Raw genomic sequence first — 72,089 nt, 5'->3', positions numbered from 1 at the left:
CAGGACAGGTGTAGGAAAGGACCATAGCTCTACATTTCTTCTACAGCAACAGCTTTGAATAATATGTAGAATTTGGAATTTACAGCCTCACACCCCATGGGGAGGGGTGTTGGTGACAGACATTTGTAGAATAATGTTTGGGTAGATTGATTAATTTTACTGTACATGGTGTGAAATGTAGAGCTATGTATGGGGTAATGACTTTTTTGCGGAACAGATGCCGTTTTCTTTTAAGGTGAGAGTGGGATGGTGTGGAAGGGCTATAGGTATGTTTGGGGAGGTAGGCTGGGTATGATAGGTTGCATTTGCAGACAGACAAGACACACAAGACAGCAGACAGGTATGGTATATGACACATGAGGGAGTAAACATGTTGGACGGGGACCGTGGTTGGGAATCAGAGGCCCATGAGCCCCCAAATGGATATAGTGGAACTGAGGTCCCCACCTATGGGCAGTCACCACTGCACCTTCATGGCCCCAAAGGTGGCTGTGCTGGGAGCTGGACAGGAGGGGCAGCCTTCCCCTTGAGGTGTGCCAGGCGGCCTTCCATCTGGTGCAGCTATCCATCCAACTCGGAGCGGATGATGCTGTGCATCATACCCTGGAACCTGTGGTGAGTGATAGTCTCTTTTCCATGCCCACACCCGGGGGGGATGGGCCCGATCATCTGAGGCAGTTCCACCAAAAGGTAGTGCAGGACCAACAGAGGAAGATATCCCAGGTTGTGTCCCAGACATGCTGGGGCCCAGTGCCATGGCCAGATGGGATGGGACAGGCGGATCCATGGATCTGCCTTCCCAAACATGCTATGGTGTTGAGGCTATCCAAGATATATTGCTTAGTCATGAACAACGCATTTCAAAATTAGTTATAACAGTATGCATGGGTGTTCCAATTAACCGAAACAAACAGATTTGAAACAGTTGCATAGCAAACAGAACACATGCATAAATGGAACAACAGTAAGCATTTTAACAGCATGCAAGTTACATTGATGGCAAAAGGCCATCAAAAATAGTATTGAATGAAGGCATATTAATATGCAACCAAGTAAATATATGAACAATAGCAGAACACATGTCCCAATAACAGGTTTTGAGAACAACATACCCGTACTATATGAATAATAATTATTGATGCAAATAAGGGGTGGGTGGAGAGAAAAAAGTCCATTAACAACTGTATAGGTTTCCATTTTTCACAACAGTACTACTCAATACTCTACAGGTCTGCCTTCAATTTACATCGACCTATGGCCCATGGCTTCTGTAGCATATACATACCCATTAGACTGTCAACCTGTAATGGTGTAGGGAAGACTGGGAGGACAATGGTTACATTACTGGATGGGGCTTGTACATGTCAGGGGTACATAGTTGACAGAGAAGTGGTACGCTGCACTGATGTGTGAGTCTGCTACTGGCATACTTCCCTGGATTCCTATCTGTGTCCAAGGTTATTGGCGGCAGTGACCACTAGCCATGACATTGTGACACTTGAGGGACATGTATTGGGGAAAATGCATGGTGTATGTACCTATCCTGCTGTCATTTGCAGGAATATGGGTTTGGACAGTGGAACAGTTGTACACAGGGTATTAGTATATCATTCAAATAGGTACTACACACATTTCTTTACCTGTAAGACCTGTGGAGAAAATATCTGTTAACACTTTCTGACTGTTTCTACAAATATTCAGGATTACTTTAGTGTATATATGCACACATCTCAGTACCACTCCCTGGATTCTCTTGGTTAGACAGTCTGACCTTGTAATCCTAAGATTCATGCATAACAGATAGTGCACTGTATAGTAATCCTTTGAAATTATACGATCTGGAAAGCAAAGGTTAACACAAAGCACTGCAGCAGGGGACACAGTATAACACATTTGACATTAGACAGACTAGTGAAGTGAAAAAAAACAGATAAAAAAACAGGTACAGGGAAACCAAAGGAAAGCGCACGTCTACAAGATCCACAAATTGTAAAATGTTGTCTGAACGCAACTTTAATGAAAACAGAAACGTTTTCGCTACCACCAGCGTAGTAGCTTCCTCAGAGACAATGCATGAAAAATGCAGAGTTCTAACTTAAATCTAAAAAATTGGCGCCAACTAACATTATACAAAAACAGTTAATTGAACAATTCAAACGTCATTTCCTAGTAGTTAAAAATATCGGTGCCAAATATTATTAGCTGAACAATTCAAACGTCATTTCCTAGTAGTTAAAAATATCGGTGCCAAATATTATTAGCTGACTAAGAAAACAAACAACTTGTAAATAATTAAATCATAAAAAAACACTGAATAGTCAACTACTGTAATAAAAGTACTAGCGTCACTCTAAAATCTTCGATTTGGTCCTGTGTTAAAGTAACAGGCACATTGTCCTTGTTTAAAATTATAGTACATTATTTAAAGGTAAATAAGCTCTGAGTGTTGTACTGGTGGCAAATAACTTAGATTTTGCCAGTACATAAAAATGCCAAACTGAAGAGTAATAATTGTAATGCAAATACTAAATGTTCATAGATGTAAACCTAGTGTTAGCAAACACTATAAGTAACAATAGTGTAAATAGAAAGGAACAACCAAGTGTGTTTCAGGAGAAGTAAATGGACGTAAGTATGTCCAAAAACTTATTATCTTAAATAACTTTTAAGTTTAAGCAGGCAAGAAATATTACAGTTTTCATTCAAACCTGGTGGATGAAATGCATTAAGTTTAATCTGCCATTGTAATTCTTTAGTTTCCAAAAGTATGGATGCAGGACCACCCCTGATGTTGTGAGGGACATGATCAATGGCAGTGAATAGAAAACTGTGGCCTATATTCTTAATTATGTGTTTTGAAAGTGCATTCTCCTCCTTGCCTTTCTTAATAGCATACATATGCTGGTAAATTCTTTCTTTGAATTTACGCTCAGTTTTACCGACATAGTATGCAGAGCAGCAGACGCAAGTAGCCAAGTAAACTATGAACTTAGTGTCACAGTTCACTTTATGGTGGATACTGAGTTTTATTCCATTCAATTGTATGGAATTGCCAGTTTTAAGGCACCTACACCAGTTGCAGTGTCCACAAGTGTATGTTCCTTTCTGATGTATGAAAGTGTCAAAGTGTTTGTTTCCCTCTAATAAAGTTTTTAAATTCTTACCTCTTCTGTGGACAATTAAAGGTTTGTCTCCCAATTTTTCTAATAAAAAACTATTACTCGTGATAAAGTGCCAGTTTTTAAAAATTATAGCACTAATATGTTTAGAATCCATGCTGAACGTTGTTATAAAACTAGACAAGTACTCAATTTTCATTTTTTGTACTTGTTGTGGGGAATTAGGCAAGTCAGATGGAGACGGTGATTCAACTACTAAATGTTCTATTGTACATTTTGTGTTAATGTTATCGAGGAGGGGTTTGTAAAAACCTCCTAGTCTTTTATTCCTTACTTCTGATATTAACTCATGGATTAAAGGCACTGGGTAATCACGACTGCTAAACATGTCAAAAGGAAAATGACATTCACTGTTAAAGCAGTCATCAGTGCTACACATTCTCGCTGCTCTAATGAGCTGACCCTTGACTATCGATCTTTTTTGTTTAAATGGATGTTGGCTCGAAAAATGTAAAAAAGAGTTACAATAAGTTGGTTTTCTATGAATAGTAGAAGAAAGAGAACCAACCATTGTGTTTTTTTCGAGTCTAACATCTAAATAGTCAATTGAATTTGTTGAAAAATGATGTGTGAATTTGAAGAAAGATGTAGTATTATTCATATATTCAATAAGTGAAGCAGCGTCTTGTTCAGAACCCTTAAATAGGATAAAAATATCATCCAGGTATCTAGTATAGTATGTTAGTTGTTGTGCTATATTGGGATCCTGAAGAATGAATTTATGTTCCCAATAAGCAACAACCATATTAGCCACCGTGGTGCCGCAAGGTGAACCCATTGCTATACCTTGTGTTTGAAGAAAGTATTGTTTTTCAAATATAAAAAAGTTAGATGTTAAAATAATCTCTAACAGTTCTGTCACTGTGTCAATATCAGTTTTGGGTGCACCTAAGTTAGATAGCATGATATTTATCCATTCTATAGCCTCCAGATGTGGAATTGAGGTATATAGGTACACTACATCTATAGTGAGGAAATTGAAATCAGAATCCAAATTCAACTTATTAAGGTCAGAAAGAAAAGACCATGAGTCCTTGCAGATACCAGGAATCAATTTGAGATATTTTGCCAAAATACTGTCCACCAGTCGAGCAGAGGGGTGCGTCATAGAGGACCTCCCATCTATAAGTGCTCTTATTGGTGGATCATGTAAATCCTTATGTATTTTTGGGATTCCGAAAATAATGAGCATTTTAGGTGTAATGATGTCGATAAAATGATAGACATCGTTGTTTATATTACCTGAAAGAAAAAGGTCCCTAAAATACCCTCTATTTCTCGAATAAGAAGTGTTCATCTCATTAAGAGAGGAGGGTCTATATGCTGGACTATCAAGAATACGTTCCATTCTTGCAGAGTAATCTATGTTATCAAAGATAACTAGTCCCCCTCCTTTATCTGGCTTAAGGACTCTCACTGGCATGTTACAAAGTTCTCTCAGTAAAGATTGTTGCCCCTTAGTGATGTTAAGCTTCTGATGCTTAACTAAGGTCTTATAATGTGCTTCAAGATATCTTAAGTCAAATTCACAGGCTCTTTCAAAAAGAGCCAAGTCCGGGTGAAGTGGAGGGTTGTATACACTTAATAATTTAAGATTGTGTAGCTCATGTTGCATAGGAGCAGAGAAAAGTAAACCTAAATGAAGTTTACGCGTGTAGTATTTTAAGTCAATGATAGTGTCAGTCAAGTTGAAATGACAATTGGGTACAAAAGTGTTGCCCAGAGCTAATAAGTCAATAAGTTCTTGCTCAATCGTAAAGCTGGAAAAGTTGTAAATGTAAAAGTCATCTTTTGTGTTGACCAAGATAGAAGGTGAATCAGTGGGAGCAGGTGAAGGAACCTTATCCATCATTGTATTCACCTGTTGTTCCAACGTACATTCCTCTGACCTTGTTGGCATTTGTTCTGACGTTGGCCTAAAAAAACGGTGTTGTTATTGTTTTGACTCTGGTTGTATTGGCCAGGGCCTTGTTGTTGTGCTGCATTATTAAAGTTCTGATTGTAGTTGCTCCTGTTAGCTCGAATTCTATTACTACGCCGCGGTCCCACCTCAGGTTCTGGTACATCTTGTTCTAAGTCCATTTGTTGGTTCTGGTCTTGGGCAAAGTCAGACCTTCTATCTTGAGAAGACTGATGATCACCATTGGGTTCTAAGTTAGAAAAAGGAATGACCAGTTTATCATAAGCCTTGTTGTGTTGATAGGCTAATCTGTCCCTATTAAGTTTTTTTGTTTTGTTTCCTTTTAGTTTTATTAAGAGTGCATCAATGCTGTTATAGATGCGAGCATAGTCATATTTATATCTTGTAAAGTCTAAATCTATTTTAATCAACTTGTCCAGCTCGTTAATTTCAGAAGTAAGCCTGCAAATGTATATTGAATAATGTTTTATCATTAGTTCAAGCAATTGAAAGCCTTGTTGGTCGAAAAGGCTTTTTAAATCAGACAAGAAAGTAACATCAGTAATTAGACCTGTAGGAGTGAAAGTGCTCCTTAGGCCCTTAGGAACAATTTTGTCATGTAAACACTGTTTGAAATAGCAGACTTCTAACTGCAGTTTACGGAGTTTTAGAAGTTTGCTATCAAATAATTTAAGTTTGCTCACCAATGAATCCGTAACAGTAGTAGAATCAGAGTTTAATTGTGCCGGTAATTCCTGTAAACCTTGTTGTACAAATGAAAAATAATCGAGGTCTGCAATCCAGTCTCGAAGTGAAGGAACGCCAATAAGCACCATGTTCGAATCACTATTATTTAAATTGTTGTTAATACCAGTGTCCATCCTGGGTGAATTGTGTGAAGTGTGCGATGAAATTGAAGGGTTCTCTTCAGTAACGGGCAAGTTAGAACGCTGAGCCGCTGTAATGAGCGTGGAGCCCGTAGATAAAGCCATATTGCTCTGCATTGTTACTGCCTCCGTTATCGTTCGTAAATCTTGTATCAAGATGGTCTAAACGAGCATTTAGTCTATCCAACCGTTGCGTGATGGCTGTCAAAATTGAAGACATATCGCTTTTAGTCCCAGTTGTGTCACTAGTAAGCCCAAAAATATTTGGGCTTATTGGGCTTTCCGGAGACCCTGTAGCCATAAGACAACCACAAAAAACAGACTAGTGAAGTGAAAAAAAACAGATAAAAAAACAGGTACAGGGAAACCAAGGGAAAGCGCACGTCAACAAGATCCACAAATTGTAAAATGTTGTCTGAACGCAACTTTAATGAAAACAGAAACGTTTTCGCTACCACCAGCGTAGTAGCTTCCTCAGAGACAATGCATGAAAAATGCAGAGTTCTAACTTAAATCTAAAAAATTGGCGCCAACTAACATTATACAAAAACAGTTAATTGAACAATTCAAACGTCATTTCCTAATAGTTAAAAATATCGGTGCCAAATATTATTAGCTGACTAAGAAAACAAACAACTTGTAAATAATTAAATCATAAAAAAACACTGAATAGTCAACTACTGTAATAAAAGTACTAGCGTCACTCTAAAATCTTCGATTTGGTCCTGTGTTAAAGTAACAGGCACATTGTCCTTGTTTAAAATTATAGTACATTATTTAAAGGTAAATAAGCTCTGAGTGTTGTACTGGTGGCAAATAACTTAGATTTTGCCAGTACATAAAAATGCCAAACTGAAGAGTAATAATTGTAATGCAAATACTAAATGTTCATAGATGTAAACCTAGTGTTAGCAAACACTATAAGTAACAATAGTGTAAATAGAAAGGAACAACCAAGTGTGTTTCAGGAGAAGTAAATGGACGTAAGTATGTCCAAAAACTTATGCAAATAAGGGGTGGGTGGAGAGAAAAAAGTCCATTAACAACTGTATAGGTTTCCATTTTTCACAACAGTACTACTCAATACTCTACAGGTCTGCCTTCAATTTACATCGACCTATGGCCCATGGCTTCTGTAGCATATACATACCCATTAGACTGTCAACCTGTAATGGTGTAGGGAAGACTGGGAGGACAATGGTTACATTACTGGATGGGGCTTGTACATGTCAGGGGTACATAGTTGACAGAGAAGGGGTACGCTGCACTGATGTGTGAGTCTGCTACTGGCATACTTCCCTGGATTCCTATCTGTGTCCAAGGTTATTGGCGGCAGTGACCACTAGCCATGACATTGTGACACTTGAGGGACATGTATTGGGGAAAATGCATGGTGTATGTACCTATCCTGCTGTCATTTGCAGGAATATGGGTTTGGACAGTGGAACAGTTGTACACAGGGTATTAGTATATCATTCAAATAGGTACTACACACATTTCTTTACCTGTAAGACCTGTGGAGAAAATATCTGTTAACACTTTCTGACTGTTTCTACAAATATTCAGGATTACTTTAGTGTATATATGCACACATCTCAGTACCACTCCCTGGATTCTCTTGGTTAGACAGTCTGACCTTGTAATCCTAAGATTCATGCATAACAGATAGTGCACTGTATAGTAATCCATTGAAATTATACGATCTGGAAAGCAAAGGTTAACACAAGGCACTGCAGCAGGGGACACAGTATAATACATTTGACATTAGTATTCAGGGTTTGGATCTTAGTGCATAACATATGTCATAGTTCATATATATATCTTGAGTTACAGCTCCACAATCTACTGTTTTGCATACTAGCTGGTTATCAGAACACCCTCTGTTAATTCATGCTGTCAATGCCATATTTCCTGTGCAGAAACATGTACACATTATATTTCTACAACAACATACCAGAATAAACACAACAGCTGGTGGTTTAGGATTTTATTGTATTTATATGACACAGTGCTCTACTACTGCATATGCTGTAGGTGACTATTAGTCTGGCAAACCTTTCTTTAATCATTAGATACAGAACACAGGAAACAATTTACTCCTTATTTATTTCATTATATACTGCAAGGTAGATCTGTACTCACCAGCCTGTCGATGCAGCCTTGTCAGTCTGTCTGCATGGGTATCAGCATTGCTAGCCCTCTCCACTGCAGCTGTAGAGGGAGAAAACAAACATTATGCATCCCTGTCTATCACATACTTAGGATAGAATTTGGTACAGCTATATCTTGGATCCTTACACATTGCTGGAGCATAGTTGTCCTAAGTGTCTTGGATCCATTGGGTCAAGAGTGCCCCCTTTCTCTGCTTTAGGTCAGCATAGTGATGCTGTACCTGCTCTCCAGTTTGGGGGATGCCAGTGGCACTGGTGAGATCGCATGCCAGACAGTCCCAGGCCTCCACTTTATACTGTGAGCCCTGGTACCAGCCCTGCAGCAGTTTGTCATCATGGTTTGCTACAAGGAGCCCAGCCATGACTCTGGACTCCAAAATGCCTGAGCGCTGCACCCAAAAGCGCAAGACCTCACCAACGCCTGACATAGTTCCTACTCAGAGCAAGCTACAACAGATTCTGGCTGTATTCCCATCTGCGCCCTAGCATTTACATCTAAGCATAGCTGAGCAATGCTAACCATTGCTCACTTTTCAGTTTTACAAACTATCACAATAATTACTTAATTAATCATTACTGACATATTAGTAAGTGTGTATGATTTACTTTACATGACGTCCCTCTATGTGTTTTCATTACATTACCATGGGGTGTGACTATACTGTATGGGACACTTGTGTACACATGGGTGATTTCACATGTTATATGCACTCACAGTTCCATTTTAGACCACCTACACTAGTCTGGTTGACAAATATCAATTACTACATAATTTAAAATAAAAATAATAATTTTAACACTGCTTGTCATGTAAAATAAAGTGCCTGTCTTTGTACTCAAACCATTTTTCATATAAGGGGTGGCGTAAGCCACAATAATTTGGGCTAGGCTTATAAATGCCTTAGGGCAGATAGCCTAGTATAAACCTATGAACCTATGAACCTATGAATGCCTGCGTGTAAAGCCAGCAGGGGCGGCTCGTGCCATCGGACTGCAGGACTGCAGCCCTCCCAGCAAAAAGATGGACATTTTGCATTACATTATAAAAAGTAAAATAATGTATTTAAATATATTTTATTAGAAAACTTAGAAATCATGTTGTGTTGCTAAGCGAGTCCGCAAAGTCCCGGAATTTGAACTGCTCATGCTCGTCGAGGTCCGGGTTTTTTTTTTTTTTTTTTTCAGCGAATGTCTGGAAATTTAGACTGCTGTAAAAGCAGTCTAGATTAAAGAAAAGGCATCGGTTTGACACCCAGAAGTCTATGCAGTTTAACCGCAGAGTAAATTAGAAGGGGGTTCGGACTGCCACGTCATCAGGCACGTACATGACATGGACAGCTGGAGTGCTACTGATTGGTTCTCGCTCTCTTCTCAAAAAAGAGAGCGAGAAACAATCAGTAGCACTAAGCATACTACTGTGTGTTACGGAATATGGAGGATACCTTAGGACTTTAAATTAAATGCAACCTGTTCCTGGAAGTAAGTACTATGAGAAACTATGCTGTTCTTGGTGGAATAAACAACAGGGAGTGTTATGTTTTCTTTTTTTTTCAAGCAAAGTGGGTGGATTGTTATTTTGATTTTCGAGCGTGATTTTGTGAAAGTAAACCTGTGTTTTTTATGGAAGTCCTGCCTCTCAGTGTCTTTTTGGATTTTGAGAAAGAAGACATTCAAAGTGCAGAATGTGTGACATCAGCAAGCAAACTATTACAAGCATGGCCAAATAAATGAATGCATAACCTAACAGAAACAGGAAGCCATTTAGCTCATGGAATGGAAGTGCAATGATGTTCAATGAGGTTAGTGAGGGTGACAAATCTTAAAAATTTTGTTTTCTGTTGTTTGTGAGACTGCAGTATTCTTGTCAGATAAGGGGCAATAATGAGTGAGTGGTACTCAGTTTTTCAGATTAATATGTGAATAGTTATGTCTTTCCTAGCACCTGGGTTAATACGTTATGAAAGACCATAGGCGATTTTTCTTACAGTAGTACTTTGATAGCAGTAAGCTCACTATAATTACAGAATGATAGTGTGACAGCTAATATTCTCCCAAAATATTGTCATCATTTATTAAAAGGGAGCATACAACCTAGTGGGTCAGCAATCTTGGGTACAAAAATATTAGCATATATTTGAGATGGTAAAAAATAGCCATAAGAGTAGTGCATTTTGGTTGAAAACCCTGCTATCTGCCTAATAGGAAACGGTCTATGCCCATTGTTAAAAATGATTTTTTGGGGGGATAACAGCTGCTTTCATTCATTCATTCATTCATTCATTCATTCATTCATGTATGAGTGCATGTGTCAGAGTTTGTTTGGATGCCTGAGAGGTAGCAGCAAGTGATACCAGTTGCATGTAGTTCGCTTTTCTTGAGAAATGAATGCAGTGTAGTATTTGTATCCCTGGATAGTATTAAATTAATCCATATCTTTCTAAGGGGTGAGATGATTACTTTTATTTAGGCAGCACAGAGATTAAGTAGAAAAAAATAATCCTTGTTCCGAGGATAATGACTGCAGACCACTTTCTATCAGTGCCTGCAGGCTTAGTGCCTCACCTTTCAGCAACCATTAAAGTCATCTCACTAAAAATGTAGAATAGATATAGATGAAACCCCTTGGGGCAAAAATGGATAAATAAAGTATACCTCAGATAAGTGATACTGAAGCAGGTTTGCAAGATGTGTCTTCTACGTTTTCCAGTAAAATTAAGCTTGTAGCAGGTGTTGCTGAAAATAAATCCTGGGTATATTTCCAAATGTAAAACAGAAAGTGTGCATGACTGAAGTAGCAACAAAAGAAAAAAGTTGCTCTTAATACCACTACAATGGTATTTGTAGTACTGTATCCTCACTCTACAGACCTGTGTCTCACTAGTCATTAGGAAATTGCTGGCCTGTGTCATTTCTAAACATACCCTCAGTTGTATTTGCATACAGCATTGGGTGCTGTCATTTGACTTATTAAATGCCCTTCGATTAGTGCAACTTGGCTAAATAGTTAGCTGCTTATACTGTCTTATTCTTGTTGTTCATCTGTTCTAAGCCTCTGTCGTAATACCGTTATATAGCTTTTTTGTACTATATGGCACTATCTTTTAAAGGAATGAAATAAATCATGTCCTAATGGAATTGATAACTTTGTCGCACTCTGTTGACTCACTAGTCTCTCATAATTTGTATTTGAAAATAATAAGGCAGTACTGCTTTGTTTGCTCACCTTGAAAAAAGTTGTTGCATTTTGGCTGAATAATATATACCTGTTTTAGTTCATCTCTTAACCCTGAAACTATGTGTCAGGGGCTTAACTCATTTACCAAAGGCAGGTAGAACCCATAGAGCGCATGTGTGTGAGAGTCGGGTATACCTGATGCAGCCGTTGATAATGTGCCCACTGTTGTATCAAACAGTAGTAGCTATTAAAGTGGGGTTTGTAGAACAGACTATAACAAAGACTTGAAGCATCAACAGTCAGAGTATGGCTCACAGAAGGCCTGCAGATCATTGTGCTATACAATGTGAATATCATTATGTCAGATAATCCAGTTGTATTTTCCATTGTATTTTGGGATATATATTAATTAGAAGGACGATACCTCTCTTAACATAGCACTCTGTTGTTAAAAACACTGCCATAAAAAATGTTTGTGATAACTCTCAATTATTCCTACATCTGTCTATATATGTTAAAACAATGTAGTGTGTAACAGACAATACAGTACAGTAGTCTGTTACATTTATCAAGAAGAAAGTCAAATTAATGGTATTTTTAGCAAATGTTATAACGGCAGGTTCAACAGCTTTAGTAATGTCAATTTAAATTTTGTCAAAGATTCACCTGTCAGATTTTTTTTCACCTAGGTATGCCACACCATAGTTTTTGTGTTTTAGTAATAATGCAAACTGCTTTTGTGAGGTAAATGCTCTGAACGTAAATGTTTTCTTACTGGAATGTTAGTAACAGTAATAATTTGTCACATAGCAGAATGTATAGAGATGTTTAAATGTTACAGTGCGCCTTCATTTCAAAATGTTTAATTTTTACTACTTAGCAAATTTATAAAAATATTTAGTTGCTACAGTGAGTATGTAGTCTAATATTTTTCATTTGATTGAGTTTACATTTAAGCAGTGTGTCACAAATGCATGATAGGGTATAAGCAGGTAACCAGAGTGAATATTTACACTGTGTATAATTTGTATTCAGGTGATTCTTATAGGTTATAAGATGGTATATTACTAACATATTAGCACTTTCAGGTTATATGCACTGTAACATGACTGTATAGTTAAGATGTATGTTATACCGTGTTATGCGTATGAAGCTTGATTGACCAAACATAGTGCAAGTATAACACAGAATGACTACCACTCTAGCAATGTATTAAGGCTTTCATATAGGTGTTAAGGCGCATTTGTATTTCAGCACTTTTTGTGTAAATGCCATCTTTTTTGTTCAATTTTGTTAGTATAAATGTGTATTCTACATATTTCTATGAAAGAAAGGAAAACAGAAACCACCTTCAGGTCTGGTGGCAGATGTGGGTCTACATTTTAACAGGCTGAGAGGTACGTGCACATTGCTTTATAGAATTAGGCATATCCAAACCTCTCAACTGTCCTTGATTTTGGCTCAAAATGTTGCTCTTCCCCTAATAATCCCTCCGCAAAATGGCAATTTTGGAAGAAAACGTGGAGGGTTTACAATTAATAAATAACTGTAATAATCAGAGTTATAGATTACTTTTATTTCAGAAATGCATCTAGATTCTTTTATTTTGTCAGCTAGCAGTACTAATATTAAAAAGTGTCCCTTCTTTGACAGATTCCCAGCTGTATTGTGTGGCTATTTTATATTTTTGCATCACATTGTTGATCCGTTTTTCATAAAATTGTGTTTTTTTGGCAAATTAGTGGCAAATCATTTAAGAGTGAAGTTAGAAAATAATGACAGACATTTGAGTTTCAGATTTCATACCCTTCCGAAAATTCATACTAATGCAATATCTACTATTCTATTATCTTTCTAAGTTTATAAGAGCAATATTTAAAAATTGTCCTTATTCTTGGGCCTTTGTCCCACTTCTATGTATGGCTTTGTCCAGATTTCTTGCTCTGAGGTTGAGAGGTATGACAAATGTGTTAGGGCCATCACAGTCAGCCAGAGACATTTCAAATTGTGACATACTTGTTGCACCCCACTCTCCCATCTAGTGACTCTGGATGTGTCCAAGCAAGGCAAGGAGCAGTTATGCAGTGCAAATGTGCAGAGTATCCCCCCATCCAAGGTAGACACAAGTACTACAGTGGCTTTTCATTTGTCCTTGATTTTGCAGAATGTTCTAGTTTCTGTCATAATTTTATACTGTTGATTTAGGCTTATTATTATTATTCAGAAAGTGCCTGTTGCTCTGTGTTTAAGTAGCAATGCTTTAATGACCATCAGGCAAGCTTGTCTGAGATTATAAGATGCAAGTAAGCTTTAATAAGCATACTGTTAAATAACTGCCAACACTGAAAGCCTTTGGTATTGAAATGCATATGGCAGTATTTGTAATAAAGGACAGGATTACATTATTTTAAGAAGCTTATTACATTTGTTGGAGACTTGCAGTCATATTTGCAGGCTTTACCTGTAAACTAAACAGAATGCCAATCTATTGTGTGTGGGCCATAACCTGTGCAATAATCCTTTAAGCAATCTATCTTGAGCTTGTTTCTTGTTTGCTTTTCATTTTTTACTTTGATCATGTTTTCCCCATGAAACAAGTAGATAGTTGTCAGGCAGCAGGTCTTTTTTGGATAAGAAACATTTTTACAAGTGGGGGTATCACAGAGATTGCTACTTTCAGCATGTTACTTGGTACTTTAATAAAGCTGAATATAAATTATAATTAGAACTGCAGTGCAAGGAGAAGTGGTTTGAATTGAGTGCTGCTTGTTTTTCTTATACTTGAGTTTGACTAGCATTCCAGTAATATATTTAAAAAGTAATTTATTTTTTCATGCCTTACAATCTTTTTGTTTCCATCTAGATATTAAGTAAGCTGTCATGCAGCCAATGCATTGAAATATTTTTTTTCTTCTACACTTCATTTTGTCTTGATTGGACTCGCATAATGACGGTTTGGCACCCAGGGCAGCGTATTTAATTAAAGTTACAGTTTTTGTGGTTTTGAGCATAGCTCCTCCTGTCTCTAGCTGGCCACACCCCTTCCCATTGACCCCACCCATTCACCTGTCTCCTGCAGCCCCCCCTTTGATTTGAAGTCACCAGCCACCACTGAAAGCCAGGACTCTAACCACTATGCTATCTCAGCATTAGGATTTTAGTTGTCTATTTTTATTTATCTCCTATGTGATGTCTAAAAAATGCTGAGCAGAGGGCCATAACGTACATGCCATCTCAGTTATGCTTAAACATACCTTAGAATGGAAAAAAATAAGTAAATTAATAAACCCACTTTATTTACACGTATCTGTACTCCTTGTCAGTCACAGTATGGGAAGTTATAGGGGGACACATAGGGACAGATATTAAATATTGCTATTACAAACTTAGAAAGTGTGACTGTGTTTTTTTAGCAAATCATTGGCAAATCACTCAGGGTTTAAGTCAGAACATAATGATAGACATTTGGTTTTCAGACTTTATTCCTTTCATGAAATCACTGCTAATGCAACACCTGTTATTCTATCAACTTTCCAAGTTTGTAAGAGCAATATTTAAAATGTGTCCCTATTTTTGGGCCTTTGTTCCCCCCATTATTTATGGCTTTGTACAGATTTCTTGCTCTAGGAGGTTGAGAGGTATGTGACGTAGGCATCTTGGCATTCTGTGGAAACCTGTACAGTTGAGGAGTATGGCCATATGGCTATTTTGCAATGCAGGGGGTGTGTGACAGTACCTGTCACACACTCCCCTACATTGCTTCATTGCTTCCCATTAGAATATCTGCTTTCAGTGTCTGCGGACACTGAAAGCACTTGCAAAGTGTTGTACGACACTTTGACAATGCAGGGGATATGTGAGAGAACCTGTCACAACCACCCTGCATTACTTTCTTGATCCCTATCTATTTCAGTGTCTGCAGACACTGTTTTACTATTTTATTTGATTTCAGTGTTTGCGGACACTGAAATGCTTTTAAAAAGTGACGTACAGCACTTTCTGAGTGCAGGAGGCATGTTAGATGTGCGTGCACTACTTAAACATGCCCCCTGCACTCATTAGTGTTCATGTCCATTTAGCCTTATCAGTAGCATGCCTTCATGAATATGCAAGGTGCTCTGCTGTTAAAGCTAAGGGTAAAAAGACATAGTTCACTCCATGCAGGAATAGCACTATTCCTGCATGAAGTTTATTGAATCCTGGGGTTAGTCAATGCAAAATAGTAGCACATATCAAAAAACATAATCATTTACTAGAAAAATGCAGCTGCTTTGCTTTTTCATGCTCACTTTGTCCTTTTATTGTACTCGTTATGCTCATTTGACTTTTATCATGCTCATTATACTTTTCTTGTGCCCGTTTTACTTTTAACATGCTCGTTATGCAAATCAGAAGCAGTTCTGAACATACTGATAAATATTTCGAATAACTTTATCAAATACCGTGGTTTCAAATATTTCACTTAATTAATAATACGTTTTGTGCTTTGCTTTTGATTGATGTTATGCCTTGTGCTTTATATTTGATTAATAATGTGTTTTGTGCTTTGCGAATGCTTTGTATAATTTTCTTTGTGAAATAAATCATTTATGCAAATTTTTCATTACCTGAAAATAATTTCTGGCCTTTCTTGATCTTTTGAGCACTGTATCACTCAACCCGCTCAATATACTGCGACCGTTAACTCTGCACCTCGTGGCTTGAAGAAGTTTCACTCTTGATCCCATTCTAGCACCATGTCACTTGTTTGGTCAGGATAAAACAGATGAACAGTTATGCGTTCAGTTCAAGCAGTTTTCTTATATACAAACACATCAGGATTGAGGCTTAGTAGCTTAAATTTAAAATTATAAACAGATAGACTACTGCACTCATACATGTTAACAATCTGGCTGTTCTCTCAAAATGACACTGCTGCCTGCATCTGATCTCCATTTATATGCGCATGCCCACACCTTGAAATGCTTCTTAAAGACACAGCACATGCAATGTTCTACAATATCTTCCTTAGAAAATTACACAACACCTCATATTCATAAATTTACTATAATGTTCACAAGGACCTCTCTAAATTATTAATCTACAGGACATCAGCCATCTTTCTGTTGACTTTACTTTTTATTTGTGTTTCTTAATGTTAGGAGTGATTCCCTCCTTGTTTCCTTCTGATCCATTTTTATTGTCTAGGTGTCTAATGGTCCCCTCACAAAACAGTATTTCCCAAGGTTTAAACATAGGTGCCAGTACCATACGGTGAGGGGGAGGGAGCGCCCCCCACTTTTACAGCTGCAAGACCTGTAACAACATGGAGTTGTTCTTTAAAAAGGAAGGACCATGGAGGACTAATGCGTGCACTGCACGCTAACATAATTTAAATACAAATGTGCGCAGAAAAACTGTTTACACCACTGTCAGAGTCAACACCCACAGTACGCTGGTTTTATTCATTAAGTGGTGAAGCTGTATTTTGCTTTTAAGTGGTGGTGAAGCTCCGTTTTGCTTTTAAGTGGAAGGTGGAAGCTCCGTTTTGTTTTTAAGTTGTGTGTGCGTGTGTGTGTGTGTGTGTGTGTGTGTGTGTGTGTGTGTGTGTGTGTGTGTGTGTGTGAGATCTGTCTCCAGAAAAACAAACGTTACTTGTTACATGTTTTGGCTTTCAACTAGAATAGTATACTGAGTCCTTGAGCTAGTACAAGCATACCTTCATGAGATGACATCCCAAGCCAAGTTTTGACAGCACATTTGATGTATTATTATTATTATTATTATTATTATTATTATTATTATTATTATTTGAAAGAAGAATGCTGCATCTGCAGAAGAATGGAAAAACTGTGAAATGCAATCTTTTGTATAACAGAAAAATACAAATTACCTTGCAATTTTTTTTCAGAAAAAATATTTGGAAGCTTATTTATACCATGTATTTATATTGTATGGAGTTTGGATAGTAATACCAAGAAGAAAACATTTATGAAATGCTCATTTATGTTTCAAAGGCAGCACAACAACCATTGAGAGAAGTACAAGTCAGTAAATCTAATACCAGTGATCACTAAAGTGATGGATGTAGTACTGAGAGATCAAGGGTCACAAGGTTTCTGAAACAGAATGAGCAACTTTATGATTTCCAAATGGGTTAATAACAAGTGCATCCTGTCAGAATCACTTGACCCCATTCTGTAACTAGGGTACTACTCAGCTGGGTAGACACAGCCCTCTAAACATAATGTATCTGGTATTCGGTAATGCCTTGGACTCTGTCATTTACTTAATGCTTCTAGTGAGTGTGAAGCGGTAGAACGGATAGAAAACTTTGTACACTGGTGATTGCAGGGCAGAAAGAGAGAGACAATGATAGAAAAATGGTCAGAAGGGAAAGTGATAAGACATGGTATCTCAAGGGGATCATTTATAAGTCTAACACTATTTATTTGCTTCTCTGTCCTTCAAAAAAGTGCTGGAAATTGCATCATTCTCTATGCAAATGTTGAAATGTCATCAAAGCAAAAACTGTAGCTTCTGAGAAAAGTACAACCCTTCCAAGTGATCTGAAAAGGCTGGAGACTTTGTTCAAGAAGTGGCTTCTTCACTTCAGCACTGCAAAGTGGGAAAGGCTAACCATAGCCAGCCTTAGGCATAGGCCAACTAGGCAGCTGCCTAGGGTGCTGCTCTAGCAGGGGCACTTTTCTAGTAAACTGGATGGTGTAAATAGACCAGGATGGGGGCACCAGGTGGTGTGTGGGGGGGGGGCGCTGTGGAGCCCTTTTGCCTAGGGCACCACTTGACCTAAGGCTTAACAATAGTCTGTGGTATGTACCTGGCAACATTAACAATAAAAACAACTCCCTATCACCAGTATAAGACCTGATACTGTTGAGTCCCATCACTTCAAAATTAAACTCTGATTTTAGTAAATAACAGTGAATTACTCCTTTAAAGCATTAGCTCAAATACCCCCCTCAACATGTGGAGATGTGCCCTCTATATTCCTGCTAATATTATATATGAATTCCAAGATTGCTGTATGTCAGAGTAAGGGAATATTTGAAAATATACAATATCAGTTATGGTTCTCAGAATTTCAAAGGGCAACCACTAAAATTATGGCAGTAGACAGATTTAAATTACCTGTATGAAGATTGAGAATCAGCAACCTCAGTGCAAGAGGGTGGATGCAAGGCATGTCCGTTAACTGTCCCTGATTTTGTGGAAAGAACTGATAATGCCTTATAGTTTTATCCTGGCCTTCATAACATCTTTTGATTTTCTGGTAAACCACTGAATATTGCACTTATCTGTAATACCAGAGATTAGAGTTTCACGTTAGTTAAAAAATGCATGTTGATGTAAAACCTGTTGTACTTTTAACTTTTTGAATGAATTAAAGTAATACTTAAAATGTATCTTTCATTTGGGGCCTTAGCCTCCCCCCCCAGTTATTTTTAGCTTGGTCCCTAAGTCGTGTGAGAAGAATTTAAGAGCTATGCTGCAGAGGCAAGCCAAATATTAAGGCATACATGCTGTGAGTAATATCTAAGATAAGAACATGAAGATGCCCTTTTGTTATTCCACAGTAAGAATGTTATAGGCAGTTCTGATGACTTACTGGAGGTGTTAGAGAGACAGGCAATCAGGATGGTGAGGGGAATGGAGAAAATCTTGCATTCTATTAAGATAAGAAACATCTGGAATACCTTATAGATGGATGTGCATAGTCTTAAGGGGATGTGCAATGGGATTAGGCTGCACAGAAAGTACAGGCTGGATAGGAGGGCATGATTACCAGATTAACCAAATCCAATTCAGCTGTCCATTAGGAAGTTCTTCCCCACTAAAAGACTGATGGAAATGTGAAAAGCGTTAAAGAGCTGACAGAATACGGAGTAAAAGTATGGCATAAGTGAAGCATAACAGAAGGAACACCTGTTTCAGATTTACTGCAGGGTTTAAGCAAAACAGATAAAAGATAGACTCTGTTTCAGTTGACATTTAATACTACAATATAATATGATACTAACAAAATATCTCACTTGTGTATTGTTCTTTGCTCATTTCACACCTGAGAAAAGTGCAACCCTTTTGAGTGATCTGAAAAGGCCAGACACTTTGCTCAGGAGATAGTTTCTCCAAATACATTCTGAGAATGGCTAGTAATAGTCTACGGTATGCATCTGACAGTCCATTAAGGATCTCTTCTGTGACCCCTAAGTCCATGCCTGGTTCCCTAACAGGTATCAGGAGCTAAAACACACTAATTATGTACCCTTCCATTATTTTTGAGAATTCTGCTTATGCATTTCACACAGTCCTTAAGTACTCCTGAATATTTTTTTAAATACTCATACAGAAAAAAGTGACTGCAGTTTAAAGGCTGCTTAATATGCTTGAACAGTTTCTGTCACTGTTTATGCTAGATGTCAATTATTGTATTAGTAAACATTCATACAAGTTCACCACAACAGTCCACCATTTATTTGCCTGTTATACTTATTTCTCAACCAAAAAATATGCAGTTATGAAAAACTGTTTTTATTGCTGCTGTTATTGTTATTGTTGTTGTTGTTGCTGTTGTTGTTGTTGTGGTTGTGGTTGTTGCTGTTGCTGTTATTTGGGACAACAGTACTTTTTAGAACTGCAGACATGTGCCTTGTGCCATCAAACGTAATCCTAATGGATGGATCACTGATACTGTACTGCATTGTAATTTAAAGAGAATAGATGCTGCAGTCCTGTGAATGTTCTCCTTTGGAGGAGTTACCCAGTAACTATGAACCTGTTATCAGTTTGCCATCCATTTCCTATTGCAATATTACTAGCTTATCATTTTTTAATGTAACATAGGCAATTTATTCTTCAAGGGCAGCAGCCACTTTATTTGTAGATGAAACAATGAAATATGAAGTTCTTTCCCCAACAGCAACCTCTTCATTAGTTAGAGATCCCTTAAATGTGGAATTATTTACATGACTGACTTCTGCAGAGATTTTGCATATTTACTGATATCGGTGGATTTTAATGACAAAGTTTGAGTGACCTTTTATGGTTGAAATTTTCTGAAATGGGTAGTTTTGTCATTATTGGTTCATACATATTGTTTTATTGCTTACTAGAAGACTGTTCAAAACTACAAATTAAAACACATTCTAACTGGTGCTGTATTATACAAGGAATATAATTTAATACAATCAGGAAGGTGAATCAAAGAATGCATACATGTATGCATGGCCCTAAAAATGAGTTTGAAAACAGCCCATAGGAAAGTGTGAAAAGCTCAAAATCATGGGCAAATTTTAAGCTTTATTCTTGTTACCAAAGCAATGGATAAAGGTAAAACAGTTCACACCACATTACCTTGACCTGGCCAAGCCTTTTGAAACAATCCCCTACTGAGGTGGAGTATAAAAGATGAATAATGTAGGAGCAAACACTTCCATCACTAGCTGGATTGCCAGTTTGCTCACAGGATGCAGGAGATCAAAATAGGGAAAGAGACCATTCACCAATGGAGTCCCCCAGGGTTTGGTGCTGAGACTTTTTCTGTTTGGCATATACATCTGAAAAGTAAAAGGAGATACCAAAGGGCTTTGCTGACTAAGTTTGAGATGACTGCAAGCTAGGAGCAGTTACTGAATCCCCAAATGACTTAACCATCATGTAGGAAGGTTTGTCCCAAATAATAACTGGTGTCAAAATCATGACAATGCCCTCTGAGAACTGGCCCAGTTGTTTGGCATTTGGGAACTTGTGTGTACAGTGACCTAACTTTTGACCAACATGTGGCCAGCTTTATAAGAAAGTATTTCTATATTGCACATCTTATAAACAAATTGATTGTGACTAGATCTAGAAATTATGTTGTCACCCTTTACAAAACTTTCATTAGGTCAATCATTTTGCATAATGCCCACTTTGGCATGTATCTGTCCAGCCCCATGCAACAATTGGAATACCTTCAGAGATACCTTACTAAAAGTATACGAGTCCAAAAACAATAGGTCTTGCATGGACCACCTCAAAGATTTATTACTATACTCAGTATCCTACAGAGTGCATAGAGGTGACATGTCTGGCATACAAGACATTCTCTGACGTAATACAGATGGACCTACTGAACATCAGCAAGTCAAATGGCATCAGAAATACTCAGTCCAGGTATCTAAATGGAATGCTGTGAAGAGATGGGTATATATCACTGAGACTGCCACTGCTCCAGAACAGACTATCCATAAAAACAAAACAAAGCTCATCTGTCCATATTCAAATGCAACTTGGATCTAAAGATATGTAATAGAAAATGTACTCCAGGATTGCCCCTCATGACAGTAATGGAGAGAGGCAGTTCCTAAGTGTTGCATCCCTTACATGGGTCCCCTCAAATTATCTATGATATGATCACAGTTATTGTCACTAGGGTTAATATACAATTATCAGCCATGGGATAGGTAAGACGAATAAGAAAATGTTAATTCAAGCACCAAAAGGGAATTGGCTAAGCTTAAAATGTCCTCCAAGTGAAACTATGTTGTGGTAGTAAATAGTTATAATAGATCGCTAAGTGCCCCTTTCACCCTCCACCCCCCCCCCCCCAGTCTTCAACAGCTTCCGGTGCCTATGGGTTTAAATCTTTGCATATCCTGTAGCAGCATTAAGACCTCTGAACTGTGCTTTGCATTTCAGTAAATGTATGAATCCTTGAGTTCAGTGTCTTTCATTGTGCTCTCAGTACATAGACTCTTTTGTGAAGAAGCTTTTTTTATTGACATGGCAGTACATTGCATGATGTCGGCATTTGCTTTGTATGGTCACAGACAGCGGGGAGTGGCGTTTTGCTCTTTCCCTACTGTTTTGTGATCTTGCTGTTGGCATTTGTAATTAAAAAGGGATGTGTGGAGGGGGAGTCTCCCACAAAGCAGAGGAATGCATGGGACAAGCCCCCCTCCCTAAAATGTTTTTTGATTTATTGAATATAGACCATTTGTGATCAGTGCAGTGTATGCCAGTGTAGTGGGTTGAAGATTTAGTGAAAAATAATTTAATCTTTGTGCTTTTTAAACACTTGACAAAAGCATCAATATTAGACTACGAGTGTCAAGACTTTTAAGGAAGCCTACACTGTTGTAGCTAGTCATTTGATTTGCTTCTAATACCTTTTCTCTTTGGCGTAACTACAATGTAGGCCTGCCACTCTAATAGCAGAAGAAAGGTAGCCTGGTGTTTCTGAGTTGGAAAACACACAAGAGGGCATAAAGTGACAATTACTTGAATTACTTGCTGTAGTTAATTAGCACCTTTTCACTTTTGGCTAACCAAAATATTTTTTTTTACATTAATAACTTGGGGGCTGCTATTCTTGTGGCGGTAGTGAGGTACCCTGGTATGTCCAAGTTGGGAAACACACAGGGAGGCTTAAAGTGAGATTGTTTTATTTGCCATTAACTTCACATCAAGATCACCAAAGAGCCCTGGATGTATCAGCAGTTCAGGGTAAGAATCAGTCAGTATCAGTTCAGAAGCCTGCCTTTCGGTCTCACTACAGCTCCCAGGGTGTTCATCAAATGCATGGCAGTAGTAGCGGTCTCTGTGTAAAAGACCATGCTATAAGATAAAACAAAACAAATTGCTTTATTAGACTTTAATTTGTTAGTGCTTTCGTCTCTACACTGAGATTTTATCAGACAAAGTAAACATATAAAACAAACTGGTTTACATAACAGAATCCTTCAGTCAAGTGATGTAATCAGTGCTTCAGATGACACCATTTAAGGAAGTGGAAGACCTTAAAATTTTCTTTATCATTCAAACCTGGAAAGGGTGCCTTCTGTGGAAGGTTGGGTGCTGGGCTGGCAACTCGACACTGTAAAACTCCACTGCCAATCATAAGCAGATAGATGATCAGCTGTGGCGACCCCTAACCGGGAAAAGCCGAAAGAAGAAGAAGAAGAAGTTGTTTGGCATTAATCTGTACTTAAGAGCTACTTTTGCTGTGCTTTTACAGTATGAAGATCCAGGATCATCCATCTTGCTGAAGAAGTTGTTCACCTTGTCTCTCTAAGTTGGGAAGCACTCCTGGAAGCTCAAATTGTAGCCATTTATTTGCCAGAGGGCAGGGGAGTTAGATTTCAACTTTTTTCTGCCTAATATAGATTAGGCGCATTTGCACACAGCTATTCACCATGCAGTGGTGATTAGCAGTACCCTGTATAGTAGCAAACCTATAAAGCTAGTACTTATGAATTTAACCTGCAACACATAAAGAATTTGCATGGATCTAAGCTTAGGACAGCTACTTAATGTATCAAACAGCAATAATAATAAAGCACAGCACTGTCTAACATGTAGTCTTAACTCTATTACCTCTGTAAAACAAGGTCCCTAAACCACAGCAGCTCAACCTTAATACAGGCAATGACAACATGGATTTTCAATTTCCTAACATCTCTGTGTTCAGCTTGGTAAATATGGGCATCCTGAGACAATGTAGCTAATGTCTCATGTACTCCGACAACCTTTTTAATCCCGAAAGAAACTAACATAATATGCAAAAGATGTGCATACATAGTTTCCTTGGAGGAAAAAATCTCATTTACAATCAAGGCTGTCAAAAACACACACTCTACATCCTTCACACATACTGCTCAGCACACACATAGACCTACTTATGCTGAGGCACTTAAATGAAACCTTTCCAAACCTCAAAGACATCCTACACTGCCAAATGGCAACACCTGTCCCTAGCAATCACTAAAGCACACACCAAAAGCAACACCTAACACCTCACATAAGCCTACACCCAATGATCCCCCAAGAACAAAGTCCATAAGGCAAGAAAACACTTTACCGAGGACTCTTGTCATAGGGGATTCTATTGTACAACACACAAATGCCCCTCTAACCAAGCTAGACAAGGAGAAAATAATAGTCAGTTGCCTGTCTGGAGCTAGGATCTGAAATATCACACATGCAATCAAGTTACTGGGGTCTATATTAGAAGACCGAAGATCCGTTTGAGCAAATCTGAAAAGAGCGACACATATTGTGTGAACGATGGAAATGGCGATGTCCAAAACTGCAAAAGTTGAAATGTCGATTTTTTATGGTTGGCCCATCTGTGGTATAGCTCCGTAAGGTAAGTGTGCGATAGTTACGGACCTTAGGGTTAGGGTGCAGGTTAAGGTAAGTGCATAGATAGGTAATGTATGTAAGGTTTAGTGTAGGGTTAGAAGTAGAGTTTTGTTAAGTGTATGTGTGTGGATTATTTGTTTTGTTTGGGTATATCGCAGTAGGGTAAGTGTTCGATAGTTACGGACCTTAGGGTTAGGGTGGGGTTAAGGTAAATGCATAGATAGTAATATATGTAAGGTGTAGTGTAGGGTTAGAAGTAGGGTTTGGTTAGTGTATGTATGTATGTGGTTTATTTATTATGTTTGGGAACGTAGTATGTAGCGCGCGGTGGAGTTGACCAACTATGATGATTCAAGATTTTAAATTTTGTGGTTTAGGGGTTTTGGAGTATTTGCGGTTCGGGCTATATGTGTCGCTGTTGTAGTATTCGCTCAAAAGGGTTTTTGTGTTTATAATATAGACTCAGTTACTGCACCATGGATACCAACATGATTCTATCACAGTCCATGTCAATGTAAATTACCTGAGAAGTACCTAACTGGACTATATGAAAAGAGACATTGTGGATCTCTCTGAATATGTGTCACAGACTGGTATGCATTTTGTATTGTGCGGCATTTTGCCTTCACCTAGGATTATACCATATTATGAACAGAAAATTACTAATTTTAATAAACTGGCTTACTTTCTGGTATCACTCTGGGGGAATCCAATATCTATCAGCATGGGGGCCATGGTTAACAGACCATGCTGCTTTTTCAAGGATGGTCTACCCCTGTCCCTCAGGGCTTTTGGATATTGACTAAAACTTTATCCACCCCTACAGCCTTTCTTAGGCAATGCCAAAATGACAAAATTACCAGCATAGCAAACAATAACCTAACAGCAACCTTAAGGTGTTACTGCTCAATGCTAGAAGTCTAAATAAGTAACTCTACACCCAACAAGTTCTTCTCACTTTGGAAAATGTAGACATCTGTGTTGTTACCGAGACTTGGTTTAAAGCTGCAGAAAGTACAATGGCAGTGCAAGCCTATAGTGCCTTACACACATTTAGGCCAACAGCAACACAGATAGGTGCTAAAGGTGATGGTGTCTTTAACTATGATAGCAACAAATACAACTCCAGGCTAGTTAAACAGGGTGATGCCCTGCAGTTCATCCATGTCAAAGGTTCCACAGACAAGGTTCCTTACCATGTCCTGATCAGCTACAGGTCACCCTCTATGACCCAGTAGCTCACAATTCTTACCTAAATCTACACCATCCAACCAAATACCCTATTCATTGGTGACTTTAACTACCTCTCATTAGACTAAGAAATGTATACTGCCTCTAACTCACAAGCACAATATTACCTGGACTTTATCAACACAAATATCCTGGACCAGATAGTGTGCATTCCAACCAAATTATCAAATATATTGGACCTAGTACTCACTAATATGGGAGAGCATTCCACCCTGCTGCATCATGTCATCATTGGTGAGGTCAGACCACAAAGCTGTCTTTCAAATTAAAAATCAACCAGGAACATCCAACTAAACTTGTAACAGTTAAGAACTATTCTGAAACAATCTACATCCTATTAATCAACAGTTTGTCAAAATGTATGGTTCCCCCAAACCTTGAGAACGCAGCTACCTATGCAGAATTATTTACAGAAACCATGTACAAATGTATAAATGGATGTATGTACCAGACGTAAGCCCAGATCTAACACCAAAAACAAGCCCACTAGTAGAATCCTTATCTTAACAGGATATATAACAAATAAAAAAAGTCATAGCCAAAATCAGAAAGAGCAACTCTTATTTAACCAAGCCAATCTGTGTAATCAAATCTAACAGACTAGCAGCTGAAACACCTTGTGTTGTTAAAGGTTTATTGAAGAACTGTAAAAATAGTAGTTAACACTAAGTTAAAAAGTACAGCATTTTCATTTTATCTTCACCAAGACTTCATCAGAACTGATTGCATGTCCCAGCCCCCCCCCCCCCCCCAGTTTAAATACCTCCATTGTTGAATAATTAACCTCAAATTCACAAGTTACAATTTTTTTGTATATTGTACCCTGGGTTACAAGCTCTCTAATTCAACTAAACAAGAAACTAAGAGGTCTAATAATGTATAACAAGATGATTATGAGGTCAGAATAGTCCCCAGGCTAAGAACAATCAAATTGCCTTGTTCAACTATATTAGGAACCTTAAATGCAGCACTTAGCAATGTGCAGAACTGGTGGTAAATAGCACAACTTTCACTGACCGGAATGACATAGTGAATCTACTGACTGATAAATTTAGCTATAATTTCACCCCCTGCATTGCCCCCCATGAAATCCCTTCTAGCATATCCTCCCCCCAATTATCAACAGGGAGAAGATCCTAGTGGTACTCACTAAGGCCAAACCACTGCTTTAATGGGCCCTGGCAAAATCCTCCAGTTGCCTTTTTAAATAGCCTAAGAATGACTTAGCAGGACCACTTGAGGCCCTCTTCAACTATAGCCTCAAAACAGGTTACATGCCAGGTGAATGGATGCCCACAATGGTCATCCTTCTTCATAAGGGTGGATCATCAACTAACTCTGGGAAATATAGACCCCAATCAGCCTGACACGTGTAATACGCAAAGCTATGGAATTAATTATCATGGAAATTATCAACAAGGACATTGACAACCAACACACACTGGACTCATCCCATTTTGGCTTTATTAAGGGAAGGACGTAACCTACTAAATGCAGTAGACATCTTCAAGAGGGTCACCAAAGCCATGAATGAGGAGAACATGGTGCATACCACCTACCTTGATTTCGTCAAGGTGTTTGATACAATACTTCACTCAGGTATTGTTGTCAAACTCTCAGAACTAAGCATAAATCTATACATAACTTCCTGGAATCTGAGATTACAGATAGGACCCAAGACATCAGGAACAGTGAGACCACATCCACCAGAGTACTGGTCACCAGCAGAGTACCCCAGGGCTCTGTACTGAGCCCAGTCCTATCTGGTATCTACTTCTTGGAAGTCAAGGCTAATGACAAAGGCCTCTGTCTCACCAAGTTGTAGATAACTGTAAATTGGGAGCTATCATAGATTCCTCCAATGACATCAACATCCTACAAGAGGGTCTAACACAAACAAATGACTGGTGTAAAAAAAAACAGATTAAAAACTCAACAGGAAGGAATGCATTACAGTGTCCTTTGGGAAATCATCCACCCAAGCTATTTACTCCATTGAGAAAACACTCCAAAGAGCTAACCCAATAGTTAGGGATCTAGGAACACATGAAGACAGTAATCTGGCTTCAACCAACACATAGCCAAGATAGTAAGAAAATCAATCTATGTCACACAAGTCATCAGCAAGGGTATGGCATCCAGGTCCAAGAAAGTAATAGTACCACTCTACTTAGCTCTTACAAGACCCATCGAGTACAATTTGCCATGTACCTAACCATGCACTTGCAACAGTTGGAATGCCCTCAAAGGTTCCTCACCAGGAGAATCCAGGGTATGAATACCTTGTCCTAAAAAGATCACTTTAAGGCTGTCTCTATGCTCAATCTCCTACAGATAACTGAGAGGTGATCTCTGCCTGGCATATAAGGCATCCTCAAATCCAGCTCTGATGGGTCTCTTGTATATTCATAAAACAAAAAGCACCAAAGACACTAGATACAAGGACCTGAACTTTGCCTGCATCATAAAGAGAACATGCTAGAAAGACTGATATGTGTCTCACTGAGTCTCCATGCTATGGAATAAGCTCCCCATCAACGTGAATCAGAATTCATTGCTGACCTTATTCAAATGAAACCTTGATCAATGGATGGGAAATCGCAAATTCAACCCAGGTCTGGCCCCCATGTCTCTGATTGACAGAGGTTGCCAGTAAGTAAATTAATCCCTACCTAACATACCCCCCATAAGCTTTAGTTACCTCCTTACAAACATACCCCACCATACAGACATCCAAGAAACTTGGGGACAAAACTGGCTTGGGTTGAATGGCTTAGTGGTCATTAGCTTAGTGTAAACCTATGAACCTATATACTTGGTGCCTTTTCTTTTTCACACAGTATCATTCAGTTTGAAAGAACTGAAATTCTCAACCCTCATCACTTGTTGCATTACTTCTTTCCAAATAAATGTCTTATATATTAAGAGATCTAAAAATCATAAACTAAGGTCCAGAAATAATCAAATGTGCAACAATGTGCCTGACTATTCCTGTTAATACCATTAGCCAGTCCGATATTTCTCGTTTTCAGCAAGGTTTATCAATAGTCAAATGCAGACTCTGCACCACTACAACCAGCTTGAGGTTATAATATACACACTACCAATTGTTATCACTCTTAGGATCTCTGCATGCACTGGTTATGCCCCATTGGAGGTCTCAAGTATGTTTCAAGTTAGTGCTCCTGACAAGCACACACATATAAATATGTAAACCCATGTCCATTTGGCCCTCTTTGGAGCTCTAATTTTCAAAAATGTCCCTAAGTTTTTTACACGGATAACGTCATCTTCTGGATCCTTCACGTTTTCTTCCTGCCTTTGTCAAGTCTTTTAAATAACACCTTAAAAGGAGCACTGAAGTACCCCTGCTCTCCTAATCCAGTTATGACTGCTCTACAATTAAATATACAAGACAAGCTAATAAACCAACTTGCATACAATAAGTTTCACCTTATCTGGCATAGATAAAAGCTCACCTGTACCATAAAACAGCTTAAAAATCTGAACTTTAATATCTATTTTCTCAATAATAAAAACAAAAATAAAATGGAAGTGCATAATAAATAAGTGCTAAAATATTATGCCAGCTGTTTGAAAATTATATAATTTTCTAGATCAAAATTTGGTGACCAGCACAATACCCCAGGCTGACTAGTCTTCAGCCCACTATTACTACTATAAATAACAAATAGTGATAAAAAAAATATATATCCTAATGACTATCCCATATTTATTGTCAAACCATTTGCAATAAAGTGACTGCATTACATGCATGGACAGAATACTATTCCTCTGAAATACCACTTATGACTAGAACCTGTCTCATCCTGCATATGCACGATAATAAAATGGCATCTCTCTCTGATTCTGACATTATCCAAAATGATTAAACCCAAAAGGACATAAAGAGAAGTCATATTTTACAACTTCAAGCTAAAACACACCTTATACTGAACTCTCTCCATATGGCACAATGATGAAGTTGAATTCATAGTCAACTCACTGATATATTTGCCATCAACCATCTTAAAATATTATTTCCCACGAAAATGCATAATATGCTTCTTTTCAGTCAGGTTGGCTAAGTCTAAAAAGTGCCATAATTGCATTTACTGTTTATGTACAAGACATCCATGTTTTCCTCTGCTAGTTGCTATACCCTAGTTTTTAACAAGAAATAATGTACATTTTTTACCATATGTGCTTGAAAGATTACTTTAAATCGTTAAGCAAATCTCTTTTCAGGTAATGTCATCTTAACTAGTAATTCATTTGTTCCAGTCAGACAGTTCTTGGGGCCATTTCTTGAATGCAATAGGTGCCCTGAAATGGCATGTTTCATAACATGTGGTGGGTTCAGAGCTGTTATGTTTACATAGCATTGGCATAATTATCTTTACCCTCACTTTGTATATCTTTACATAAATATGTTATAGTTTCTTTTTCAGTTTGTTCAGTATGTGATGAACATCCCACTGCCAACAGTATATTACAGATGCTCTGGCAGTGATTGGGCATGAATCCCACCACTCTCAACAAGTGTACCATCCAGGTGCAGTGATCCAGTCCACTGACCCATATAGGTTTGATGGTGGCAAGAGTGATGATCTCTCAAGTCATGCCACTGGTACCCAAGATCTTAAAGTAAGAAAAGTATAAATCTGATTCAATAACCAATTCACCAAATGCAGCCTGGTCTCAAGCACATACTGTAAAGGGAATATGTTCTGCTGCCCTGAGTTTGGACTTCTAACATCCACACCCCTAGGGCTACACAGTAGCTACTTACACAGATGATTCTTTGGCTTCACACCCCAGGGCTCCTTCTCACCACTCTGCGTGAACCACAATGTCTTACAGTGCCTCTTACCAAACTAACTAGTTTACAACAAATTTTTTTTCCCACAGGCGTACACACACACACACACACACACACACACATTTAATTCTCCAATCCTCCAAAAAACTTTATTCCTAGACTAGTAGCAGGGTTTTACTGCCACCACCCTAGATATGATTACAGACCAAACACATCAGTTACTGTACCACTTTTGTTGAATAGCCAAAGATAAATGATAAAAAATAATGTTCACTTGAAATATGCTCCAGTAATCTGGCTAAGTAGAGTTGAATACCACAGCTTGACAATTTACAAGTAATAAATATTACCCTCACCTCAGATAACAAACATTAATACTTAAGTAAATAATTACCAGCTTTAAGAGCTTTAAAATGAATAAATAAAAAATGTTATTTAGTCAATAACCCAGCCTGAGTTGATACTAATTAAATATGAAGATGTCAAGATTGTTGCATACAGAAAATGAAAATAGTCAACTATACAAGACAGAATATTTAAAGAAAAATACGACCTGCAGCTAAATAAACATAGCTGACTACAAATTAAAGAAATTAGCTGGACCCTCAGCTATACTAAGTTACTAAAATATTCAGTTAGATATAGACCACTCAAAGAGATACAGATACTATGCTCTTCCATGCAAGGCTGAATGACTTTATAGTGCTTTTCGCTATATATAAGTGTATATCATAATACTGAAACAAATAATCTTGTAAAATAAAACCTATTTATGCAGGGGTGGCTTGTACCCTGCACCTCTTACACCTCCTGCAACTTATATATGCTGTGATGACCGTACCCTGACCTAGCAATCAAGGAGCCTCAATCCTCACCACTAATACTAGGGAGGTCATCTCCTAGAAGAGAGGAAAGGATAATTAATACACACAGTAAAGTACAATTTCCCTTAAGTGCACACAGAGATCCCACTCAGTCTGGGGCTGGTTGCTCCTTTGCTCACCAGGTCCCCAATAAGACTCCCCACTGGCACAGCTATAGGGTCCAGGTCTCAGCCTAGCTGGGCAAGCTAGAACCTCCAGTACCCTCTCTGTCCAAACAGTGCTTCGTGTCCCTGCCAAGTAGCTGACACAACACACACACACACACACACACACACACACACACACACACACACACACACACACACACACACACACACACACTTTGAGATAAGTATTTATACTTTACAGACACTCCTGGGAAAGGCTGACACAGATTATCCAGCTATGCCCCTTTACCCAGACCATATGGTAGTAATCCCTGCCACCACCCAGCTAATAATATCAGCTACTAAAAGGTCCTTAAAAGGGTGTCCAATTATTACTGTGCAATAATATTATCCAATGGTAATGTGACTATTCGGTCTAGGCTTCCTAGAAGGGCTTATGACAATAAACTCTATAAATATATAATGTACTCTAAAGCATACTTTATCTCTACATACACCAGCCACAGGTAGAAGGTTTTAAAAATATTTAATAATAAATGATTAAAACACAAGACAAAACTACTACACCACAAAGATATCTAAGAGTTCAGAGATCACACAGAAACTTAAAATAATACAGTAGGACAGGTCTGATTTCAAAGAAAAATACCTAATTAATCTTTATTAGCTTTAACTATTCCTACAAGAAATCTCAGTGCTAGAAACTTACATGTGAGCTTAGGCAGAATACAGAGTTAGATGTCCAAGATCAAAATGCTCAAAGTCGCTTGTGAGAAATAGTATTTAAACATTACTAACAAACATATTTGCTGGGTCCCTCCCAAATTACATCATGTTGACACTTGGGTTTTCCCAGGCAAACAAACTGCATTATTTAGCAATCTAACACCTGCTCAGAAACTTACAACAATAGAAGACATTTCACATGTATATTCTAACAGAGACCAGGGCAGTAAAGCACCATCCACATGTAAATTCTGGTCATAAACTTTAGCCTTAAAACAATGGGCATGAAACTGTCATCCAGATGCACTGGAGCCGAATTCTAATATGAAAGGGTCACAACATGCTTCACTGAGCCAGTAGAGTGCAATGTTGTCACATATTTTGCAGCTCCACATTTCACAGTATTCTTTTACATTCAAGAAAACATGCCTGTATTTTACATTTATTTACAAATGCCAGAATTATACATCAAATTCTATTTGACTAGGCTGGCAGCCTTCGCCCATTTCTCCCCAATATTCACATCTCTCCCCCCTGGGGAACTCAAGCAAGTTTTTCAAGTGCCCCTTGAGAAAATTTGCTTGAGAGTGTCAGGTCTATCTGGATGTACCTCACCCCATTCCCTGTCTTGAGAGCCCATCTGCATTGCCATTGCTACTCCCACTGTGGTGCTGCACTGACATATCATATGCTTGCAACCCCAGACTCCATCTTAGCAATTTGACATTATGCTGACTGGCTCTGTTTGACCATGTTAGAGGGTTGTGATCTGTCATCACAGTGAATTTTCTCCCATATAGATAAGGTCGAAGTTTTTGTAGTGCCCACACTATGGCTAGACATTCCTTTTCTACTACTGCATAGCATTCCTCCTTGTTTTTGAGCCTACGACTGAGATAAACCACTGGGTGGTCTTCTCCCTCTGAAGAAATCTGGCTGAGTACAGCCCCCACCCCATAGTTTGAAGCATCCACCTGCACAACAAAGTTTTTGCTATAGTCTCGACTGGCTAACAGAGGGGGTCCTCCCAAAGCTTCCTTAAGCTTCTGAAATGCCTGCTCACATGCTGGGGTCCACACTACCTTATCTGGCCTGTTCTTCCTTATCAGGTCTGTGAGGGGAGCAGCTATGGTACTGTAACTGGGAATGAACTTTCTGTAGTACCCTGCTGTCCCCAATAATGCCCTCACCTGTTTTTTGGTAACAGGTGCAGACCATGCTTGAATACCTTCCACTTTGGCAGGTTTTGGCCTTATCTTATCACTCCCCACTCTATGTCCCAGGTAGGAGACCTCTGCCATACCCACCTGACATTTGCTTGGCTTAATGGTCAACCCTGCCCTCTGTAGTCTGCCCAGCACCTCCCTGACATGCTGAAGGTGCTTTTGCCAGGAATGGCTGTAGATAGTAATATCATCCATGTAAGCAAGGGCAAACCCTCCTGCTCTGGTTAAGATATGATCTACCAGTCTCTGGAAAGTCGCTGGGGCATTCTTCATCCCAAAGGGTTTCTTTGTGAACTCATACAAGCCAAAAAGAGTCACAAAGGCTAACTTCTCTCTAGCACTGGGAGTCAAGGGCACTTGCCAGTAACCCTTGGTAAGATCAATGGTTGTAAGATACTTAGCCCCACCCAGCTGATCTAGGGCCTCATCTGTCCTAGGCATGGGGTAAACATCTGATTCTGTGTGACTATTTAATTTCCTGTAATCCACACAGAACCTGGTGCTGCCATCCTTCTTTGGCACCAACATCACTGGTGAGGCCCAGGGACTGTTGGACTCTTGAATCACCCCTAGTTCCAGCATCTCCTGTACCTCCTCCTTCAGAGTCTGTTTGACTATCTCAGGCACCCTATAAGGGGCCTGCCTGATAGGCTTTGGGGTCCTGTATCCACCTCGTGCTGCACCGGGGGGGTGCTCCCTGGTTTCCCGGTGAACATGCCCCCAAACTCCTGCAACACTGCTCGGATTTCTCAAACCTGGGTAGGAGATAGCTGCTGGGACATTGCTACCCCTTCCACCGAGGTGTCAGCTCGAACCTCGCTGAGGAGATCAGTCACAACATCTCTCTCAGACTCCTCCTGCAATCACTGCAAATGCTCAGCACAAGGACCTCCCTATCATGGTAAGGTTTCATCATGTCAACATGGTACAATTTGTGCCCCTGCCTTCTACCTAGCAGTTCAACCATGTAGTTAACATCACTTACCTTTCTTACCACCTTGTAGAGTCCCTCCCAAGCTGCATGCAACTTGTTGTGTCTGACAGGAATGAGAACCCATCACCTGCTGCCCTACAGCATACACTCTAGCTCGAGCATTCCTGTCATACCACACCTTTTTCTGTTGTTGGGCATCTGACAGGTTCTCCGGGCCAGACCCATGAGTTCCCTGAGCCTTGTCCTGAGGTTCAAGACATATGCCACAACAGACTCCTTGGGAGACTCACACTCACCTTCCCACTCATCTCAAATTAAACCTAGAGGTCCCCTCACCCTATGCCCATACAGCAACTCAAAGGCTGAAAAACCTGTGAATTACTGGGGAACCTCTCTGTAAGCAAACAACAGATGGGGCAAATATTTGCCCCACTCCTTCTTGCAAATGCCCGTAGCATGGACTTGATTGTAGAGTTTAATCTGTCAACAAGACCATTAATCTGGGGATGGTAGGGGGTGGTCTTCATATGCTTCACCCCACAGGACTTCCACAGACAAACCAGCAGGTCTGACATAAAATTGGCCCTCTGTCAGACAGTATTTCCTTTGGGAAACCTACCCTGCTGAAAATCTGTAGCAAAGCATTTGCCACCTTTTCGGCCTCAATGGAGGACAAAGCCACTGCCTCAGGGTATTGTGTAGCATAATTTACAATCACTAGGATATACTTTTTCCCTGTGTAACTTGGGGTACTCAGATGATCCACAATATCCATAGCTACCCTCTGAAATGGCTCCTCAATCACAGGCGAAGGCATCAAAAGAGCTCTCACCTTGTCTCCTGCCTTGCCTACCTTTTGGCACTGCTCACAGGTCCTGCAGTACCCTGTTACATCTCTGGAAATTCCAGGCCAATAGAAGTTTTGCATAATACACCTCTTTGTATGTTTTACGCCCACATGACCTGCAAAGGGTATATCATGGGCTATGGCTAGAAGTGCCAGATGGTATGCTCTAGGCACTACCAACTGTTGTACTCTCTCACCTTCTAGCCCTCGCTCAGGGGTCCACTCTTTGTACAGTAACCCTTTGTTCCAGTATACAGATTCCCCCTTCCCTTGAGAATCAGGTGCCTCCCTAGCTACCTGCCTCAGGCCTTGCAATGTAGGGTCTGAGAGCTGAGCCTGTCTAAGCTCTCTCCTTGTAACCCTTCCCAGCTCCTCTTCCACTGGAAGTCTGGCATCCTCTGATAGTGATGCCTCACTGTCAGCCTAGGTACTACTACTCACCTCTTCCTTTGCAGTTACCCTGTCCAAGGGAACATCAGTACCCACAAGCAGCTGTGGCTCACATTCAGTCTCACTGCTACAACATAGCTCACTCACTGAAGTAACCACCTCAGCAGTCCTGGCTGCAAGTATGCAGTCTGTCTGGATCTCCCCCAGGCTACCAGACCCAACATGCTTGTCTCCTAGCCTCACTGCATGTAACTGCATAAGTACATAGTACTGCCTCATCGAAATCCTTCCCTCTCAGGACATCTGCAGGATGGTAGTTCCATACTCCTGTTGTCTCAAGACAACCTACTATTGGCATTCTGTCTTTCCCACTTACTGGCTCCCTCAACTTTGGTTCCCCACCTTGCCTCCATGGACATCTATATGCCACATGGCCCCACTGGTTGCATTCAAAACATTTAACCCTACCTCCTGGATGTGTACCTGGACTAGTGGCTTCCCTTGCTGCTGGCGGATTCAGTTGGGGCAGTCTGTGTTGCCCATCATGAACAGTACTGGGGGTCCCCTTCCTGTGCAGTGCTGCCCTGCTGGCCAGGTATAGGTCTCTCTTCTTCCCCAGCTCCTCTGAAGTAGCACATTGTCTATCAGCTAATGAGATCCTCATGTCCTCAGGCAAAGTGCTAAGGGCTTGTTCCCTCACCAAAAGGTCTGCCATCCCTTCAAAAGTGGTGACCTGACATCCACTTACCCAGTTATGAAAATAAGGGATCAGTTCAACAACATATTCACATACATTTTAATCTGTCTTTGCTTACGAAACTTTTTCCTATATATTTCAGGTGTTAGCTTAAAACATTCTAATAAATGTCTTTTTACAGCAGTATAATCAAAACAGCCAGTGTCATGCATTTTTGATAAAGAAGTTACAGCTTTACCATGGAGTAAAGGGGTCAGGAACTGTACCCAGAGCCCTTGGTCAACTTCATACTGTTTACATACCCGCTAAAACATATGAATGAAGCTATCAAAATTATCCCCCACTTTAAACTGTGGAAGAAATGTACTGACCTTTGTGCTTCTGGGGTCCAGTTACTCCCTTCCTCGTTACCTCCATGATTCTGGTGAAGAGTCAGCATTTATGTCTCATGCCTCCTCTGCCATTCATTTTCCTCAGCTTGTAGACTCCTCATTTTCTCGGCTGCTTCTAGTTCCATACACCTGGCCTCCAACTCAAGTCTCTTTAGCTCCAACTGGACTTTTAAGTCCACTGCAGAAAGGTTGAGCTGTCCATTCTCCAAGAATATTGTATCTCCACTGTCAGTCTGATTGTCCTCCAGGCTGCTGTTTTCTGATGCAGCTGTAACCAAGGCTGCCATCAGGTCTGCTTTAGTCAGGTTTCCATGCACCAGTCCCCTAGCTTGGCATATTTCCGTCAGCTGGCTCCTTGTCAGCAGCTTTCCATACTCTTCTGCTGACATGCTGCCTGCTCACCCTGACTAAAACTAAACTAACAAGAGAAATAAAACAATTGTGTTATGAACTCTGAGTATACACTGCGTGGCTGTTTTAGAGTACAAAATACTTTTAGAGATCACTGCACACAAGCTACAGGAATTTGCTCTACCCACACCACTACAAGCCAATTAGTGTGTGAAGTAGATCCTACCACTGCCAAACACTTGTGACGATCATGCCCTGACCCAGCAATCAAGGAGCCTCAATCCTTACCACTAACACCAGGGAGGTCGTCTCCTAGAAGAGAGGAAAGGATAATTAATACACACAGTAAAGTACAATTTCCCTTAACTGCACACAGAGATCACACTCAGTCTGGGGCTGGTTGCTCCTTTGCTCACCAGGTCCCCAATAAGACTCCCCACTGGCACAGCTATAGGGTCCAGGTCTCAGGCTAGCTGAGCAAGCTAGAACCTCCAGTACCCTCTCTGTCCAACCAGTGCTTCGTGCCCCTGCCAAGTAGCTGACACAACACACACACACTTTGAGATAAGTATTTATACAACTTCACAGACACTCCTGGGAAAGGCTGTCACAGATTCTCCAGCTGCGCCTTTTTACCCTGACCATATGGTAGTAATCCCTGCCATCACCCAGCTAATAATATCAGCTACTAAAAGGCCCTTAAAAGGGTGTCCAATTATTACTGTGCAATATTATTATCCAATGGCAGTGCGACTATTCCGTCTAGGCTTACTGAAAGGGCTTATTACAATAAACTCTATAAATATACAATGTACTCTAAAGCATACTTTATATTTACATAAACCAGCCACAGGTAGTTGATTTTAAAAATATTTAATAATAAATAATTAAAACACAGGACAAAACTACTACACCACAGAGATATCTAAGAGTTCAAAGATCACACAGAAACTTAAAATAATACAGTAGGACAGGTCTGATTTCAAAGAAAAATACCAAATTAATCTTTACTAGCTTTAACTATTCCTACAAGAAATCACAGTGCTAGAAACTTACATGTGAGCTTAGGCAGAGTGTTGAGTTAGATATTCAAGATCAAAATGCTCAAAGTCTCTTGTGAGAAATAGTATTTAAACATTACTAACAAACATGTTTGTTGGGTCCCTTCCAAATTACATCATGTTGACACTTAGGCCTTCCCAGGCAAACACAGTGCATTATTTAGCAATTTAACACCTGCTCAGAAACTTAAAACAATAAAAGACATTTCACATGTATATTCTAACAGAAAACAGAACAGTAAAGCATAATCCATATGTAAATTCTGGTCATAAACTTTGGTACTTCCCTGTAGCTTTTTGTTTTATGGGTGTCTGATGCCAGCTCTATGTACCAAACCCAGAGTAATGCCATGAGCTACTGGAGCACAGCTTTAGTAATTTTACTATAAGTGATCAAGGACCAGTCAGTAGGGTTCAAACAGTCCAAACACACCTGTTTCAAATTACCTGTTAATGGAAATAAAAGTTAATTTTCTAAAGAAGTGTGATCACAGTTTATGCAAGATGTCTGCCCACTTTAGCAGAGATTTTCTTCCTACTCCTATTGTTCTGTAGCCATGAATTTATTTTATTTTATTTATTTATTATATATATATATGTATATATATATGAAGTTACATATATACAATTCTGAGTGCAGAGGTCTGCTCCCCACAAAGGGAGTACAAGGGAGTTTGTAATGGAGTGCAGGGATCTCTTCCCCAAAAGGTCTACAAAGGGGTTTGTACCCCTGCAATACATTTACTTCAATACACACAAATGAGATGTAAGAGAAATGTGGTTTTGATCAGCTGTAATTCAGCACTGTTTTTAAGAATGATCTTGAAACAGATGTTCATAGAAGAAGTCTTCAGTAATCCCACCCACCATACTGTGTGACCTACCTTACATGAATGCATGTATGTATGCAAGTACATGTATCTATCTGTCTGTGTATCTATCTATCTGTATATCATTTTATCTCTCTGATTGATCTACTGCCTATCAGTGTTGGTTTGTGACTTCAAATCAAGGAGGTGTTGGAAGCAATTCAATGGGTGCAGCTAGCCAAAATGGGTTGGGGCTCTAAGTAAGGTAAACTATCATTTGCCTTTGATCAAACAACATCTGAGGGTCACACACTTTCATCCACAGGCTACCACTCATTCTAGCCACTTTACTGACTATATACCCATACACATTAGATGTTCTACTGAGCTAACAGGACCAGCCATAGGTAAAAGGGAGCCCTGTTTAAATGACTTCATGGCACTCCCCAACTACACACTGGTGTCCCAGAACCTGTTCACTTCCCCAATATTCTCCCACATTGCATCCCAGTACACCCAGTTGATTCTCACAGTGCCATACACTATCCATACAGATTACTGTTTTGTTTTTCACACTTTATTTTTCCTCTTTTGTTTATTTTTCTGCCCTTTGAACATATCCAAACTGTCTAAGACTACATTGTAATAATAACAGAGGAAGCAACCCAAACTGCCAGAATTCAGGGGCTTTTACAGGATAAAAAATCAGTCTTATTTGTTTTTCTTAAAAGGAAGAAATAAGTTGTGTCTAAATCCTAATATTCAAAGCTGGCAAAATAATAATTCCCAGTAAAGCATGGAAAGAAATCCTTGCAAGGATATTTAAATCATATCTGGGAAAAGTGGGTGCCTACCTACCTCTCAAAAAAGATAATCAGCTTATATGTTCTTCTCTGATTTTAGATTGGAATAAAAGTGAAGGCAAAATGGCTACAGTCATATATTTCAGTTTGTTGCTGCCATAAACAGTTTACTATCAAAATGTTAAAGTAACGTTCGGTGAACACAAGAATGTCAAATTTTGGTTGGACGATTTCTGTGTTGCCAAACGTTACTTGAGCAAGACAGTTCATATCAGTGAATACCACTGTGCATTCACTGATACGAAACTCAATGTCAGGAGTACAGATCATGGTACAATGTGGACTGGGAAATCCATCCCTTTCCTCATTGTAGTGTGATCTCAGAGATGGAATATATATTTAGCAAGGAGTGGGAGGGCACATCCCCCCCACAGGGATGTGCAGGGGGCTTGCCGCCTTCAAAACAGTGAATTTTCTCAGTAGGAGCTATACTTACCTTAGCTCCTTTGTGGACATCCAGTTCACTAATTCAATCTAAATGTCAAATTTGCTAAATTCATTCATTTGATTTGACATTTAGACCTAATTAATATTCATGGATTCGACAGTATGGTTCAGAATTGAATTGGATTTGAACGTTGACATTTTGATAGTAAACTGCCATAAACATATATAGAATGACTCATCTCTATAACCAAAGCATAGCCATCTCCTGTGTACCTAACTGATTTCAGAATGGGAAAAAAAGTAAAATAATATAGGGTGAATGTAATATATTTCATCTTTGTTGGATGTATATACACATCATGCCTTCTTACCCTTAGCCAGAAAAGTATAGACACCTGTATATATGTCTGATGTTTGATTATAAGGAGAGTAAACAAATGATCACATTAATGTATTACAAATTGTTGTTCTTAGACTGTACAGTACCCCTAGGCAAACACCACTGAGGACTGATTGCTAGAAAAGTTGATGAAACAATAGCCATATGGTCAACTTTCAAACATAAACAAGCTACAGTGATCTTCTGTGTACATCTCTGAGCAGAATAAATTTTAAGCAATCAGGGTCCAGGACAGATTTTAAGGATAGCCACCCTAACTAAACCTATTTATGGGTCTAGGAAGGGTGCAAGACCACCTGGACCAAACATATGCAGAAATAGGGGTGAAATGCAGACTATGCACAAAGTGAATCATGGCCAAGAATGCAACCAAAGAACCAAGTGCTGTGAGATTTTAGTGGTATTTTCTCCACCACTGTGTCAGTGATCAATTCCTATTGCACACATTCTGCCCATGCAGCCAAAGTTAGCCACTTGTGTGCAATGCTGATGTATGACTTTCACTGAATGTGAAAGAAAGTATACCAACTTGTTACTTTAGATAAACAGGAACAGCTCTCTCACCCAAATGGTCATTTTCATACACAAATACTCATATGCATCAACTGCAGCCTCATTACTGTCTGTGTACACCTCAGATGTCTGACTGTTTTTTTTATATATCAACAGAAGATATTCCAGCTTGCTTCCCACAAATTTATACTAACTTTACAAAGCCAAATTAATGAATTTTTAACTAGATCATGACAGCAAGGTAGGTTATTTTCATCCCTAGACTTTGTCCATACCCAGCAATTATAACCACTTTCTTGACTGTGTACACCTAAGATGACTGAATCTAATCACAAAGTAATAGACACAGTGATATATTTAACTCTCTTTTACACTATCAGTCATAGTTAATTTACCCAGTTTACTTCACTCAAAAGCACACTAGTCCTTTAAAGCCAGATTAATGATGGTTTAAACCCAGCAAATAACAGAAGGTTAGTCACTTTCATCCACAAAAAAGCCCATATGCACAATAACTATAGGCAATTTCCTGAGGGGTTGCAACCTCAGATATCATATTGTGACTGAAAAATAATGGCCACAATACTGTATTTTTCTTTCATACAAACAGTAGCCATGATATAGTATTCCATACTGTTTTGCGCAATTGTGGATTATTCCTTCAAAACCAGAATGATGACTGCTTATTCTGTGCAAATGACAGCATGATCAGTCATATTCATCTACATTAAATTCCAGTACCTAGCAAATGTGCCTACTTTGTTGACTGTGTACACCTCGGATGTCTGATTCTGATACAGATATGCACAGTAATATGTTTCCAATTTAACAATGCCTGCTTTTTGTTGTGTATATCACAGATATCTGATCTGATAAAAAAAATAGACACAGTAATGTGTTCTAACTTTGTTTAATAAACAGAAGCCACAATAAAGTATTCCAACTTGTTTCATTCAAATACACATTGGTCCCATAAAGATTGAATAATGACTCCTTCATTCAAGCAAATGACAGCAGTACCATTCAGGTCATTTGCATGGACAGTTCACATACACAGCAGTAATACTCTAATAGCTGTATATACTTCAGCTACCTGACTGCAATGAAATGAAAATAATAATTTGTGCAAGAAACTTTTTTAACCTTCAAACATACATGCACCCATACACAGACAGACACATGTGCAAACACATATACATGCACGCATGCACACACACACACACACACACACACACACACACACACACACACTTAGTTAAAAATACATATCACCAAACAGACTACCTGGCAGTGGTACATATCACTCTGAGTTCTTTCCCTTTTGACTCAGCATGCTTCAGGCACCAGTCATCTAACACAGGCTGAAACCATTGGAATGGCTGCATTCTGTTTCATTTAGCAAGCCAAGCAGTCCCCAGAAAAAAAGTTATTCCTGCAACTCACCTTAGTCTCTAGTGGAGGCATAAACATAAAGGTTGCTCCATTTACAATATAGCCCAGCCAAGTCAGCTGGTTTTTATTATTTACAGCACAGAGAAGTGCATGTGTAGCATTCTGAGTTGCTAAGTTGGAGAGTTAACTGTTCTTAATAAAAAAAGAACAAATAAAGAATATTATTGTTTTTAATTTGAGAGAGTTGTAGCCCAGTGATGTCTCTCTGTTGGTCACTTCATCCATTCATCTACCTAATTCTCTGAGTTATTCTCCTCCTAGGGTTTCCTCAATGAACATTCTATCAGGCACATTAGTATGCAATGCCAATCATATTTTTAATATATATACCCTAAGGCTGATGCTTCCAGCAAGCAACACAGTGAGACAAATCTTTTATGTTCCCAGATGATAATCATGGACAAAAACATGGAAAATCAAGGGCATCTGGCTAAAATTAGAGGGCACCTAATTAGCATTTGTTTTGCATATTCATAGATAAGCTACTCAGAATTACACAGACAAGTGGATTTTTTATAGCATCATATGTGTAAATTCACAACAGCAAAGATGTTATTTCTCAAAACAAAACATTTCCTTTGCCACACAGCAAGCACATGCGTACTGAATTCAAGTAAACTACTTTATATCAAAAACTGCTCTACATAAAAAAGTGATGTACTCCATCAAAAATGTTCCTGGTAGGTAATCATACTATCAAAACATGATTTATTTGTTAGCTTGATACAGCATCACATGTTAAAAAAGCAGGTCACCTGTTGTTTAATTACTGTTCAATGGCACTTGTATTGCTTCTTAATGGCTTACAATACAGAAAACAAAAATCATCTTGCACTTCAGAAAATGTTCTTTATCAAATATGGTCTATATAAAACATTTTTTTCTATCAAGCATGCTATGGTAACAGGCCTCATGGCACAGAAGAATAAATCCCTGACAGTACCCTAGATATCTTAAGTTCCACTAGCAACTTGGCTGCCAGAGGGACCAGGCAGGGGGGGGGGGGGCAGATTCTGGCTTACCCATCCAGGAGAGAGATGCTGCCTAGTCTCACTCCACAGTAGTAGAATTAAGAGCCTGGTCAGCTTCACTGGGCAAGTAGCATACCGCTTGGTTGGGAGGTGGTTCATATAAGGAAGCACATATGCACCTTACAAAAGTAGCTGCTATAGATATCAGGGGGAGGGAAGTCAGGGCACAGTCTCCAAGCAGGAGTATGATATTGCACCAGCACCTTTGATCTCTTCACTAACCCTTGTCATGAGTGAAATTGAGCTAGGGGAGGGGTGAAATGGGAGCAGTGACCAAGCGATTGAGAAGAGGAGCTGATGGTAGCTGTTGCTCAGCTGCAATGTTTTAAGAGAGAAAAAAAATGTCAGGCAACTAATCTGTTATCTAGAACTCCTTCTTAGGCCAAGGTTGCCACTACAGCATACAGGTTTGTCTTTTATCAAGGGGCCACTTTGGTATTATGTATTTGTTTTATTAACACTGGGCAGAAGAGAAGAGAGATCAATGTCTGGTAACATTCTATTGTTTAAGACAGCCAGGTTAACTTGGGAGAGCCCACCACCACACAAATGCATGCTTGAACAGTGGCTATATTTATTTGGCAATATAAAGTGAATTACACACCAACTGTTTATTGTAATCAGAACTATAATTTTACCATAGTGAACTCTGGGGATGGGAGGAGAGAGCACTGCTTAAGAACAAACCTAAATATATTTTGTAAGATCAGATCATTTGGACAAAAGTACTAATTACATAAAACATAAATATATGCACAGGGACATACAAGCATACATAAACACACACACACACACACACACACACACACACACACACACACACACACACACACACACACACACACACACACACACTTTAGTAACTAATTACAAGAAACACATACAGATACACAGTTACACAGAGAAACCCACCCACCACTCTGTAACTAATTACAAGAAATACACACAGACTCACAGACATATGGACACACATACATGCACACACAGTAATTTATTATATTAAACATATGCATACACACATAGACACATGCCACTCAGAAACTAATTGCATGAAACACACACAGACACACATTACTCAGCAACTAATTACATTAAACACACAAGATGCACAAGGAAAACAAACATAGACACACGCACACACACGCACACACACACACACACACACACACACACACACACACACACACACACACACACACATACATACACACACACACACATATATCAAGGACTTAGAAGCATCTTTTAACTTGACACATTAATCCCCATGGTATATGCCACACTGTCATTGCTAACAGCTCATATAACATTCTGTGCATACAACAGAGCACTATATAATGTTTCATTTATGTATAATGGTAAACATGACTTTTCAAAAAAAATTGTGAAGTGTGGTTGTAGCAAAGAGACATTGCCAGTATGTTCAGTATCTCAGTCCTGCTACATTCTGCAGCACAACAGTAGTTTGATACCAGATGTTTGTTTTGTTTATTTATTTGTAAACACTAATTGGAACAAAGCTCTTTTCTGAGCATATGTACAACATTCACAACAATACTTAATACAGTAGAGTATGACAAAGCATGCAGAAATAGGGCATCGTAAAACACAATTTCATTAGATAGGGCCAACACTATGGCATAGAGTGATAAAGCCCTAACCTTGCATCGGTTAATGGCTCAGTCATTTGTGGCACTGACAGAGGGAGGACATGCCTATCCTGGGGGGGTAGGAACATTTATCTCAGTGCTCCCAGAGGGGAGGTTTGAGCCATAAAGAGGGAAGTATCCCTAATCCTTGAATGGTAGGTCATAATGCAAAATTTCTTTCCTCTCATGGAAACAGTTGCCGGCAATACCCCCTAGAATGCCTTTAGTTTCTATCTTGGTCCCAGCCAAAACACCAGTGTTATTGTGGGGAAATAAAATAAGAGGTTAATAGTCCTAGCAATGGATGGGGGCAGTGGGGTAGAAGACCAGTAGGCATGAAACATAGAGGAGACAAAATATTTTATCAGGTACAATTTTTTTAATGAACTGGTGCAACGGTTATCATTGTCACCTCACAGCAAGGGGTTCTCCAGTTTGATTCTTGGCTGGAGCACCTTCTATGTGGAGTCTGCATGTCCTTCCCGTGGTCGAGTGACATTAAAGACATGCAGGTAGGTACAAGCGTGAATGGGCATGCTTTCTTTGAAGGTTGGGCGTCGGGCTGGCAACTCGGCACCGTAAAAATCCACTGCCAATCATGAGCAGACTGGAGTTACGCTGTGGCGACCCCTAACTGGGAAAAGCCAAAAGACTTTTTAGTATTTCACAAAACATTTGTATACATAAAGAGAATGCACAAAACAAATGATTCTACTTTGTTAATTTGACGTTAATTATTTTCATCATTTAAAAAAGAGTCGCACACAGATTGGAACACTTAGTAGCTCTGGGTGAGAGAACCTTATTTTCCAAGTAAGTGGATATTTTGATCCTTCAGGTCATTATGCAATTTTTCTACTGGACTGGTAATTTTCATTTAAAAAATTTAAGTTAGGATTCTGCACTGTGATATCTTGCATTTAAATGCAGCATCACAAACAATATAAATCATATTTTGCAAACCTTGTGGTACTAGAGAAAATAAAATATCACAATACACATCATTAAACTACAATTGCCTGAATTATAGTATAATACTCATTAGTTACTCCATCATACTAACTCATTAGACACCAACAAAAAAAGAAAGAAAGAAAGAAAGAACTATATATATATATATATATATATATATATATATATATATATATATATATATATATAATTTTTAGGCGTAGCACTGTTTCTTAGCTTGGATTTTGCATTGTTCCTCCTGGATTTTCTGACTTTTGTCTAATTTTCCTCATAAAGAAAGACTATCCAAGGATGTATACATTATTAAATAAGTGAAATAACCCTCTAAAGAGATTGCTTTTAACCAGCTTATTCAGAGACAAGTATTTAAAAAACATCTATTCAAAAAATAAAACAGTGTTCTTCTTTTGAGCTCTCTGCTAGTATTCTTAAAGGCCAACATTATGAATTTTAATGTTTGAGAGGTTAAGCAGTGTGAGTGTGTGTGTGTGTGTGTGTGTGTGTGTGTGTGTGTGTGTGTGTGTGTGTGTGTGTGTGTATTTGTCTTTCTATGTGTACTGTATATATATATATATATATATATATATATATATATATATATATACATATACATACACACAAAAAAATTACCATTTCAAGCATCAGCAAGATGAACAGATCCACAGATAGAACTGCCTTCTATGGTTGTTATGTCCACCACCAAGATGCCTACTAGTTTACTCTTGGGTATAAAGAAGACACTAGTCTCATTTCAATTTTTAGCTGTAGCAACTTCTGTAACTCTATTCCATCTATTCTAAATGAAGGATACTGACTACCTAATTTTTATACCATGAAAATGCACCACTTCATTCTTTTCTGTTTGTTCATATGTATAAGTTTATGCTGTTTAACACATTTCAAACTGTGTATCAGACATGTTTTAATACTTCATCCCTTGAAGCAATAACATTTTAGTTTTCTTTTTTTTCCTCAAATTTTTTTTTTATTTTTCAAATACATTTGAATGAATTCCATAGTATTTATACATAACATCTTAAATAACTGTGTACACTATTTACATTAGCCTGACACTATAACAGATCTTAATGTATACAGTTACTTTATAAGTATGTCCAATCCATTGTCAGAGTGTCTGATCAATTATTGTATAGTGTCAATCAACAATAAGACTTTTTCCCAAGGGTTGTTGATAAATGGCTTTGGATAAATTCTTAGTTCTTTAATTTTAATTTCCAGTAATGCTGTGATCTTCAGTTAGCTGTAGAAGCCTTCCAAAGTTGGTATTGTGTTTGTATTCCATCTTCTTGTTATACACTTCCTTGAAATTGCAAGTATAGTCCATACTCGAGATACATGCTTGACCTATTTAAATGAGGACCTTCGTTCACACTTAATAATACAAGAGCTTTAGTTAAATAAAATGATTAATTAAATAAAGCTTGGAGAAAGTTATTAATACCATTACAAAATGGCTTAATTTTAACACATTCAAAGAAAATGTGGTTCCAATCTGCATTGTGTACTTGCTCACATCTCCAACATATTCCTTTTATGGAAGAACTAATTTTACTGATTCTATCTGGGGTTAAGAATGCTCTGTGCAAGCATTTCCAATTCAAAACTTTCCAGTATTGTGTAAAGGATGTATATTTTATCAATAATAAGATATTTGTTTTAATATCTTCCATTAGCTGTACTGAGTGTCCTTTTTTTATATATTTCCAGTATGAGGTTTGGGGTGTTGTTTTATAGTTTATCAATATTTTCTAAAATTTTGAAATACTGTTTCCCATGTCAAAGTCATTATATATGATTTCATATATGTATTTCGTAAATTTAGGTATTTCTTTAAGTGAAGAATTGTTAATTAGTCTACTTAAATCTTGCAAATATGACAGAATACTCTGTAAAGTTAGACAGTCCTGTTGTGGAATTTTGTATGTTGTTTTTATTTCTTGCATATCTAAAACCTTTAGTTCTTTGATATATTGGAACCAACAAACAAATCCTTTCTGTTCCCAGGAATTAATAATTTCTCTTTGTATTTTATGTGGAAAGTTCTTTGTGACTATAAATGGTGTTAAAAGATCAAACCAGATTTTAAACTCTATATTTGCATTAATAATTTTCCTAAATGAGTCAATGTAATAATTAATCATATGAGTTTTAGTGGGTTTAGTTATGTTATATTGCACTGTGTGAATGAGAGGGAGGATAGAGGAATGGTGAGGATGCAGGAAGTAGAGTTGGCGAAGGTGGATGAGTTTAAATACTTGTGATCAACAGTTCAGAGTAATGGCGAGTGTGGAAGAGAGGTGAAGAAGAGAGTAAATGCAGGGTGGAGTGGGTGGAGAAGAGTGTCAGGAGTAATTTGTGACAGACGAGTACCAGTAAGAGTGAAAGGGAAGGTCTACAAGAGGGTAGTGAGACCAGCTATGTTATGTGGGTTGGAGACAGTGGCATTGACAAAAAGTCAGGAGTCAGAGCTGGATGTGGCAGAGTTAAAGATGTTAAGATTTGCACTGGGTGTGACGAGGGTAGACAGGATTAGGAATAAGTATATTAGAGGGTCATCCCAGGTTGGACGGTTTGGAGACAAAGCCAGAGTGGCGAGATTGCATTGATTTGGACATGTGCTGAGGAGGGATGCTGGGTATATTGGGAAAAGGATGCTAAGGATGAAGCTGCCAGGTAAGAGGAAAAGAGGAAGGCCTAAGATAAGGTTTATGGATGTGGAGAGAGGACATGCAGGTGGTTGGTGTGACAGAGCAAGATGCAGAGGACAGGAAGAAATGGAAACAGATGATCTGCTGTGGTGACCCCTAATGGGTACAGCCAAAAGAAAAATAAGTTATGTTATATTGCATACTAATACATGATATGTGGCATGGCAAATTGTTTTTATCTGTTATTTGAAAATGTTTTGTAAATCAAATTCATTTATTGATATTACAGTTAGTAATTCTTTCCAATATGAAGAGTAATTTGGACTTATCCAATCTGAGATTGTTTTAGATATTGATGCTTTTATATAAAAGAAAAAGAAGTTATGTTATATTGCATACTAATACATGATATGTGGCATGGCAAATTGTTTTTATCTGTTATTTGAAAATATCTCAAACCTTAGCATCCCAGCAGAGTGCTGCCCCCCTGACATCTCAGATGCTCAGGTAAGAGCCGCCCTCTCCAAAGCAAAAAACACAGCATCAATGGGACCAGATGGTGTCCCAGGCTGCGTCCTACATGAACTCAAAGAAGAGCTAAACCCAAACATAAAACTACTGTTCAATCTCAGCCTTACTACAGGATATGTGCCCAAAGAGTGGCGTACAGCAACAGTGGTCCCTCTCCATAAAGGTGGTGCCTCAACGGATCCTGGAAACTATCGCCCCATAAGCCTGACTAGCTTGGTCTGCAAAGCTATGGAAAGGATCATCATGGACCTCATAAATAAAGATATTGGGGACCTACAAACACTGGATCCTACCCAGTTCGGCTTTGTTAAGGGCAGATCCTGCCTCTTAAACCTGGTTGATTTCTTTGAAACAGTCACCAAGGCCATTGACGAGGGGAAGGTGGTCCACACAGCCTACCTGGACCTCGCAAAGCCTTCGATACAATACCCCACTCGGGCATTATAGATAAGCTCACCAGTTTAAATATAAACCCCTATGTCACTAGATGGATTGCAAACTGGCTCAAGGACAGAACCCACATGGTTAGAATTGCTAGAGCCATGTCAGACTCCAAACCAGTTACAAGTGGTGTCCCACAAGGCTCAGTCCTGGGACCTCTCTTGTTCGGTATATATTTCTCAGAGGTACAGGCCAACACGGAAGGACTGTGGCTGACAAAGTTCGCAGATGACTGCAAACTGGGTGTCATAATCGACTCTCCAGCCGACACAAGCATCCTCCAAAAGGGCCTCATAGAAACAGACAACTGGTGCCAGAGCCATGGCCTCAAGCTAAATGCCAAAAAGTGTATAGTCATCCCCTTTGGCAAAAACAAAGTGCCCACAAATTACCACATAGGAGGAAATCCATTAAGTACAGAAGAAGTAATTAGGGACCTGGGGACCCAAGTTGATAGCAATCTCTCATTTGACAACCACGTGGCCAAAGTGGTTAGAAAAACATTTTATATAGCCCACCTAATCATGAAGGGATTCACATCTAGATCAGGGAGGTCATCGTGCCTCTTTACTCATCCCTCATCAGGCCCATAATTGAGTACAATGCCCCTTTTGGGATGTACCTTACCAGACACCTGCAGCAACTGGAAAGACCCCAAAAGTACCTCACCAAGAGGATCAAAGGGCTCAAACAGATGCCATATGATGCCCGGTTAAAGAAACTCCAGCTCTACTCAGTGGCATACCGCCTGTTCAGAGGAGATCTGTGCCTGACGTATAAAGCCATGTCCAACCCGGAATTAATGGACATGCTGCACCTCAGAAAATCCAAATCCCATTGAGCTACGGCGCCGAGAGACTTGAACCTCAGCACTGAAATAAATAGGACATGCTGGAGGGACAGATTCATAACCCAGAGGCTCCCTTCACTCTGGAATAAAATCCCAGTCCAGGTTAGGCAGAGTCCCTCATTGACTCTCTTCAAGAGGAATCTTGATGAGTGGATGGGAGATCGTAGGTTTACCCCGGGTATCACTTCTGTGTCACTGTTAGATAGAGGCATAGTATACTAACCTCGAAAAAGGGCATAGCAAAATAAATTTAAAATGGGTGGTGAAAGCCAAACACATTCTGGCTAGGCTTATAAATGCCCTAGGGCAGATAGCCTAGTATGAACCTATGAACCTATGAACCTATATGTTTCTATATCAGGAAAGTTTAATCCTCCCTGTTTCCATGGTCTGATATGATGTATTAATGCTATTCTGTTTCTTTTGGGAAACCATAACAATTTTATTAGGCATGAATTTATTTCTTTAAGTATATTACTTTCTGGTAACAGTTGTATTGCCAAGGCTATATATAGGATCTTGGGCAGTAAAACCATTTCTATTAACTGTAGTCTATCTTCAAATGTTAATATTATTTTGTTCCATTTTTCCACAGAGATTTTAATTGTATTGATGATATTATTGTAGATTTTTGAGACAAATTCATTATTATCCATGCATAACTCATTTCCTAGATATTTTATAGTAGATTCTTGTTTCCCTATGATGTGATCCCCCTTAGTCTGCAGTTCTTTTTTTTATTTAAAAATAAAAATTTTGATTTTGATTTATTGAAATGGAGTCCTGAAGTCATGTGAAATTTGTCAATTAATATATCTAATTCTTCTAATGTCTCTTTCTTATTAGATAATGTTAGTAATATGTCATCAGCAAATAGCATTACTTTAGAATTGTATTGTTCATAAACATCTATTCCTTTGATTTTTATATTGTTACAAATTGAATTTGCCAATATTTCAATACCCAGAGCAAATACAATCAGTGACATGGGACATCCTTGTTTAGTGCTTTTTGTTATATGTATGGATTCATAGATAAAAGGACCTAACTTGACATACGCTAAATCATTTTTATATATATTCTTTAGGAGATGAGCAAAGGATGCAGGAAATTCAAATAGCATTAGGATTTTGAATAAGTAGTCCTAATTTAGAGAATCGAAGGTTTTCTCTATATCTAAGCCAATTATGAGTGTTTCTTTATTTTCTTTATTAATATAATCTATGAGAAATTATCCTTCTAATATTGTCATGTGTGTGTCTATGATATATAAATCCAGTTTGATCGGGTCTATATCACTTCGATGAAATGGCAGAAGTTCAAACACCATATGTTCAAACTTCTAACCTTGAAGTGCAAAACCATCGAAGGCTTAAAACAGCGATTTGTTTTCCCAGGGAAAAAAATAGCTGTTCCAAGAAACACACACTGAACACAAACACACCAAAAAAACAGCAATCCACACACATACACATAAATCCTACATCTAACCCTTCACTAAACTGTGCATACACTACTATCTATCCACTTACCTTAACCCAAACCCTAACCCTAAGGTCCGTCACTATCGCACATTCACCTGACCTGCGCCCTAACCCTAACTCACCTATCCCACCCTAACCCTAAAGTCTGCCACTATCGCACACCCATCTCACCCATGCCCTAACCCTAACTCACCTAACCTGCACCCTAACCCTAATGTCCGCACAATCGCACACTTACCTGAACCTGACCCATAACTTTCCACCACAGTGCTGAAAATAGCGAAGCCACAGAAATGGCCAACCAAATTCTTTCCCTAGGAAAAAATTCAGTGTTCTGCAGCTTCGCTATTTTCAGCATTCACTGTTTTGGGTTCCATATTAGAATATTCGATGTTTTCAAACTTTGATGTTCTAATATAGACCCGTTTGATCATTATTTATTGTTTTGGATAGTGATATTTTCATTCTGTTAGTTAATATTGTCATAAATATCTTATTGTCATTATTTAATAATGATATAGGTCTATATGAGGTACAGAGGTTTGGAGATTTGTTTTCCTTTAGGATTGGTGTGATTAAGGAATATCTCCAAGAGGGTGGTATTAAAGCTTGCGACTGAATTTCTAATAGAGGTTTATGGAAGAGGATAGTGTCTTTGAAGGAAAAAGTATATACATTTCCATAATTATGCCATCTATACCTGGATCTTTATTATTTTTATCCTCTTTTATTATATCTGCAATTTCTTTGTAGGATATGGGTGCTTGCAGATCTAGTTTTAATTTTTCTGTTTTTTTTTATATTAGAACATTTTTCATTTAGATTTAATTGATCAATGTGTATATTTTCTTTTTGGAAACGTTCCATATAGTGATTTCTACAGGCATCAAGAATGTCACCTATATCCGAGATATTTTTCACTTTCTTTTCATGGAAGATACTTTTAATGTTATTAGCTTTTGATTGTATTTTGATTCTTGTGGATAAATTATGTAGATATTTGGGAGAACTGGCCAAGGTATTAAAGTTTAGCTTTTCTAAAGCTAAACTAGTTTTATGTGTTAGAATTTCATTGTATTTATTGTTTAATACTTCTACTTTCTTTTTCATCTCCAAATGATTTTGATTTTTTTCAGCTTTTACTGACAAAAGTTTGGATTGTAGATCTAATAATTCAGAATCCCATTCTCTGATTTTTTATATACCAAGTTAGGGTTTTGCCATATATGTAATCTTTTAATGAGTCCCATATAATTATTTTATTTAAATCTGTGGTGTAATTAATATCTAAGAAGAACTGTAATTCAGATAATAACCAGGGTTTGAACTCTTTAATTTTAATCATATATGGTAAAATTCTGGCATTAAAGATTAATGGTTTGAAGTTTTAGTATCAATGAATTGTGGTCTGAAAAGGGGCAGGGAGTGATTGAGTAATTAATGATGTTAGAGTGTAAGTCATGGGCAAATATTTTATCTATTCTAGTTTGGGTACCGAATCTGTGATCTTGATGGGAAAACAACAAAAATGTATCTTCTTTAAATTTGAAAGTATCTACAAGATGAAATGATTCTACCCACTTATTTAAAGCTTTTGATACAGAAGATGTATTTGTAGTTTCAGAACTATCAAATATACAGTTAAAATCTCTTCTTAATATTAAGTTGCCTTTATAATTATTGGAAATGAAATCCAAGTGTTTTTTAACAGTTCCTGTTCTGATGCCTGGGAACCAGTATGGATTGGATAGGGTCTATATTCTGTTATTCTATTTAACTATTACTAATGCCATAAGGCCTTCTTTATCTTTTGGGTTAATCACATTTATTTCCATAAAATTGCTACCCCTTTTGTCTTTGTCTTATAAGTGGATTGCACCAATATCATATATTCCTTAGGATTCCATTTGTAATTGTCATTTGTTTTGAAATGAGCTTCTTGAAGGAAGACAATTTGTGCTTTGTTCAGTTTTAAATATTTCAGTAGATTTGATCTCTTCCTAGGATTGTTTAAGCCAATGGTATTTAAAGATAATAAAGTTAAATCCATCTTAGGTTATTTAGACTATGTATTTTTTGTTTTATTGTAACTATCAAACATTTTCCTCTTATAACTATAAAGTATATGTTTGAGCTTTTAAAGGAAATTATCAGTTTTATACTTTGAGTGTTTACAAAGAAAGTAATGTTTTGGTCAGGCATACTAAAAATGTTTTTTGTGAAATAAATTTAAATTAATAAATGTTAAAACTAAGATCTGCACTAGCCATGGAATGAAAATCATTCTGATGGATAAACCTAAGTCCATCAGATTATCACTCATACCTTGACAATCCAGAACATCTGAGCTCCATAAATTGAATTATCATATGGAGAATATTTGTAATAGGAATAAGCAATATTTATATTATTTTGAACAGATATAGTACTATTGTATATTAGACAGGATTCTAATACAATATAAATGTCTACTTATTGTATAAGCAATTAATATTTACATGAAAGGTAGATGACAAGCAATTCAATCATAGTAAAGTAGGATGTATTATATATAAAACCTCAATAAAAGATTATAGCCGACAGTTATTTAATATATTCAACCTTATTGATGAAGTCTTTCAAAATGTATCACTTAATATAAATAGATGGTAATAATATTTACACCTAATGTTTATAATACAATGTATTTTACTGGATATATCAGAAGTTATATTTCATTGTTTGCCAGAATTTAAGCAATTACTTTGTTTGTTGCTAACTTACTTAATGCATCAAGTTTGTTTTATGTGAAGAATGATGAAAGTTAGTGCATTTTAATTATCAGTGCATCCCTCTTCTCCCACTCCCATTTCCTACACATAAGGATTTTCATATCTATCATTTCTTATTATAAAATGAGTGAAATTGTAAGTTGAAAACAACAAATTCACTTATTGTGATTAATGATTACAAGTTCCCTTTCCATATTGATAAATTGCCATTTTATGGCATATACTGAAAGTTTTTAGATTTGAATGGCAACATTCTATTTTGTATAATGAGCAAAGGTTAAACTGAGTGATTATTGTCAATTTAATACTATTTGTTCAGAATATGATTGTTACATTCTGTGACATTCCTAGTTCAGGCTTCTATTGTTTCCCTTGAACAACTTTGTCAGTTTGATGTCATGTATAAAACATTAGTTACCTTGGTAACAGCTTAAGTATTATGTATGGTCAAGATGGGTTACAAAACCACAATTTAAGTTAAAGCGATTATATGACTTGTTATGCACATTTACTTATATGAGAAAAGCATGCTTCCCCTTGATGTTCAATTTAGTGTATGTTATTTATGACAAGTTAAAACAGTAGTGTTATTATACACAAGCTCATGTTATAATCTGACTGTCTATTGTCAATGTAATACTATTTGTTCAGAATATGATTGTTATATTCTGTGATATTTCAAGTTCAGTCTTCTATTGTTTCTCTTGAACAACTTTGTCAGTTTGATGCCATGTATAAACATTAGTTACCTTGGTAAATGTTTAAGTATTATATATGGTCAAGATGGGTTACAAAAACTACTATTCAAGTTAAAGCAACTACATGACTTGTTATGCATATTTACTTATATAAGAAAATCATCATGCTTCCCCTTGATGTTCAATGTAGTGCATGTCATTTATGACAAGTTAAGACAGTAGCGTTGTTATACACAAGCCCATGTTATTGAATCCTGTCTTTAATATCTAAATTCAGCAGACTGCTTTATCTTATATGACGATAATTTACTAAAATCATACATTACATAACTATTGTATGTGTGTGTGTGTGTGTGTGTGTGTGTGTGTTTTTTTGGCTGTTGCTTAGTTATTTGAGAGACCACACGCTGTAATGCTTATTCTTATTATTAGCTCCTTCCAAGCATGTTTATACAGTTCATAGACTTTAAATTATGAGACCCTTCTAGTTTCTTATTTGTTATAAATATATTTCCATCCTTACATACACACATATCAGTAATTCAAGCAAGGACAACAATGCCCATCCAGTTTTGCCAGAATACCATTCACTAGTTCATGTGGTGTGTTTCCAGCCTGTTCTTAAAATATCCAAACCAATATTTGTCCTGTTCCATTTTACCAGCCTGTTCCATGCAGTGGCCACTCTGCCAGTGAACCACACAACACACTTTCCATTCCCACAGATATTTCCACAAAGGAAATCTGATGAATCTCTAGCACTTCCTGGCAACCCCAAACACCCCTAGAATCAGCTATCCGCATATGCCCAACACATCCGAGCAAGCTCATCTCCCAGACCACAAAGGGTACTGTACAAGACCAAGTGCTCTTAGTATTTCACAAAAACTCAGACTTCCACTCTTATGTAAGTCCTTAATGTGTTTGGACCAAAATACATTTTAAATATAAAATCGCGCTTATTATTTATTTTATTTATTTATTTATTTTATCAAGACTCAATTTAATGAGTTAAACGAAGTGTTGGGAGACCATCAATATGTGTACATGGGGTTTAAAATAACCCCTTTATTATTATTATTTTTTTAAATCAAATACTTCATTACTGAGAATCATCTTGGAGGCTCCTCAGAGCCATTAAGCATTATCGTCACTCTGTCTCCATTACCATAGCAACCTGGTAGCATCTGCTTCTGTTAGTGTGTCTGTGTACTGCATACCAGAGGCTTGTGATGCACCTGAAGCAAAGCTTCACTTCACTGCAACTTCAAGCCTAAATTCCCTTCCTTTCAGCGAGGCAGCAGCCAGGAAAAGAACAGAGAGCAAACAGATTAAAAAAAAAACCTCCCAACAAGCCGCCACAACAAGAGATAACACATTCTTCCAGCCTACCCACCTCTCACTCAGCAGATGTATAAACAAACTATTCTCTGCCAAAATATCCCAGATCACAGTTTTATCCACCCTCTTCCCCTGGATCCAGGCTAAAACACCAAATGTCTCTTCCTAATACACAAGCATCAGTAAACCTCGATTACAAGCTGCAGCCCACAGCTTCCCGGAGACAAAAACGGCAACATACAACAGCTGCCAGACACAGCTGCATCCACACACACTATGTCAGGCTTAATCAAACAGCACTAAGAGCTATGATACCTGCCATAATTATTAACTATGTTTAGACAAAATAATAATGACATTTGTACTAACTGCCAAACACAGCTGCATCCACACACACCATATCAGGATTGATCAAACAGCGTTCATAGCTGTGATACCTGCCATAATTGATATTAACTATATTTAGACAGAATAATGATGGCATTTGTACTAAGAGCTTGCTACTATTAATTAACCAGGATGTACATGATTTTTTCTAAATCATACTTTAACTGAAGAAGGCATTAGTGTCCATGACAGCATTTTTTTTTCAAAACACTTTACTGTTACTGTTATTATATATGATGTTAATATGTTACATTTGAGTCTGAACGCTGATGAATGGTGCCTTGTTGAGTTAGTTAATTAATTACTTAAATTATTATAAGTAAAAAATGAACAAGATCAGTATTCATTAAGTTCAAGATGGGGAATAGAAACTTCTATGTTTGTATTACATGTTGCTTTGTTTTGCTTATATATAATGTAAATAGTAACCCATCTTGACCTACCTTTGTTTGTGAAGAATTATTGGACTCCGAACATTCTGAATACATCATTATTGTTTCTCAGTTGTTTAAGAAACCCTCCTTTTTTAAATAAAAACAGATGACAAGTGATGTACCATATCAGTTGATACTTTGAGAGATGTAGTTCTAAGAAGTATTTTTTTGGGACAGCTATCTTAGAATCATTTTTTTTCTTCTTTCTAGCTTCAGTCCAACAATTTGTTTCTTTTATTCTTTTAAGAGTAGGGGCCATCCATTCCATTTCTTTTGGGATATACACTATGTTGTTGTTTTTGATGAATACAGTAGCTTCTTCTAAGTCATTAAAGGTTCTCATCTCATTTGCAAAATGTATTTTTATCTTGGCTGGAAAGGCCAGCTGTGCTTTAATGCTATTTTGTTTCAACAGTTTTATTATGGGCCAGACTTTTTTCCTTTGTTCTAGTATTCTGGAAGAATAATCATTGTCAAACCTTATCAGGCTTTGATTGTGTTTAAGGGTGATTTTCTCCAAACAGATTTTAATATTAGTTCCTTGTCCAGAAATGAAAGAAATGTTATAACTATGGATCTAGGTGGAGTATTTATTGAGTTAGTAGCAGATTTCCTCAGTGCTCTATGCACCCTTTCAATTCAAAATGAAAGTCTCTCTTTCAAGTCTAAAAATTCAGGAATCCAGGTTGTTAAGAATGAAATAATGTCTTCTCCTTCAGTGTTTTCAGGTAGACCAAAGATCCTTATGTTGTTTCTCCTTTCCCTGTTTTCTAAGTTATCTATTTTGTTAAGCAGCCATGTATTCTGTTTAAGCAGAAATTCTTTTTGGAATTCTTCCTCTTTGAGTCTCCATTCAATATCATTTAGAGAAGTATCTATATTTGTTATTTGTGTATGGTGTTGCTGTAATAGTTCCTTAAGAGTATCAGTGTGTTTTTGAGAATTTAACTTGAGGTTTTCTAAGTCATTTTTAAAGCCATCCATCTTCAAAGATAGTTCCTTTAGGTAGATGTCATCAATTGCAGCTCTTTGTTCAAAGCAGCATCTGGATGAGAATTCCTTGAGTTGTTCATATTCAGTGACTCAATATATCCCCAAGTTACTTGACAGGAACATTTTTGTATATCTCCTCCAAAATTGTTATTTATGTAGTTTAGTAGTTTATGTATGGATTTCTGATGTTTTAAACTGGAAAATAATAAAATTTTCCTATATTATTATACTAGTTTATGGAGCTCTCAAAATTCACTGCTCTCAGTTGGCCATCTAGGGTCCGACCTCAACATCCCCACAAGGAGCCACTCAAGCAATTCTAATATGTAACAATAGTTCCAAATTGGCTCTGGTGTTATGGAATGTCTCCCATTTTACCTTATATTTTGCCATGACCCTCATAACATTTTTGATTTGTCTGTAAATCATTGAGAATAACAGTCAATAAACCTAGGCATTAGAATTTTATACTTCTTATTTATTTGTTTGCTTATTTATTTAAATTTGTTGGCCAGGATAGTTTAACTGTGCTGAAGCCCATTTTTAGAGGAGGCCAGGGAGAAAAGCTCTAAGTAAATGTACTTTAAAAGCAATACAACAATGTAAAAATGCTACAAATTGCAAGAGTGCATCAAGTTGGAAAATCACAACAATGGAAGATAGTGATATTGCATACAGAAAAAGGTGTAGGGTAATTATCCTGCCAACACAGATGTGTGACATCTGGCAAATGATGATTTGCATGACAAATACTTACAGTGAACACATGCTATCTGAGAGATTTAAGAGGTCAGAAAGAATGAAGGGAGTGTCAGAAGTGAAAAGTAGAGTAGCGTAATATTTAGGCCAGACATGCAGTGCTGATTAAAAATTAAACTTTCAGTGTTTGAAGGAAAACAATGGACTTTATTTCTTCTCTTGGGTCAGGTTCCATAATTTGGCTACCTGTACTGAATATAATGAATCTCTAAAAGTGATTATTTGGTTTGCTTACTTCCAAAAGGTTCAGATATTGGAATCTCAGGTTTTTGATGGATAATATTTATTGATTGTATTAGTAATAGTTTGGCATTTGATTGGTTTGCATACTGTGGTAGATAGTTTTTAATTGAGTTAGTGTTAGTATATGTTTTAATTCAAACCAAATCTTTCAGAGACCTATGTAGTGATTTGTTTGGTTAGGAAAATTAACAGCATATTTGGCAAGTGTGTTGTACATTTTCTCTAAATTTAGAAGCTGTGCCTTGGAAATATTTGTCATTATTGTAGAAGAATATAAAAGGCTAGCTAGGAATAAATATTGGACTGTATTTAAGAGTGATGTTTGTGCTATGGATTTTTTGTTGGCCTTGAAAAGCATGTCACATTTCTTATCAGTCATTATATGGCTCCCTTTTGAAATGTCGGCACTTGTAATGCCAAATGTCGACAGAATGAAAAAAAAAGATTGAAAATCCAGAAGAAGGATGATGTTTGAGCAAGCTCTCCTCCAACCCCCAACTAATACATACCAACTCTGAGATCACCGTACCTTGGAGGAAAGGGAATAATGTAGAAAATGGCCAACAAAGACTTAACAGATGTAAATCCATTTTTGTCAGCCATTCAGTCTCCCTCTTTCACTGTTTCAGTCTAGTGAGTCCCAAACATTCAGATCATTACTCTTTTATATCACAGCCTCTATGTTCGACCAAACTGGAGTTTATGGTTTAAGAAGATTCCTAGGAGTTTAGTATGAGTAACTTGGCTGATGAGAGTATTGTTATGTGATATAATGCAGAAGTTTGAGGGTTGCCTGTTAAAGGCAACAGACTCTTCAGAAAGTGCATGTTAATGTAAAATCTTTTGTTCTATTAACTTTCTGTATGAATTAGAGTAATATTTAAAATTGTCCCTGATTTTGGGCCTTTGGTCCTTATTATTTTTGTTTGGCTTTTTACTCTTATTCTTAGGCGAGGATGTCAAATGCTATGTCTGACATCAAAAGATCAAAAGATACAAATAAAAAGTAAGAGTTTTCTGTCAAACTATAATTCTCCATGAACATTCCCAGACCATGTGCAGGGGATCCTACCCTTTGCCCTGACACCTCGAGGTTCTGCAAGGTATCTTTAAAGTATGCATTGAAAATGATCCAGGATAAATTCTCTACCACTACCTAACAGACAAAGGAAACGCTGCTTAGCCTCCGATATTAGGAGAACAATTTCCAAAGTCTGTTAACAATTCCACACCATAAAAATGTCCACAAAGCCTGTTAAAAAACACGATTTTTATTACGAATGCACAAAAGATTTTCAAACCACTAGCTGATAAAATGGGTCTATATTTTAAAACTGTAAATATCTTTATTTTATGAATTTTGGAAATTCCAAAAATGTTGGGATAACTGTTTTTTTCACCATTAGAAATGCATGAATTTCTTCTTTGATTCTTCCATCAAGGAGTAATTCCTCCAGGGCTAAATCAATATTGCTGTATGCAATATTAATTTCATTCTGAGAAGAAGAAATACAGGTACCCATGTCATATAACATTTCCAACATAGCTGCTGTGTATTCCATCACATTGACTATAACTGCTCCACCCCCTGTATCAGGTCTCATAATCCATAGCAACCTATCATTTCTTAAAGAATCAAGCACACCTTTTTTTCTGAGGGTTTTAGATTGACTTTACTACACCTAATCTGTAATAATCACTACAACATGCCTTCTCAAATGCCAGTATTACTGGATGCATCACAGGATTAAACATACTTTTTGTTAAATGAAATTTTGGGCTGTTGAAAGTCCCCATCCATTATAGTGTTGTTGAAATAAACTGTTAAATTCAATTTCTTTGTGAATAATTTTAATTCCAACAATGAGTCTGCCACATTAAAAGGTGCACTGGGTATAAATTTCCTTTGTCTGCTTGATTCCTGTTTTTTGTGAGACATTGTATGCCAGTTGTGTGGTTGATCACTACCACTACCTATAAGCTTCCAACACTTTGCTCTCTAGCCAAAAAAAAAAATAAAGGCTGCCAAAAAGCAAACAGCACAGGAGGAGTTAAGAGATGCACAGTTATGTGCTTCTTGTCTTTTGGAGCCAGGCAGGAATGATTCATTCATGTATCCCCAGTGGCCCGGCCATTGACTTCATGGGTTCCTAATGCCTACTCTATGTGAATGATAATAAGTGTCTGGAACTCACCAGAAAAAGAAGTATGAGAAGCAGAAAACATCAGCCCATTCAAAAAGTTATTGGACTAGAAACTGGAAAATAAGAAGTATAGCAACTGCACACAAATGTGGGCATATCGTAACTGCACACAAACGTGGGCATATTGTAACTGCACACAAACGTGGGCATATCGTAACTGCACACAAACGTGGGCATATCGTAACTGCACACAAACACAGGCATATCATAACTGCACAGAAACGTGGGCATAAAGAAACTGCACACAAATGTGGGCATATCGTAACTGCACACAAATGTGGGCATATCGTAACTGCATACAAACACAGGCATATCACAACTGCAGAGAAACGTGAGCATAAAGTAACTGCACACAAACATGGGCATATCGTAACTGCACACAAATGTGGGCATATTGTAACTGCACAGAATCATGGGCATATCATAACTGCACAGAAACGTGGGCATATAGTAACTGCACACAAACGTAGGCTTATTGTAACTGCACAGAAACATGGGCATATCGTAACTGCATAGAAACATGCACATATCATAACTGCACAGAAACATGGACATACCATAACTGCACAGAAACATGAGCATATCGTAACTGTACACAAATGTGGGCATATTGTAACTGCACACAAATGCAGGCATATCATAACTGCACAGAAACGTGGGCATATAGTAACTGCACACAAACGTAGGCTTATTGTAACTGCACAGAAACACGGGCATATTGTAACTGCATAGAAACATGCACATATCATAACTGCACAGAAACATGGACATACCATAACTGCACAGAAACATGAGCAGATTGTAACTGTACACAAATGTGGGCATATCGTAACTGCACAGAAATGTGGGCATATTGTAACTGCACACAAATGCGGGCATATAACTGCACAGAAACATGGGCATATCATAACTGCATAGAAACATGGACATATCATAACTGCACAGAAACATGGACATATAACTGCACAGAAACATGAGCATATCGGAACTTTACACAAATGTGGGCATATCATAACTGCACAGAAACATGTACATATCATAACTGCACAGAAAACTGGCCATATTATAACTGCACAGAAACATGGGCATATAGTAACTGCACACAAACCTGGGCATATTATAACTGCACAGAAACATGGACATATCGTAACTGCACAGAAACGTGGGCATATCGTAACTGCACAGAAACATGGGCATATAGTAACTTCACACAAACATGGGCATATAGTAACTGCACAGAAACATGGGCATTTCATGTGTCTTTCACCTGTTACTTATGGGTTATGTGCAGATTAGTCTCAAGTCAAGTCAGGAATACTTAAGCATTAACTATCATATTAATTTTCATTTGTGTTTCTTTATAAACAAAAATTGTCATTTGTCATATTTTCAGTCTGGACGGCCACGGTGGTGCAGTGGTTAGCATTGCCACCTCACAGCTAGAGGTTCTCTGGTTCGATTCTCGGCTGGGGTGCCTTCTGTGCGGAGTCTGCATGTCCTCCCTGTGGTCGCGTGGGTTTCCTCCGGGTGCTCCGGTTTCCTCCCACATCCCAAAGACATGCAGTAGATGAATTGGACACTCTAAATTGGCCCTAGGTGTGAGTGTGTGCATGTGTGTGCCTTCTGTGGAAGGTTGGGCACCAGGCTGGCAACTCGACACCGTAAAACTACACTGCCAATCATGAGTGGACAGATGATCCTATGTGGCGACCCCTAACCGGGAAAAAGCTGAAAGAAGAAGAAGAAGTCATATTTTCAGTCTATGTGAATAAATGCATTATAATGAAAGCTTAACATCCTATTCTATTTTGTTGTGTTATTAAATTGCTTTGAAATGTTATCTTATTATCTTTTTACAGTATTTTAATTTATTTATTTAGTTAGCTATGGCTTCTGAGGAAGTGAATTTGCACAAAAGCATAGCATCTAATTTTGTTGTGTTCTTATTTTTTTTATTTTAACTCATTGGAAGTATTTTAATTTATTTAGTTTCAAAAATAGTAATTGCTTTACTCACTCATGACCTGTGTGTCTTAGAAATTATCATTCTGAATGACTACTACTATAAATGCAGAATATTATCCTTTAGAAAGATGATGTGCTGCTCCCAGCTGCAGAGAACAGCACAATTAGAGGTGTCTGACAGGAAGATACTGGGGAGCCATAATTCAGCAACACATATTACTAGCCTTGATAATATTAAGCGCTGATGATAATGACCCACTGCTGACCCTGGTTAAAGTACTACATCTGTAGCCTGATAAAATCTCTGCATTAAGCTGATGGCAATCCAGAACGAGAAGATAAAGGTAAAAAGAATTCAGTATCTCTTATTATTTTTATTATTATTATTTATTATATTATTTTTATGTTACTAGCCTGAGAAAAAGTATATGCATATTGAAACATTGCTGTGCTAGAAAAACTTTCGTATTCACTGCAAATTAACGGGCCAAGGAGTCCTTTAAGAGATGATTTTTTGGGTCTTCATAAAATGCACTGGGCTGCTGTGAATATGTATAAAGCTACCACATGTAGGGAGTCACAGGGGATCTCCTAACAACTGCATGATATTTGAATAGAAGTCAGCACTTCTTTGAGAGCAGCCCATCAGATACAAGTGCTGTGTTACATTTCACGTAAAAATTCTATGCACACCATTGGCTTTGAAAGCAATGCTAAACGCAAGTGGCAAGCTGCAAATATAGCAATAAAATGTCTCACATATGTCTATCGTAAACAGAAAGCAATATTAATTGCAGAAACAGTACCACCAGTAACCCAATAAATGTGTCCAAAGAAACAAAATATATAAAAACAAAAAAAAAATAAGGACATTGACACAATTTAACTTGCTGATGTTATAAATGTGTTCCCTGATACGATCTTTAAAAGGCCTGTCCGTCTTGCCAATATAAAATTTATTACATTGTATGCAGTGGGCAAGATATATAACATGTTCTGTTGTACAGGTGGCTGAGATGTTACATTTATAAGTCTTCTTTTGATCTGGATAATAAAAAACTGCCTCTAGTATCCAAAAGCTGGCAATATTTACATCTACCACAAGGTGTAGTGCCTATACTTTCCATTTATAATATCAGCAAGTTAAATTGTGTCAATGCCCTAGCCAAACATGTTAACAACACTGACTCCACACATCATTTTAAGTGACATACAGCTAAGAACAGAGGAATTAGAGTCTACATGGATAGTTAGGATGAGAGCTGATGCAGGGAGTGGATTGAATGAGTGTGTACCACTTAGACATGAATTAAAGTCTAGATCTCTTAGGAAGTAGTTTTATTTAAGTTGTTAGTTATGAGATGTGAGTGTTTTTTATTTTTATATATATGTTTTATGTAATAATGTATTTTATTCTTTAGTGAGGATTTTTCTTTAAATTTATTAATTGGATGTTGTCATGTGATTTCATTACTTGTTTAAAAAGGATGTGTTTTTGAAGTGTACTTTTATTACACCTGATGAAACAACTTCATGAAAGCGCTTGTGCATGTTCTGTGCATTAGTAAAGTTTTTATACTGGAAGCAGCAGCATCCGTGGTTGTGTCCTTATTGTTTTTTTTATTTTTAGAAAGCAATATTAGTTAAAAACAGAAATGACATTCAGAATAAATATCATTTTGCAGATAAAGCATTGTATAACTGGTCTGCCTTTCACTATGCATGGACAAAAGTGAATGCCCTGAGGACTGGAATCGCTTAACTGCATTTGCTGGAAAAAAATAGCTAAAAAACTATTTCCCCCACACACCCAAAACTTACATATACCAACTCCACAGTCACACCATCTTGAAGAAGGGGGAAAGTTCCCCAAAAAGGGCATCACTGCTTGCACAACTCACCAACAGGGATTTTCTATGGAGAAACTCCACTCATCAACGGGTTGAACCTTGGGCAGTTGGAGCTTGAGCATTCAGTCTTTGCACACCAGTGGTCAGATATTATGGCAGCTACTGATGCACTCAAAAAAGGTCTGAGAAGGCGGATTGATTTTTGTGCATTCTTTTATGATACCTTCTATTAGCAATATTACATCTAAATTACTATACTGACTGATATACATACTATTCTGAGGTGTGTGATAGAATATGAACACTAACAATGAAACCTGAAACTTCTATCAAAGCATCATATCATGCACATGGCACAGGTTGTCATTGGGTACTCTGTCTCATACATGTTTCATGTAGCAATGGTCTCAAACCACATTAGCCAACATTCATAACTGTCTACATATTTAGTTTGAATTTAGAATCTAATAATGTAACAAATCTTATTCCAGGATGATTTATCAGTTTTGTTACTCTATTGATCTCACCTGCATGTCTTTAAAGGATATATATATATATATATATATATATATAGATAGATATATAAAGAGAGAGAGACAGAGAGAGAGTAATGAGGTGTACTTACAAGGCAATTTAAACACTTGTTAAAGGAGAAATCAGTCTGTAATGTCAGTTTTTTTCCCACAGAATGATTGTCCTTCTTCTCTGCACTTCAGCACCAAAAGTGTTACTAATAATAGGTGCCTTTTAATAATTATTACATGTGTTTTGTAATCGAACTTGTTTCTCTTTGCCTTTTTATGAAATATGACATTTTCTTTACTGCCTTTGTCTCATCAACTGTTATATCTCAAAGTCTAGGAAGGGCAGAGTAATTAAGTTAGGTCATTGATTCTAAGTACAGGGCCATTAAAATAATGGTTCTTAAAAGGGTAGTTAAAATGTGCCTTATCAGTCACATACTGCCAGCATCATACCACAGATATAGTGTAGCCTGGAGCTACAGTTCTGAGTCTGAACAAAAGCAATGGTTTCATGCTTGGTTTTCAGATATAAATGAACAAGAAAACCCCACTCACTCTTCTTTCCCTTTAATCAAACACTAAGACTGCTAAAAAGAAGGAAAATATTTTCATCTTAATTCCCTGACTGTCTGCCAGTATTTAGTTTGCATTTTCCCCTACACTGCATTTTCTGTTAAAGTGCATTTTATGGTTTTGAAGTGTATGCTACCGCAGTTTTGTATTATATACAGTGTTTGGTTGAGGGAAATCAGAAAGTTGGGGGAGGGGTGATTAACACAAAAGACTTTAATTCTAACTGCAATGTTAAAATGTGAGTGCACTAAAAAACAGATCAGCCTAAGTAGCACTTATTAATCACAGGTGTTCACTATCTCACACTTGGACAGTGAGCTACCAGTTACAGTTTGAAAAGCACAACTAACGTTACTTTTTCAAGCCTAACATTCAAATGCTCATTAAAGTGCAGCATCAGAGATGGTCACTAATAAAAATCAAAAGAAGAAGAGCAATGAAAAAGACAGGCCGATGCTCAGAATCAGAATCACATTTATTGGCCAAGTATGCATGTATACAAGGAGTTTGACTCTGGTTTCAGTGACTCTCCAAGTATGAATTACATAAATGACATACATACAACTATTAAGAGCAAGAGAAACAACATACATGCAACTATTAAGAACAAGACAAAAAAAGTAAATATACATATACATATGCATCAAGGTGCAAAGTGCAACTTAGTGCAAGGAATACTGAAGTAAACTCTGAAAGAAACAAGTGTTAACAATATGCAAACAAAACTGCAGAATTCCTAGAAGCTTGGGAAAAAGAAAACCCCAACCTAATAAATGAAGTTTGGCAACAAACCAATTTGTCCAGGGACATCTTCAGATGGGGGTTAGACAATTATATCAGCGAGAGGTAAGAGGGTGGGGAGATGAAAGGGTTAAATGGAAGGAGGGTTGATTGGGATGAAATGAGGTAAGGGGTGGGGAGGGGCATAAGGCAAGACCAGCTGGGTAAGGAATCACATTTTGGAGTGAGCTTGCTATGCTATTGGTATCAGCAGGTAGGCCTTGGAATAGTTCGTATGGAACAAGAGGAAATGCTTGCTAACAAGGGCTTAGGGTATTCTTGGCTGTGTCTGTGTCATTTTATGCTGAATTCCAAGTTTATTATTCAGTGGGGTTGCTTGTGGGCTGAATACGTTTGGAGGTTTGGATGCTGTAAATTTCAGAATGGGTGACATTAGGGGGTGGCCTCTTACCTTTAGTAATGGATAAACAGCCTGGTGAAGTAATTTTTCCCCCTCCATGTGAGGCATTAAGTGAGCCACAAGCCATATATTCTGTGTAGGCATGCTTCTTGACTGTTCAGATTTGCTTCATGTTTAGTGGAGACTGTTATGTATGTCATGGTCGGCCCACATAAGAATAAGCAAGATAACGGTTGAAGTCATAACGGCTATTTTCCCTAATCTCTATTTATCTTACCTTTATGTGCAGGCATTATTGTGTTGGTTTAAGTGTTCTGGTTTGGAGGTGTTGTCTTATTGTTCTTATTCATGATTTTACAAATAGTGTGAGCTTGTGATTTGTTATGATGCAGCTCAGTATTCAGTAGTTAATTTCTTACAGCTTTAACTGCAGTTGTGGTCATTGGTGGGGGTACAGCAGTCAATTACCGCGCTTTGGGACTGGAATGGTTCCCAATGAGACTGTGTGTTTGTTCCTGGGCTGAATGTAATGGTAGATTGCCACACATGGACAAGACTGCACTTACAGTATGCTTGCAATAGCAGGAGATGTGATAGAAGCCACAGAAAAGTTTGAGACACCCACTTTTGTCTTTCTCTGTGCCTTTTTATTATCCTCTCTGCACTATCCTTACAGTGCTGTAACATAATGGGCTTGCACTTTGAGAGGAAACAGGTTATGGGATTTGTAGCTCAGAATGTGAAATTTTATTCACACTTCTCTGGATGCCATTTGAAGGGCTGCCACTCACCTTGCAGCAACATTCTTGGATAGCACTGTTACTGAGAGTGCTGAGAGTCAGGGTAGTAAATAAAGACATGTATTTTGTTTTAGAGGATTGTTAACAGTAATAGATGGAAGTGAAAATTCCTTGGTACTGCTACGTTTGATGTTAAAGGAGTAGAGGTTGAGTTCATTGTGGGCTTGTAATTACTAGTTAAGTGGGCCATATTGATGAAAGTAAATGAATGTGTCTTGACCCCCTGTTAAACTTTGAGACCAGCATACTGAAGCTTATTGAGCAGATGTTTACGTTGAGTACAACCTTTTAACTAGTTCTTTTTTAAAAATGGGGTTGATTATATTACTTTGGAAGGGCATAGCGATTAGCAGTGCTTCCTGACAGTGTTATGTTCGGCCTAGTGGCTCTTGGCAGAGGCTCAGTGATCATGCCTGTATACTTTGGGTTTTCTTTGCATTTTGGTGCCCCCCTACTTCCAATAACTGGTCATAGTTTTCTGGTCAAGCCTGCAGGTGTGCAGGAAGTGCATATTTCTGCCAAGAAGTGGAATCCGAACAAGGTTTCATCTTTAGATTTTTGCTTAGTATTTTGCTTTGCAAGTGTTTTGTAGAGTTGTTTGCTTTTGGATTTCTTCTCTCCGCTGCCATTGAGGAAGTTTTTCAGTTTTTGACCTCTATTTGTTGGGATGATTACAGGCGTGCTGGAGGCGTTTGCATGTGTTATGGGACGTGTCAGGTTTTTGGGTCATTAGGGCATGTGTGACTGGTGCACTTTAACTCAAGCAGCTAAACAGCCAAAGGGTTGGGGTTTTTTTGGTGGGGGACTTATAAACATGAAAAACGGAGGAGGAGAAGGGAAAGAGAAGGAGGGAGAGAAAAAAAAAAGAGGCTAATAAAGTTGATGCAGGGTAGCAGAGTTCTTTCAGTTCTAGCATGTGATTACTCACTGCATGCTTATGATGGTTCTCGGCCTCCTGGTGCAAGGGATGCTGGACTGAGCCATGACTATTGAAGGGGGTTCCTAGGAGGTGTTGTCAACAAGGAAATAGCATGGGGTTAAACTGCCAGTTCGCTGTTGTGAGACCTGCTAATTACTGGATGTTTCCATACGTAAGCTTGTTAAAGCATTGAAGTTAGACCATAATGGCAGACTTGGGTTCACACTTCATCCCCTTCTGAAAATTCACACATCCAGAGCTGGCTATTCCATTAGGTTTCAAAGTTTTTAAGAGCAATATTTAATATTGTCCCTGTTGTGAATTTCATGACCTTAACAATTCCCTTTCTCCCCTTCATTTTGTCAAGCTTGGTCCAGATTGTTTTTTTTTCCACTGAATGGTTGAGGGGTATGATTGCTTGCTTTGGTCCTTTGGCTGGTTAGGTGGTGGTGACAGATTTCAGTTTGGACATTGTGTTGGGGTGATGGAGAGGAGCTTGTTGGTTTGCTGCTGGTGTAATGGTGGACAGGTGGCTTGGAGGTGATGTTTGATGCCCAAGTAGGGCAACCTGTTAAATTTCAGGAAAAGGTAGAAAAGCATGGGTTTGTGCTCAGAGTTGGGTTTGGGGGAGATTTGGTGGCTGTTGCTTCACAGGCTACCTGGGATTCTCTGTCAGGGAGCATTGGAAGCTTACATCTTGTGCATGTTCAATAAGGCATTAATGGTCATGGGGGTAACAGTGCTTCTCTGATTATGGGCATATTGTCAAAAAAATGTGTATATATATATATATATATATATATATATATATATATATATATATATCTATATACAGTAGATAATTATAATAGGTACTGGATATTGGATTGTCTACATGGTTATGTACAGAGGACTGAGATCGGAAGACAGCAATTGGTTTTGAGTTTCGGACTTCTCTTCACAGGGATGGTTATTTTAGCAATTTTATGGGCTTGTTAGAGCAGCATTTAAGGGTTTGTTCCTCTGTTTTAAGAGGTTGACCTTGTTTCAAGAGGTTAGGAGGTAGGTGCTAACCCTCTGGATTTTATTATATTTGGTGGCCTTATAATTTTAGCCATTTTCATAAAATTGTAGTTATCTGGCATATACTGGCAAATCTTTACAGGCTGGAGTTACGTAGGGAAGGCAGGAGTTTATAACAGCAATAGTGGGGACTTATGCCAATGTAACACTGGTTATCTGTCGGCTTTCTAAGTTTATAAAGAGCAATAGTTTAGAAATTGTCCCTATATTATGTGGTTGGCGAGCTTTTACTTATAGCTTTGTTTAGACATTTTCCTCGTTGAAATTGAGAGGCATGATGGACACGTATTTTTGTTACTGTTTTGCAGTAAGTGGACATTTCTGCCAAGAGGCTGCAGAAGGGATGGATTTGAGTTAATTTATGCCCTTTAAACTTTGGGTTTCTCCATTTGGGGTTCTCGTATCTGAAAGATAAATTAATGTAGGTGTTAAAGGGGGGGTCAGAGGAATAAGGTCTGCCGCATAGACACAAGGTATAGGGTTTGAGGCTTATTTTTGTTCAGTTCTTGTTCTGCTGTACTCTTTCTAGTTTATTCGTGCTTGTCTTCTTATAGGGTTTCCATACTGTTATTCCATACTCAAGTTTTGGTCTAATGTAACAAACAATGACTTCATTATTTTAATTTCCTAGACTTTATAAATCTTTTATACTTTGATTAGAAAAACTCATAGCTAAATCTACCCATATACCCAGGTCCTTAAATGAGTCTACAGTTTCAGTTTATGTCTCCCAAATCTCATAAGCTTAGTTTTTTTATGTATTTATCAGCATATTATTTTCCTGTGCCCAAATGGTCAATTTAGTCAAGTTATTTTGCAGACATGCTTTATCTGTAACACTTGCATTAGTTTACAAATGTTAGGGGAGGGGTTGGGGGCATAATTTGGGGTGTTGTTTGAGATTTGTTGGATGGCAGGATGGAGGAACAATTGCAGGGAATATAGTTTTAGTTTAATTTGAAGTAGGTTACTGAGGTTGTTAGGAATTAGGGCTCACTTTCAATTGCTTGCTATGTCAGATGTATGGGTTGTGTGGTTTATTTGCTATAGGTGGTCAGGTTACCTTAAGGTTAAAGGATTGCAGCAGGAGTTTGGGCCACCTTTTATAAGTGAAGCATATAGTAGGGCATTTTGTTAGACTGGTTTAATGTACATTATAGCAGTCAATGGGAAGACTTTTGGTGGGAAGTTTTAGTAATTTGTTCAGGTGTGGGAGCAAGGTAAGGCAGTTCAGCTGGTTACGGAGAATTTA

This window comes from Protopterus annectens, chromosome 2.part0 (assembly GCF_019279795.1).
Source record: "Protopterus annectens isolate FY-2018-M chromosome 2.part0, PAN1.0, whole genome shotgun sequence".
Lineage (NCBI taxonomy): Eukaryota > Metazoa > Chordata > Ceratodontiformes > Protopteridae > Protopterus > Protopterus annectens.
The sequence above is the reverse complement of the archived record's forward strand: the minus strand, read 5'-3'. Positions refer to the sequence as shown.